This window comes from Vanacampus margaritifer, chromosome 1 (assembly GCF_051991255.1).
Source record: "Vanacampus margaritifer isolate UIUO_Vmar chromosome 1, RoL_Vmar_1.0, whole genome shotgun sequence".
Lineage (NCBI taxonomy): Eukaryota > Metazoa > Chordata > Actinopteri > Syngnathiformes > Syngnathidae > Vanacampus > Vanacampus margaritifer.
Genome location: NC_135432.1, coordinates 28,197,295 through 28,269,383, shown reverse-complemented (window position 1 = coordinate 28,269,383; position 72,089 = coordinate 28,197,295). Strand labels below are relative to the sequence as shown.

General features: G+C 38.7%; 1 protein-coding gene across 1 annotated transcript; it reads left to right on the top strand.

Annotated features, from left to right (window-relative positions):
- The first annotated feature begins 14,884 nt into the window (after positions 1 to 14,884).
- ajap1 (adherens junctions associated protein 1) lies at positions 14,885 to 70,857 on the top strand. Its single transcript, XM_077544939.1, has 6 exons — positions 14,885 to 15,683; positions 44,555 to 45,315; positions 58,223 to 58,310; positions 58,451 to 58,693; positions 61,073 to 61,205; positions 62,751 to 70,857. The coding sequence occupies exons 1-5, from the start codon at positions 15,655 to 15,657 to the stop codon at positions 61,143 to 61,145; spliced, it is 1,194 nt and encodes a 397-aa protein (XP_077401065.1). The 5' UTR covers positions 14,885 to 15,654; the 3' UTR covers positions 61,146 to 61,205; positions 62,751 to 70,857.
- The last annotated feature ends 1,232 nt before the right edge of the window (positions 70,858 to 72,089 follow it).

Sequence of the window (72,089 nt, the reverse complement as noted above, 5' to 3'; positions counted from 1 at the left end):
CAAATCCAATTAGAGAACAGTATGATATTATGATGCATTTTAGAGTCGTTTTGTAATCTGTCCACTTCAATTTATTACGAAAGTTATGGTAGCCCTATTGACTGCAGATGACGTCACAACAACAGCATCCATTACCTTGTTCAAACATCCAGAAAAGCAAAAGGAATTATGCACTAAATTTAAGGCAAGACAAACATTTTTTTTTTTTTTTTTGCAATGATCTAGACTCAATTTGATGTGTTTTCGGATTTCACTGTTTGCACTTACAGAAGTTTACTGCAGACACAGCTGCAGGACTTTTACTCTCCCGGAGCTAAAGGAGGGCTTGACCAATACATGGGGGTATAAATGGGCCAATATTAGCTTCTGGTAGCATGATAACAGTGAGCAAAAATATAGCAGTATCACAGTTACACATTTTTAAAATAATACGAGCTTTTTTGAAATTTTGGGGTAAATGTTTTGAGTTGTTATAGTGGACACCAGGATAATATGGCTGTAACGTGTTGAAAACTTACCAAGCTGATATGCAACATTTTTCACATGAACATCATGCAAATCAACTTGTGATTGTGATTGGTTAGTTAAGATCCAATCATGAACCAGAAGTGTTGACATCATCCAAATTATGCATTTCATTGGTTTAGACACGCAAATATGTCATGTCCACTGTAACCATGAGGGCTGGCCCAGGGCATAAGCGCCTAGGGCGCCATCTAGTGGAGGGGGCGCCAAATTGCAGGGCAAAAAAAATAAATATAAATATAAAATAAAATATGTAAATGGCCCTGCTATTATTTTAGTTTTTGCATTTTTGTATTGCAGAATTGTGTTGTTTTATTGTGCTATTATAATATAGTTAATACTTTTATTTTGAAGGAAACAGGAAAAGGTCTCATAAACCGGTAGGAACTGACGTAAGTAACCAAAGTACTGCCATTAGTAGTGCTGTCTGGGCTCTAGGTGGCGGAGTGGTACCCTCACTCGCCTACGATGCAGGTTGGTGTGGCTTCGCTTCCCCGCCTGGGAGACCATGTTTGTATGTGTGTGTGTTTGTGTGACTGAGTGAAAAAAATAAAAATAATAATAATAATCAGAGGAAAACTGGAAATCAGAGAAAACTGAAGTTTACAACTAATTCAGTGAACAATTCTTTAGCACCTGGCTGAGAAGGGAACAAGGTTCGTATTGGAGCAATGTTTCATTGCTTAACTATTGTTGCTATATTTCATGTTCATTGTGTAATTTACTGCATAGTAAAACGTTACCGTTTTCATCCACTGGAGTGTGCTAACAATAAATATTTATTATTTATATATAATATTTATTAGTAAATATTTAGCAATGCTATTGCTCAAGATTCTGTTTTATTGACTAAGAATCTGTATTTCTGTATGGTTATTTTTGTTTTAAGGTATTTATAAAGGCACCAGGCAAGGTTAAAATGTTTACAATATAAATTCTACTGAAGAGATTGTCAAGGCTATAAAAGGTAATAATTTAAGGCAATTCATTTATAGTATATGGTAGGGTGACCAAATGTGTACTCTTTTATGAGGACATAACATTTTCTTACGTCCTGTTGGGCGTTCGGGTTTTTAATTAATTTATGAAAATGTCCGGTTGGCATTGCGTGACTAATAGGAGGTGAAGAACACTGTGTAACTGCGACTGGTACCACAATTTCAAGCCTGGGGCAAGTGTCCTCTTTTTTGGGAAATGGGCATATGGTCACCCTAGGATATGGCTTAAATATGGTAAAGTATGTATTTGTTTTGTAGCTCTTACAGTGTGTTCACACATAGTGTGTACAATGGTTTTGAAGGGGTTAAAGTTATTTTTAAAACAGATCTGATCATGATGTCCTTGGGATAACTAGTACCCAGCGGAACTCATCTTTAAAAAAAAAACAACAACACTTTTTAAAAAAGTAAAGTAAAAAAAAAAATCAAAATATATTTTAGAATATCAAATAACATGCTGGAAATGCTGGAAGGGCTACATAGTTTCTAGTAGTCCTGGTGTAGCGCTGTCCCTGGTTTTACTGCCTTCTCAGTCCCAGAAAACTACATATACAGTCCATGACTTCATGAAATGGGAGGTTGCGCATGGGCCGAAGGAGAAAGAACCCACAAACCCCAATGAAGATCTGGATAAATCTGAGGTAACACTAATTTAGTTCCTCGGTCACAAAGTCGTCAACATCCATCCCTTCACTTACATCATTCTCGAACCAGGCCACCTTCCTTGTCAATATTCATATACTGTACTCCTCCTCAAACTTCATGTTGTTTTCATTACTCCATGTCAAAGCAATTATTGATTTCAAAGGAGACAAACAGGTACGATGGCCAAACGTCAAGTAAGTGTATATTTAAAATTCCTATTTCCACAAGAAGAGATATGCAATAACAGGGCTATTGTATATTTGACTCTACATCCCAGAGTTGATGTTATGTTGATGTTCTTTCGCCTGAAAACGAGATGTAACAGAATCAATGGCTGCTCTACTGGTTGCTGCATAATAATGCGTGATAAGTAACTGATGGTAATTTCATATACGAGAACAACACATGTACAGTACATCTTGTCCATGTGGGTTGCATTCAGGAAAAGCCTGTGCCATGTTCTGTACATTTAATCCATTTATCTGCCGCCTTTGCTGCCTTCCTCTCTCTTCATGGATACCTCGCTCTTGTTAATGTCAAAGCCAACCATGTGTGATATTGGCTTTGCTGGGTTTCCAATAGTAATGATTCAACCACTGCATTGCAGTTGTGTGTGGCGTCGTCAACTGTAAGGAAACTGTGGTTAATCTTGTTGAAATGGCTTCAAAAACGGGACAAGTGTGTGTGTAGGGTCAGGGGGTTGAAAAAGACCTCCTTGTATAACTGCTGATGGAAGTACCAACTCCGAATGCACTGAGTGGCAAGTGGGCCGGTGTCCCTCCTATTCCAGCAGATGGAGCTATGGTGTAAAATGCATGTGTTTTTGGTCTAATTGGATTATACTGTTACGTGCTTGTCATATAGCCCTATTATAACAGTGTTTTTGTTTTTTTAGCCACACCCTTACTGTGTTCCTGCCACATTTTTTTGTTTTCCTCTGCTGTGTGTTACCCCTCTTGAAGGCAGGAATGGCTGAATATTTTTTATGCACCGCACATTCTGCCTAGCAACAAGTTATTGCATAATTGTGATTCTCAAAAAGGGTAATTTAAGATTGAATTGTTGAACTCTATTTCTCGATGCATGTTTCAGTCAATTGTGTCTACGTATTGATAAAAAAATAAAAATAAAAAAATAAAAATTTAAGACATGGTGACAATCACACACAAGAAAATGGTAGAGCTCCTACAAGTTCCTCCCATCATCCATTGTTCCTTCAGCAACACAGCTGCAGCTTTAAGTTATGGTTGCCTCGGTCTGTTAGTGTTATGCTTGTTTCCATAGCGATGACTCCTGTGCTCCCACACGCTGTACTTCCAGGTAGGACTGCCTGAATGACAACACTTTATTTGAATAATTTCTTGTCTTTACAGCTCCTCTGCAAGACTGACATTTAACTGTGCCAAGTTAAATCAAGTGTCTTTAAGCATGCTCTGATAAATGGCCATTATCTCACTGAAACCTTCCGTGTCAACAATAAGCAGAAAATAATGGCTTTGTGACTCTTTTATTGAGGAAATCAGAATTGGTTATTCTTGCCTTGCAATACAGCCAGGGGGAAATGACAAGAGTTGATTAAGCATCAGTTTCTACAGTATAAAATAAATATAATGTTCTTGTTTTGTCATTGTGTCATATCAAACAATTTCCCTTCAGTACGTTTCAATATTTGGTGTTGTTCTCTCCAATCTGCACGTTTGGATACTGAACTATTTTGTTAGAGTCCAGCCCAGCACCATCAGTAACACAAATTGAACATTCCTTCAAGGACAGCCCCCCCACATCACCACTCTCCTTCTTCCACGGGCACGACTGAGCTGACACAGCTGAAATTCTGACTGATTCATCCGGCTGTCTTCGTATGATTCAAGCAAATGACAAAACACGAGCGGCAGCAGCACAGATCTGGAGTGAACTACTGCAACCACTAACATCATTTGAAGCCGTGCATTAGTGCTATGCTCCTGATGTGGGTTCCATTCATTGGTGTGGGGGGGAAAATATCATTCAAGTGAAAAAAATCAACTGGGATAATAGACTCATATCAAGTGTGTAAAAAAAAAAAAAAGAAAAAAAAAAGGGAGAACAATGATGATGACATTTCAAATGATCAATACTGAGATCTCCCCAGAAAAAAAAAAAAAAAAAAAGTGTGTAAGAAACTAGGCAAATGTAATGTTCCTAATACCAAATAATGTATTTGAACGGTGTGGCCACTCTCTTCCAGTTGTACCTGAAGTAGCGTGGTTGATTTGATTGGATTGCTTTTTTTGTGCTTAAAAGTTAAATGTGTCCATTTTAGAAAAGCTCTATATTTATTTGCCCCTTTTTGTTGTGGTATCCATTTAAATGAGAGCACTGGATGTACTTAACATTTATGAGAATAATGATAATAATACATTAGTTTTATCTAGGAACTCGTGGTAAGAAGTGTGGGTTTTCTTTGGGTAGCCTACTTTAGCTTCCTCTCACATTCCAAAATCATGCATGTCAGCTACAGTGACGATTCAAAATGGTTAATTAGGTATAAATGGTTGTTCGTCTATATGTGACCTGCGATTGACTGGAGACCAGTCGAGAGTGTACCCTAACCCGGCTGGAATAGGCTACAACATGCCTGTAAGACGCGGCAGAGCGGAGACGCAACGCACACGCATGCGGCGTAATCCCGGGGTAACTTTTTCCGCCATGCATGTAAACGTGTTACCTCGATTAATTGAGAAACTGGGATTCTAACCTTAATCCGAAGATTGACTGCATGTAAACGTAGACGGTGTTGCAAAAAGCCAAAGAATAAACGCATAGACGCACACACAAACAGCTTATTTGTCTAATAAGGCGCATGATGTGTTTCGACAAAGTTTTTTGACGTTTGGAGCAACTCCAAATGGCACAACCTTAATGAGCCGGTGCATTTATATTACGCCTCACATCATTCATTCGGGCTGCATAGTAATGTGTCAATTCACAAGCAGTGCTTGTACAAACTTTGTTGCACACAAAAAAAGACTGTTACCCTCGAGATATAGTATGTTTACAAATACTGAATGGTACAATGCTGTGAGTTTTATTAGCGCAAGGGGAGGCCAGAAGCCAAAAAATAAATACATAAATCAACGAATCAATACTGTTTCTTTGCTCTGTGTCAGGCGTTCTGAATAAAGTAGCATGCAGCAGCAGAATAAAAAAAACATTTGTTTGGTTCTCCATCCAAAAGTACATATGAATGTAACCACATGGTGAAGATTTATTAAAACAATTAGCTTTGTTTACGAACCGAAAAGGTTTCCCTGAGCGGGCCTTGGCACTCACCCAAAAATACAGACATAGCGCCTTTGTGTGAGGGTCAGTATTGAATACAATCAAGCAGTGGGCACGTACATAGTCATGCATTATATATCCTGCACTTACAGATGAATTCCGTGTTTAAAAGAGCCGAATGACAGTTAATCAGTGCCGTTTGTCCAGGCTCGGCCTCTAACAGCCGCCTTCCTCGCACTTACTCACAATTCATTTGCTAATAGACAAATCATGTCGCACAAACAATGTCAAATGACTTGCTCTAAATGGCTCTAAATAGCTTTCTAAATATTGCATGTGATAAATGGAATATGGATGACTAATTTGGGGATTGAGAATTCTCTAAACGAATGCATGCGAGAACTCAACAAAAATAATTTCCCCAAACTCTGCATTTTAGTATTGTTCAATCAAGAGAGCTTCAAGCATTTTCATGCCTGAACTTGGATAATGTGTGCATTCAAGCCTTTTCTATCGTCTTCACGGTACAAAAGCCTAAAATTAAAAGACTGCAGCATGATCACAAACTATACATTGAAAATACATTAATAGTTAAGGAAAAAAAGCCACAAGAAGGAATATTTTTCTCCGTGTTTATCCACTGAGAGAATGGGCTGCACTTCAACATGTCAACAGACATACATCAATTCTTTAAGAATTATCATTAAAGGGCAGACCTTTGCCAAAGCAGAACAATAGTAATGAACCGGTACAAATGTTGACATTCTGGATCAAATTGGGATGAAGCTTAATTTGACAATACCGATTTTGGCACTGCTGATTTGGTTGTAATTGAGTGAAACTTGATTTTGTCATTTTACAAATGGTGATTGTAATGATTTTTTGTTTTTGTTTTGACTTGTCAATGTGTGGTATTCTTGCTCAAATTTAATAGCAACTTCCTTGGACGAAAACTAGCACACCATTAAAAATAAAAGGTTTCTTTATGAAAAATATTACAAACAAAACAAACCCAGGGCAAAGAAAACCTGCTTGGCAGAGGTAATAATTCATGTGCCCGGGGAAACGGTAGCGTATCAACTGGTTTGGAAAGAATATATAAAAGAATGAATCAAAATAAAAGTCGTCCTCAGAATAAAAGCTAAGCAGTAAAATCTCACGCCCTAACACTGGCGGCATGTGAAAAATGTAAAAAATGCTCACACTTTGCAAATGTTCTTCAGAGCCACTGGAGATGCATTTATACTGTACAATATTGTTTAAGGCTTCTCACCCATCATCATAACTTTTCAGGGTGATGGCTTCATCTTCACCACGTGTCCGCATGCTCACTCCTCACATTGACATTTTTCTTTTACTTTCTGGTGTCCATTTCATGTTTTCCAAAATGTGTACAATACTACTTATACCAATTAAAGTTAACAATGCTATTCATTGTATTTCTACTATTAAAAATAGGCATAATGGTGTTGTTGTTGGCTGACAGTCGAACATATTTTTCCCCCCTCCTCATTCCAGTCAGTACTTCGCCAGCAGCATTTTGTACCGTCTGGAGCGTCTTTGGAGACTTGCCGGAGCAGCCAGTTAATGAAGAGTTACAATCGTCCAGCCTTAAGGTCACAAAAGCTAAAAAGCAAAAAGTGGAGTAAGATTTAAAACACTAGCAAGAGATGACGATGCCATTTTTATGAACTTTACAGAAGTGAGAAAACAGACCACTGTCCTTGCCTTTTGTTGTAGGTTTGAGTTGAAGGATACACCCTGATCAAAGGTAACTCCAAGGTTCCTTACTGAGCTGCTGGAGGCAAGACACCTGCTACTCATGCAGCAATGCAGCAGCTGAGTAAAAGCCCCTGGCAACTATTTGAACGGCATATGTGTGTGTGTGTGTCACAAACTAAAAATCTTTTTAGAATCGATAATCCTATGGAATATTATTATAGTTCCTATTTTGACAATTCAAAATAGCTGTGGGAGCTTTTACATGAAGGTCAGATTTGAACAATTCCAAAGCTCACTATAACTTTTAAATGTTGGCAATGTAAATGAGAGAAGATGACAAGGACTAACACTAATGGCTTTTGTAAAGAGAAGACCGGATCTGTAATTTTATTTATATTTATTTGATTTCATATACCAGGAGAGAGCTGTGTCTCTGATGGTATTCATTATGAGTGGAAAAATAATCATTATGACTTTGAAGGCAAGAGAGGAAGCCTAGAGGGAATATATAAAAAAAGAACTCTTTATTATGAAGGAGTCTACAGCATCCAACTGCCACTGGAATCCACACAACTGGGTCTCTGAAAGCCGAGTGAGTGGGCAGTAGATGATGCAGGTAATTCCGACTGCTCCAATATAAATCTAGAAGGAAGGAGCTACTCTGTCATGTTAAACCAGTTCAAATGGAAAATATCCCTTTTAAAAGAAATGTTGCTTTAGGGCGCAGACAAGCAGCCCACTGGATAAAAACGAGACCAGACATTGAGCACACTGTTTACTTAGAATGCTTTAGTCACAATCTGGGAATTAACATTACCTTTTAGTATTTAACATATTGGTCATGTCGTTTGCTGTGTCAATTCCTTTGTATTTTTCTTGAGCTAGAATTAAACTGTCAAAAATAAACACAATTAAAGTGCTACAAACAGAAAAATAACACAAATTGACCTGTTTTTAATGGATGAAACAGAACTTGCTGTCTATCTAGTTCTACTAGCTAACACTGGTGAAACATGACCTCCTTGGCACATTAATGCTCTGAAATAGGGAAAGTTGTGGATGATGAGCACATGAAAAATAAACCTTTAGTGTTTCTTCTATGCCTTTTGTTGGAAGGAGAAAAAAAAAGAATACAGTAGAAGTTACAGTAGAATATTCAGTCCAGCTGCCTCTGTAATAGTCATCCAAAAATGATGCTGTTGCTATGGCAACACATCCGCTTTTTATGGACTGAGTAGTGTCAAACCTAATGATATACAGTAAGCTTGTTGCGATTGAATCTGACTAATGTAGAGCTGTAGTCTACAATCTTTTCAGATGTCAAATAATTGAGTGTGTTTTGAGTAATAACGTCCTGCATACTGTGGCTTAAAACCAGCCTGTATGAGCCAATGCCAGATGAATAAGTACCCATCATTCAGTGACACCCCCTACCAAATAACAAACAATCTGTTAGAGTCGCTTAAAAAACACCCTCAACAAGACTGCTCTGTTTTATTCTCGATGGGTACGTTTCAGCAGTATCATGATTAAAATGAAGCTGGGATTTAAAATTGTCTGTAAACACTATGATACAAAAATAATCATTTTAATTGCCTTGGCATCGTGCAACAGATTTCTGATTGAGAGTTCAGAGATAACAGATACAGCACCTTCTGTTAGAGCAGGGAATCCCAAATGGAAACGGAATTGGCCTTGTTTTAATTATTATTAGTCTAACAATGACTTTTTCCCTCACAAAATTAAAAAGATTACATTTTGAGTTTTTTTCCTTTATATTTTTTCCCCCTCATACATCTTGGGAAAAATGGCTTTTTGAGATAGGTTGCACTTTAAGATGTCTGTGTTAGAGTTACAGACGGCATTTTGTTGAAAGCATACTTGCACTTGAGCATAAAAATGTCAATGCAACAAGCCCTTGTTTGTGAATTTGGTTCATCTCTCTTTGCCATGCTGTGCATTCCGGCACACTGAGGGCGCTTCCTTTGACATGTGCCAGGCACACCTGCTAATTTGGTGGCTGCGAACAGACTACGCTTTACACTTGCTGGAACCACGTCTAAGCAATGACGCAGGTAGTCTAACGCAATTTTGGTGAATTCAGCTGAGGTCCAGGCAGACAGATTCTGAACAGATTCTGAGTTTAATCGTATTTCGTTCATAAATATGATAACAGTGTGCATCAAATCAGCTGAATTACTGCAGAAACAATGCATTGAAGACATTATTATTATCATCATTATTGTACATCTTTCTTTCTTTTTATTACAGTATAGAGTGTTTCTAGATAAGCAAAGTAGATATTCTCCCTGAGTCCCTTTAATGCTAGATTCCAGCTAGCACTACAAACTAAACCCAAAATGCGACAGAGAGTGACTCACTGTAGTTTAGCTTATACACAGCCATCCTCATCCTTATAATTCGCACTGCCATGCTGGGGTGCTAATGACTTACACAACAGATGTTTGCTACTGTGCTGTGTTTAGGTGAGTTGCCATCACACACGTAGACATGCATGACAACCTGTGACCGTGTCTCTGAGGCTAAAATAAGCCTGTTTTTTTCCCAGTCATACAATACACTGAGGTATCTCATGCAAAACATTAGTGATGAGGAGAGCGTGTGAATATGAAGGCAAGAAAAGAAAAGATGGAGGAAAGAGAATGACAGCCTTCATCTCCTGTGGAGCTGGAGACGATTTCTTCGCAGATACCCACACAGAAATGAATCGAGCAGAATCTCCAAGGCAACCTCAGAATGTTGGGGATTTCAAAAATAAAGTTACCCATTAAAAAAAAGAGAAAAAAAAAGACCAAAACAAAATAAAAAGTCACCAGTGAATAGTTTATTTTGATAATGACACTTTTGGTGATGTTGGAGTCCGATTGCTGAGAATAAGATCTCATCGGGGTTGGGGAATCCAGGTCAAAAAAGTCAAAGTTAAACCCTGCCACATATTGTCTTCAGCCACAACTATTCAACTGGCCTGTTGAGTAGAAGGACTTAAGGCTAAAGCAAAGCTGTTTCAGGGTTTTTATTGTCTGGACCTACAGTATATTCCCCAACCCTGGAGCTCATTTGCATTTTCATTATGTAATTTCCTATATTTATTCTTCCCGTTCTTTACCCCTCTTGACAATTCTAGACTAATTTTAATCACAAAAAGCCTTAAAACTGAAACACCTACATCTCTGAAGTTTTAATGTTTAGAGGTGTGATTGGACACACTAATTTTGGTCAAATTCAAAATTGCACAATTTCAGGGGCATTTGATGTAAGAGCCCATGCATACTCACATGTCAGCACATGCAAGCATTATTTACGGTAATCTGATTTGGTATTTACGGTCCCCCCCCCCCCCCCCCAAAAAAAAAGAGTTGTTTAATCAAATCAGTTTTAGAAAAGCAGAACTTTTATCTGACGAAATGGGAAAAAATCTCTTTAATCACCATGACTTAATAAATAAATAAAAATGTCATCACTTCACATTCGAACGGAGGTTTAAATGATGAAATTCAAGCGGACTCCTTCGATGTATATCCATCCATTATGTACTGCTTATCCTGTTCAGGTTCACAGGAGAGTTGGACTAGTTCCAATTGACATTTATTTACTTCAATTAACCCAACATGCATGCTGGAAGCCGGAGTACCAGGAGAAACCACACACATGCATGGGGAGCACATACTATCACCACAAAAAGGCCCGTACACTTCTTCTCTGACTTCCTCCAATGCCAAGAATTGTACCACTAAATTCAACAGATACTGCTGTTTTTTTCTTCTTCTGCCTTTCATTTTCAGTAAAGAGCAGTGACGTCCCACAATCGTGTAGTGCTGTTTTTCATTAGTGTGCATGTCGGCTCTCTGTCTTGGCCCAGTGCCGTGGCTTATATGTTGGCCAACGGGACAAATATACTGAGCCCTGTTAAGTCTGCTAGCAAAATGTCGCAGTAAGAAATATGTGACCAAGAAATAGAAATAAGAAAAATTCTGCTGATCTTCATTGCCGTGTCTGGCTGGCAGCTAAAATTTGATTTCAGTTGTAACGTTTTATGGCTTCATTAGTGCAGTAATTATTATAGCTTTCCGATGAGGAAAACGTAATTTACGAGTGATCAGTACGTCTACCTCGCAGTTGTAAAGTTATAGGTTTGAATCTGAGCTCCGGCTTCAATGTGTAGTCATGTCTTTTTAGGTTAATGTACTGTACGTCTCTAAACCAGGGATAGGCAAGTTCGGTCCTAGAGCCACAGTCCTGCATTTTTCCGGTGTCTCCTGCCTCCAAACTCAGGTGTTTCAAATCATCAGTTCATAATTACATTCTGCAGGAGCCTCTCAGCTGTGTTCGAGGAGGAAGACATCAAAAACATGCAGGACTGCGGCTCTCTAGGTCCGAACTTGCCTACCCCTGCTCTAAACTATCAATAAAGTAGGTTTGAACATGAGCTTGAATGCTTGTTTATATTTGCCATGCCATTGGCTGTCCTGGCAGTGTTGCCTACTTGGCGACTTTCTCACCAAATCTGATGACTTTCCAAGGAATCTTTGCAGTCAAAAGCAACTAGCAACAGATACAGCAACTTTTTTTTGCTCACTTTTTGCCTCTTCCATGACGTTATTCCTCTCGCCTACAGCATTACTATTGCATGCAAATAGAAATTATGCAAATTAGGCAATGACGTCATTTAGCAACTTCTAGCTACTTTTAGGACAGTCAAAAGGTACTTACTGGGGAGTTACCAGCACTGAGTCCAGTGTGTCCTGTGCCTTGGCCATAGTGACAATAAGCAGTATAGAAACGGAAGTATGTATAGTTTTCCTATGATATGGTTATGTGGTCCAAACAGGATTTATTTTTTTAACCACTATTTTGGACAGACTCCAAATTGAACCATTACCAGGGTGTTAAAGGTTCAACATACCACCTTGAAATTCTCAAGACAAGTCCACTCTATAATTGATAAGGTTTTGTGCAAAAACAAGCACAAACTCAAGCATAAAAGAACTTGGGTTTAAAAATGCAATACATTTGCTGGAGTAAAGGCTAGAGCAGTCGCAACGGTAAAGCAGGTGTGATGCGTTCGCTGGTTTGACACTTTGACCTGGAGGTTCACAAGAAAGGCCGCCACATTCTCTCTTGTTCTCACGCAAGAGCTGATCTTGTCATAGGTGATTTTTGTGTGCGTGCGTGTAAGGTAATGGGTTTTGCCTACTGCTGACATCTTGTAGAACAGATATGTAAAAAAGCCTCCGGGGTGACAGTTTAATGCTGCATTCATGTCACGCTGGAAACATAGTAGAATAAGTAACCCTCCCAACTTAATTCCTCTTCACTTCAGTATTCCGTTGGTTAAGATTATGAGAGGGAAACAGCTTCGAACTCAGCTCAGACATTGTGATGCTCAGCGTGATGTGATTGATCCTGATGTCTAAGTGTTCCTGAAGTCTGACATCACTACATATCCCGGGTATAGTCCATGTTACTCTTTTTCTTGATGCATTTTAGGTTCACTGTTCTTGGCAGGCCTTTATTTTTAGCTATGGAGCCACCAAAACCTGCACAAAGTGGTGACCTTTGAAGCAGTAGAGGCTTCAACCTGCGTACAAATTATTTCTTGCACTTTTGAGTCCCACACTGACATTAACGGCTGCCGCCTTCTCTCGCTGACTCAGGTTTATTGTGAGCAAACAGCCAGCAAACAAACTGTGAATATTACGTTACATAATACTCATTATGCATTTATTTTAACCATCAAAAGCCCATAAGAGTCCATCTGTGTTTGATATGAGGTCTGTCATCCGACTGTATATCTATTTTCATCTAACCCATTCAGGAAGTGAGATCTTAGATACTGAATTACTGCGATATTTTTTGTTGACCCAAAATATTGTACACAATAAGTACACTGATATCTAATACGATTAAGAACAATAAAGTAATGTAACATTTAGACTATATCTAATCTCTGTTAATCTATTTTTATTTCATTGCTGTACTTAAAAGCCCAAGAGAAAAATCAAGACATGTAGCATTGATCCTTTGACTGAGCTTCAGTGAGATGTGCTGTGTGGATCAGGTATAATATAACCCAATGGTTCTCAACCGCGGTCCTCAAGTACCCCTATCCAGCCTGTTTTCCATGTCTCCCACAAGCAACACAGGTGTTTCAAACGATCAGCTAATCAGCAAGCTCTGCATGATGCCTGATAATGATCCACAGCTGTGTTGGCTGGGGAGACATGGAAAACAGGCTTGATAGGGGGACTCGAGGACCGGGGCTAACAAACAGCAATATAACCTATGACCTCTTGAATTTGAGGCAAACGTGGAAACCACTCGTCCGCCATGCTGCCCTCCAGACAGTCATATATTACAAATTGAACTGTTAAAAAACTTGGTCCAATATTTTGAAGCGCATGGAAATTGTGGCACTCCACATAAATGTAATTGTGAAAAAAGGTAAATGTCATACTTTGGCGCGGTGCTTTCCAACCTTGGAGCCGAAGCGCATATCCTTCACAAGAAAAATCATAAAGTCTTGTTTTTTTCCTAAACAAAGATTGTTTGTTTGCGAATGAAATTAGAGGATTTTGACTTTTAAACATAATAATAAAAATGGTTCAAAACATTTTCATTTCCTGTGCATTTTGTGTGCAATAACCTTGCTGGCAAGATGACGTTTTACTGAATTTTTGTGTCCAGCGTTGCCATTGGGCATTCAATTATCTGGCTACTTATGCTTGCCTGTCATTGTGTTTTAACTCAACCAGAATTTGACAGTTTGGTTTTAGTCCTCTGGCTAGTGCAGAGGGGAGTAAAAAAAATAAAATAAAAAAATAAAGGCAGTAGCTCATCTATCAGGACTTGGGCTATGGAACTGAAGGGTCATTGTTTGCATCCCGCTGCAGATAAAATGTAAAGTGGCAAGTAGTTGTTGGAGAGATGCTAGTCTGCTTCCTGACTACTGCCGGGGTGCCCTTGAGCAAGGCAATGACCTCTCACCCAAGCTCAAGCGGCGCAGCACAATTTGCATGCCCCTTTTGCTCTCACATCTCTCTTTGCATGCCTGTACATGTTTAGTTTGGTGTGCAATGCAGATATCCAGCAGAGTGTGAGTTGAACTTCCCCTCCAGGGATTACAATGAGTATAACAAATGTCCAAAAAGAAACTGAAAAAACAAAAGGTGATTTATTACCTCTGAACAATTTGCCCCCCCTCTCTTCTGAAATGATGGCTACGCCACTGAGTACTACATTACTACACACTCGTCTCATTCAAAGTGTCACCCGTGAGCAAAGGCAGAGCAGTGGACCTTATGCATGGCAGCACATTATTTCCACTGGAAAAATCAGATAGCATACATTTCAATTGTCAGTATGCAAGGCTCGAAATGAAAAAAATTTAAAGCAGTTTTGCTAATCAATGACTTCATTTGCGTTTCTAATTTTTAACTTTTTGTCTTTATTTTTAACTTTCACATTTGTATTAGCAAATAATCCCATGGACCTGAAGTAAGCGTTTTATTAAAACAATGAAAGGGGGTGGTGGGGGTCCATGGTTGTTCTTCCATGGGGCCCCAGGGTTTTAGGAAACGCCCCTCATGTGCCGCTCTCGTTTGACTTGACAGGCTGAGGCGCATGACATATTCGGCTTTAAAGTGACGTCACGAAGGCGCGAGCCTCAGCAGGCAGCTCGTTTGTCAGTGGCAGAGACGAAGACGAGCGGCGGGAGGAGACGGAGCTGCCTTTCTTTCTCTCTCACTCGCTCCCCTCTCTCTCCTCTTTCGCTCCATTTCTCCACTGACACGCTCCAATCCTCTCTCTCGCTCCAACTCCGCTGAAACAACCGCAACCGCCTCCTTCGTCACCCCTCCTTATTCTTTTTTATTTTATTTTGAATATATATATATTTTTCTCCACCTCTCCACCACAGATGTTACCCCAACCACAGATGTTGCCTCCTCTTTAGAGATGCTGGACCCACTAACTCGCGACGACTTCTCTCCAGCTGTATGTCAACATTTCTGGACGCTCGTCTGCCTAACAACGATGTAGAAGAGAGAGCAGACGAAGATGCAGACATCGCTTGATTTTTTTTCTTTCTTTGTTTTTTTTTTGGTTCTTTCTTAGTCTTCATCGCCTTGAGAGGTGGTGAAAAATTGAAGGCAAAGTTTGAGGATTCGTTTTTTGGCTTCCGGTTCACCTGTCCACCTACACGCGCCCATTAACCCCCACATTTTTTTTCAACCCGTCTACTCTGAAGATTATTGCCAAGTAGAATAAGTTAAAACGTGCTTCTATTTTTTTCTTATTTTTTTCCATCGCTGGAGGAATTATATGTGCGCCACCACAGTGGATATGGCTTAAATGATGTTGGCGTCACCGTTAGCTGGAGAAAAGTCCGTCACTTGAGTGTCATTGACCACAGTCGACTTCGGTTGAACGCTAATCTAAATGGGAGGATACCCGGTGGACTGATTCGGCATTTGAGAAGGAGAACATGTGGATAAAACGGAGTGTCGCCCGCAGGTAAGACGATTTATGGTCATAAATCAATCAATGAAGTAGCTCTTTACCTAATGTTTTGGTAGATTTAAAAATGTGCGTCGTGTTTCACTCTTCTGCTTGTTTTTAAATCTACGTCACACCAACTTTGAAGAAACTGATTTATGACTGGACTCTATTTATTAAGTCAACAACAGCCTTTTGATAAAATATTCCTAACTATGTTTAAATCAAGTGTGGCTTTTATTATTATTATTATTATTATTCTTCTTCTTCTTATTATTATTATTATTATTATTATTATATTAAATTTTAGGGAGTCACGTTTGAGCGAACAATTCATAACATGAACGCTGAGGGGCGCCAATGTAACAGCACAAGTAGCGCTTAAGACTTGAGTTTAGATCTACTCCCCACCTGTGAGAGAACGCGCACTCCCACACACGCGCAATTATCTGGCTAATTATCGGGTGAAAACAACAGCACCATTAATGGATGCCTTATTTGTTGTCTAGAAGAGCAGAGAAAGAAAGGAGGCAAATGAAGACCGGACCACATAGTTCAATTTAATGAAGTGTAATACTGTTTTTGAGTAACAAAGGTTTTCATGAGATGCAGTATATGCGAGCTGCCAGCAAGTTAGATACATGCTCTAAGATCAAACAGTCGGTCATTTTCATGCATGCATGACATACTGAACATATCAAGTCTGACCTCGTAGGGAAACACATGATGCTTATATAAAAGATAACATGCAAGCAAAATAGTTTTGAATAAATTGGCCAGAGGTGTGAATCTGCCAGTGTTCAGTCAATGAAAATGTTTCCATTATTTGTTGACTTGATAGGACATATTCATGTCAGACTGAAAGCTAGTCATACTAATCCTTTGTCATAGTCAGTCTCCAACCATTTCTTTATTACTCAGACAGCTGTCAATAACATTGTATCTGGCAGTGAACATATTCAGTGAAGCAAACAAACTACTAGCTCCTTGTTCAGAAAGACAAAAAACGTTGTGGGCATTACAGCAGCATTGTCATTAGCAAACATGGAGATGAGCATGTTGAAATGTCAAAATTAATAGATAACACCTGCAGAACTGTCGATGAAGTATTACGTGCATGATCACCTCCTACCAAAGTGTTATTCAGATAAACTCCGGGACTTTACAAATGTGAAGTAATTGTAAGCTGCTCAATAATGAAGTCATTCTTCAGGGGAAAAAAGCAATTGCATATTTGTATTCAATACATAATTATTAGATATTTTAAAAGTATTCCGTGAAATAGGAAGTTAGTCATTCAGGAATCACTCTATGTACTGATAGCGAGAGAGAGGGGAAAAAAAATCTGTTTATGGTCTTTTTTTAATATATCAAAAAGTCATCCTCTTTATTGAAAACATCCAAAACAAAATGAGTTAGACAAAGAAAACCCTCAACATATCATCTGTAGAAGTGATTGTGGGACCCTGTAATGTAGATTTTTACCAGCAAGGATTCATTCTTCATGAATCATTATTAGCATTCTTGGACACATTCCATGCTTATTCCATGGTTAAGGTTTCCCACACCAAACTCTCCTCCCACCAAGCCACTGGAAAGAATACACAGCGCAATGCAACTGCAAAAATATCACTGGCAGAGACACCCGTTTCAGTGGGCACTGTGGGAGCTCTTCACATCAAAAGAAAAGAGTTAAATATAGGAAACAGTTTAGTTGCAGATAAGAACAAAAGAAAGTTGGTAAAGTGAGATGAATAATTTGGAGGCTACTTTGAATAGATGCTCAGGTTGAACAAAGATGGATTTCCAAGCAGAATTACAAGGACTGTTTTTTGACACAAAGCAAGTTGGTCGTGACTTCTTTCTAGCCATCCAAAAACATGTTTGGTTCGACTTGAAACTGCCCATATGTGTGAACGCGAATGGCCGTCTGTCTCGATGTGCCAGTCTTGTGATTGACGGGTGATCTGTCCAGAATGCAGTCTGCCTCTCAACCAAGTCAGCCGGGATCCACTTATGAGTCATATAAAATAGTTGATGGATAACTTCTATTATATAACCGGTCCAATTGTTTCCTTGTGGATGTGTTCAATGCGTTTTGAAGCCCCTTACAAAACAATTAAAATTGATCTAATAGGCTGACTCTAATCAAAATATATCATTTCTCATCAAGGCGGTTTCTGTGGTCAGGGATGAATGCCTTTGATAGTCTTCGCAGATGTCGAAGCGGAAAGGTGGCATCACTGATATTCCTGTATTCATGTAATTTAGGTGCCACCCTAATAGCTTCTATGAGAGTTATTAGCAAGGCCTCTCAGGAGCGTGATTAACCTAATTTGCAGGGAAATAGGCTGTGTTGCTTCTCTGAGATTCCATCCTCTGGAGATGTCTGTGCGTCTGTAAGCTCCAACGTCATAAATACCCAGTGCACAGCAGTCTGTTAAATCCAGAAGGACCAGAACTGGTTGTCCCTGTGAAAAAAGTGTATGCCAAAAGAACCGTATGCTGGTTGCTGCTGCGGGAAAAGTGGAGCAAAAACAATGTGTTTACTTGTACAGAAATGACAAAGCCACTCATGGGTGTTGGATCATTAAGTTTTATACATCAATGCATTTTCAACAACCTGATGAATGAATTACAGCGTCTCAAGATAGCATTATAAGATATTATAAGATATAAGAATCAGTGCATAAGAAGCAAACCAGTATTTATTCATTTGTGCGTTTCAGACAGAACTCACCAAAGCAGGATGTTGTCATGCTTGTCGTGCTCGTTTATGGAGCTGTTGCAGCTTCGCACGTGAAGATAATTCATTTGTCATTTGACATCAATGCCAACAACTTTGCGGTGTTAAAGTTTATCCTGGCAGCAATAACCTGTTACCCACCTATGACACAAGGTCAGAAGCACAATATTTGCATGTTGTTTTCAAAGCCTCCGTCCCATCCAGGAGTTAACCAATGTAAAGTATTTTTGTAAATTGATACAAACATTCAAATGGAACCTCGGTCAAAAGACGAGTGAAATCTGTTGCGCAGCGCTGATAAACTTCAAATTTGTCCTTTTTTTTGCTTTGAAAAAAGGAAAAGGAAACTATGACTAATAGTTGATTTCCACAGGCAAAATAACATGGTTAGCAACCAGGAACGTGTTCACAATAATAACAAAAAAGAAAGTGGGAGTTTATAACGTGATGCATTGCCATCACAGGAAGTTAATTAAGCATGGTGGTATGGACAAATGTAGCTTCATGAAGCACTTGTGATATCTTTTGACTCCTCTAGATGGCAATCATGGTTTAAAGATGCAGTGGAAATGTAATCAATTTCCATTGCACTAGCCTTGATCTTTTAACCAAGAGCACCATCTACAAGAGTAAAATAACATCACAAGTGCGTCATGTAGCTTTATTTTCCCATCACTGCTTGTTGGTAGTGATGCCTTCATAAAAATGTAAATAAGTACTACAAATCTATAATAAATCATAGACCTACTAACGCTGTTCCTCCAGCGTGTACATTTTGCAAAACGACACTTAACCTAATACACACTCATTGTAATAAGATAATTATGAGGGGAAAATGTAATTGCCACAGACCTGCAGAAAAATTATCCTGATAAAATATTTCAATGGATTAGTCTGAATGTGTTCAACAAAGGAATGACAGTGTAGGAATTTTTTTTTTTTAATGCTTTTGTTAATTTTGAGTTTCTCGTTTTGGTGAAGAACTCTCCTGAACTGAAGTGGACCCACGCTGCCTGTGCCAAAGCCAGGCCAATTTAACACTACACCATCATTGACAACCTTTCCAATTACTTAACATTTATTTAAGATGACCTAATTAAACCACAACTTAATTCTCAAAATAATATCTCTCTCTGTGAATTGCGTGCTCTGCCGTCAGATGAGCCTTGCAACTGCAACATACAGCATGTCCATTAACGAGCAATGGCGTGTACTGTGGGTGATGCAAGTGAGCAGGACATCAGAGAGGGATCATTTCTACTCAGCAAGCACATATGCAGAGCCTCAGGCGCGGGGCTGTGACAACCTGGCATTCATGTTCCTGCACATACCCCCACTTTCAGATCTTAATGTCCAGGTTGTCACCATGTTGCAAGCAGCAGTCGGCCCGGGTGACTTAATGAGCATTGTTTCAGTTTGGTCGTGTGTCTCTCCCACTGAAGCACGACCATGCCACAGAGACTTAACAACACAGAGTCCCGCCCTGATTCATGTAAGGAGCTTTTTCTGGATCAATAGTGCCTCTCCGACAGATCAGATTTATTTGTCGTGCTTGCCACTAACTGGGCTTCTCTGGCATTTCTCACTGGGCTACTTTTCACTGAAATATTTTGTAAATGAAAAAAAAGCATTACTGGCTCACAACAGTGGTAATTGATGTGGATTGAGGCTTGGACTGCAGAGGAAACAGATTTGATTGTGATGGTCGGAGGTTATTGGAGCATTCTATTTTGTTTAGTTTTTTTACCCTGTTCCCATGCTCTTTTAGCCTTGCTTATCTTTTCGAGCATGAAGGTCACTGTAGCCACAACCGTATGCAGATAAAGTAATTAATGCAAAATCTTGAGCTATCAAACCAAAAAATCAAAATAATAGCATAACACACATTGCACATTGGATCCATTTGGATTTATATTTTTCCCATTTTGAAACATTGTGCAACTTCACAAGTGTAGCAAGTCTGCTGTTGCACAGCTAGACCAGCTGCTCAGCCTTACCGGTTTCTATTTATATATTTATTTATTGTATTTATTTATTCGTATTGCATTCAACATTCGCTCCCCGGAGACCTTCTACACATACACAATCCACAGATCTCTGCAACTCTTTGCAGAGCCAACTGTAATATTTATATCCTAAATGCAGGATATCTACTGTGGAGGGTTTAACTTGACACCACAGATCCTGTTTTTCAAAGCAACAAAACCACTGTTAAAAGGAGGAACAAAGATCAAATAATCTTGGGAAAAATACATTAATACATAAAAGTCTGGTTATTATTTCAAACAGATGTTGCCCCTGTCCTGTAGGTGGCAGCAAAGTGATTGAGGGAGAATTGTCTAAAATGTTTCATGGAAGTTATGCAAAGCTAAGATACAGGTTAACTTAACCTCCTTATTTGGCTGAATTAGTAACTTGACATTAAACCTCACAACTGCAAAAACATTTGTGTGCTTGTATGACGTACACTGGTTCTGTTTTCCCGGGTTGTCCCGGCAAAGAGATAGAGCTCGCAGAGCTCTTCAGTTCCAGGAACAGACATTCCGCGTAATCAACAGGCTACAAATGAACGTGTATTACAGTTCCACATTTAGTGGAATGGTTAGATGGAGCATTGATAGCCACTTGGTTGATTCATAGGCGAAAACATCATGATGCTTCATTTGCTCTACTGCGCCAGCAAGTGGACAATAAATGTAAAATGGGGAGTGACTAATGACACCATGGCTGTGTTCATTTGCGACTTGTCATTCAAGCTCACAACTGCAAAGACATTTGTATGCGTGTGTGCATTTATCCATACTGGGTTTCCCTATTGCACGGAATGATATATTCTGTTTCAGTAGGCATTAGGCATAGTAAACCAATGGACATGTATCCAAGTGGCCCGCGACCACATTCTTATTGTGAGTGTGTGTGTGTGTTGGGTGGGGGTGGGATTCTGATCTGAACATTTTTCATTCCTTTATTGCAGGGGACCTCCTCATACTTGTAGCTCTGCATCCACTGATTCTCTTATTTGTGGATTTATCTATTTTTTTAAATATTTTTTTTATTTACTTATTCATTTTTTGAAAATCAATATTTATTTATTTTTATATTTTTGCGGGGTGGGGGTTTGGGGGACCAAACAGTTTTTTTCTCGAAAAGTTTATTAGCATTTAAAAAAAAAATAACAAAAAACTCTTAATGTTTTTCAACTAGTTGTATGCAGCAAGCTGTATCCATATCCCCCGCATATACCGGGGTTCCACTGTATAGTTTTATGTTGTAGTATCACCCTTCACCACTAGATGGCAGACATGCCATAATTGCGCTTACACCAGGTCGCATACTGATTTGGAATGACATGCAGGACAAACATAATACCTGAATACTATTACAATCTGAGTGGGTTGAGTTTTGTGAAAACATGCACAAATTGAATTCTTGCACTTCCTGTTCAGCAGTTTCAGCAACTGTTGTTCAGTTGGTACTTGAATGGTAATTTTTATGCACGAGGACACTGTACTTGCATAAACAAGTCACAGTATGTAGTTATATAAACTCTTTGTTGTTGAATGCTGGATTTTTATACAGTCATTGAGAAACATATTTGTGTCCCCCTCCGTTATTTAAGTTGCTCATCCCTGATCTAGTGGAAAAGCTTTCATTTGTTCTGTCACTGGCATATATAGGTGAAGATAGTACTGTATATTATATGTAGTATGAGTAGGGGAGACCGGAGCTAGTTGTATCAAGGGTAAGTTGTCACATTGCAATTTTCTTGTCCACCAGAGGGCGCAACGAAAAAGTGGAATACTAGTTTTCTTTAAATGGTCAAGGATTGTGTACTGTCGGAGAAGAGAATAGCACATTGTGAGTTTAGATGAGGGCCAGTTATTTGTTTTGCACAACCCAAAGTAAACATTTTCAACTTCACTAATTTTGAAACAGGTGTCATATAGCGATCTGTTTTAAGCCAACTTTAAACTAGAGCAAGTATTAGCCCACATGGTAGTTTGGGGCAACTTGCCTCAGTCATTTTGGGGTTTATTGTCACATATGCAAAGAATGGGCCAATGAAAAATGCACCTCTGGCAACTCGGTTTACATATGCCAGAATTACCCTTCAGATGATGTGTCTGAAGAGTGAGGTGATTAGTTTGCTAGGTTTTGTTTCATAGTACCCCCACCCCCCCCCCCACCCCCCTAAGAAAATAAATAAATAAAATGTTTTGTTTCACTGTTTAAACATTGATTTTCCAGTTGGTGGTGGAACTGCAGTATGCGTACATGTCAGGACTGGTTTAAGTGTCATGATGAACCATCCATTAATCAATTAACCGAAATGCTTTATTTTTTTAAATTATTATCATTATTTTGAAATTATTTGTATTGAATAACAATTTAATCTCAAATTTCCGGTTTAAGGAAAGCAAAACTGGCATTTGAGGCAGAGAGCTGTACATGCCAGCAGTTCATTAGGAATTTAATCTATTTCAAAATATTTTATGTTAAAGTTTGCTCAATGACTATAGTACATTTTCAAGATCAATGACAAACAATTTCTCTAGCTGTAAAAATAAATAAACAGGAGAAAAGAGATAATTTTGTCCTTGTTTTATTCTATTAGTTGCAAAATCCAATGTGACATCTTACCCCATATAGTGTGACAACTTACCCATTGGAGGGGCAGCATGTCACTTGTTCACTCCCTCTAATTGATAGCTTATAACTTTGCACTGACACAAAGTAGGAAAATTACATGAATACAAAAAAAAATACCTAAGACTTTGGTCCTTCATCTGGTATACATTTTGTTTATATATAATGTATTGATTCCAAGAACTAGACAAAAGTATAAAAAGTGATACAACTAGCCCCGTGTTCTCAAAATAAATTCTTGTTAAACCAATTAAATGTGAAATTAGATCATTTTAATTTGCCCCAGCACACTGGTTGGGAATGACTGCTTTAGTGGATTGACATTTAGCTTAGCTAAACTAGTTGCAAATACTTCCACAATGCCAAGTGCTATGAGTGTGGAAACATCATTTGGATGGACGGTACAGGTAACCCCCAGTAGTCTCTGTATCTCGGTTTGGGCCATAGTTCGGTATATGTGATATGTGTTTTGTACACAATGACAACTTTTTTTTTTTTTTTTATCTCTCTCATAATTATTTCTTTATTTTATTTGTCAGAAAAAAAACATTTTGTAGTGTACTGCAAGAAAAATAATGTTACGCATAATCAAAATGCGTCTGTGACATGGTTTAAGTTTAGCGTCTATGTGGTTGGTCGTTTGCATGCATGTTGTTTGCCTTTGAAAAGCAAAGACTTAACAGAAATGTGAGGATTTGAAATTGGGGTCATTGCAATGTAGATTCCTCCCTCATTATTCAAGTACCTGTCCTCTTTATGTTTGCTATACACACGCCCACTCGACGCAGACAAAAGGGCTGAATGGCAACATTGCGCCTGCATCTTGTGCAAAGCTTCAGCATGTTCAAAATACCAAAATATTTTGGACAATTTCATGCTCATGTGGGAACAGAGCTGGCTCCTTCCTCTTCCAACTTGACTGTGCACCAGTGCACAAAGCAAGGTCCATAAAGACATGGATGACAGAGTCTGGTGTTGATGAGCTTCACTGGCCTGCATGGAGTCCTGACTTTAACTCAGCAGAACACATTTGGGATGAATTGCAGTGCAGACTGAGAGCCAAGAAAAAAACTAAACAAGAGAATGTTGTTGCTGCATGGTCATGTGTGCTTGTCTTAAAAATGTCAATAATACGTCAATGATTCTGTACTTGTAGTTTTGACCAAAACACGAGTGGAGTCTAGTGAGCTAACATTCACAGCTATGCATTAGATTGTCAGTAAACATTGATCTTAAAAGTATTCACGTGGATGAATTTGCTTTAATGAGCCAACTCATGTATTTTCAGTATGTCACGACGAATGATCTTGTGAAGGATGCAGTCATTTTGCATGGAGGTAGACAGGAAGAACCTGAGCGCTATCAGTACTTAAAATAGGAAGCACGTGGTGTTAAATCCCATTACAAAACTGCAAAAACTGCAGAGTCTACCAACCGGCACTCTGAGGGCCGTCCTTAGTTATACAGATTTTTTGGAGAATTTATTTGTGAGATATGAAGTTTAAAAGAAGCTTCAATAAATTGGGCATCTGGTAAAAACTAAATGAAAAGAATCAAAAGAAAAGAACACAAAATGAACCAACACAAAACTAATTATGTATATTGAGAAATATGGATTTATCAGCGTGCCTGTGGAAACACAACCAAGTGGTTACTTTGGAATGATTCAACGTCAAATGTTGCACAACTCCCTTATTTTCAAAGCAAGCTGAGACAAAAATAACACAGGAGAATAAAGTAAAACTTGAAGTCTGGTAGCAATCGATTGGCAGGCCACCAAAAATCCTCAACTGAGCAGACATGGGAAAAACATACAATAGCTAACCACAAAGTACAGTGATAAAGTAAATAAAGTCAAATGGGAATAAAGTACTTAGGGGACTAGAACCTTTGCTTCTTCTTTAACAATTTATTGTGTTGATTATAATACGATACGATACGATATACTTTTATTTTCCCCGTGGGGAGCTTTTTCCTGGATACTGGATAATGGAAAGGCTATGCTGACATATTTGAAAAAGTAAATTTGGAGGTAGTTTTTGAAATGATACTTGAATGATGCTTTTGAACTGAATACATGATTGCACTTCTTTGTGGGTTTGATATCCATTCATTTTGGGCATTTGCATTTAGGCAACTGCATCTGATCACATACTGTCCGTGCCCACTTTTCCAGAACTTCTATGATATTTTTAGATTTTATACCTTTCTGTAAATTTTTTGGGCAATTTTATGAACATATTATGGGAATTTTCTGCTCCTCTTCTTCCTTTTTGGACATTTCATGGCTATTTTCTTACGTCTTTTTTGCTATAATTTTTCAGAAATTTTTGTGGACATTATGGTAATTTTGTGCTTTTTCTGTTCCTTTTTGCACAGTTTTATGGTCATTTTTTCATCTACCATTTGGCTCTCTTTTTCCGACAACTTAAAAATGTGGACTATGACGTTTTTTTAAATATTTAATTTGTCGCTTTTTAATTTAGTAATTAATTTATTAAAATAATATTTTATCTTAAAATTAAAAAATATGTAAAAACAATATAAGTTTCTACTTCTTTTTTCTTTTTTTCTTTTTTTAAGAGATCCACAGGGAGCAATGGCTCAGTGGTTGAGTGGTCGTCTCAAATCCATGAGGTTGGGGTTCAATCACCCCTGGTGACCATGTTGAAGTATCCTTGAGCAAGACACTGAACCCCGATTTGCTCCCAGTGGACCTGGCAGCTCCTTACGTGGCAGCAGCCGACCACTGATCTATGAGTGTGTGTGTGAATGTGAGGCTTTAATTGTAAAGCGCTTTGGGCACCATATGGTGTAGTTAAAGCGCTATCTAAAAAGCAGTCCGTTTCCATTTTACCAAAGGAGAAAGACTTAAGAGCCACATGTGGTACCAGAGCTGCAGGTTGCAGACCCCAGCCTTAGATTATACATTTTGTATTAATGGCAAAATCACTCATTATCCAGTGTATGGATGGAAAAATTGTGTTTTAATGGCTAATGTATTTTTCATGAGAAAATCTAATGTTTGTGTGACAAAATATCCTCATGGCCTGCTTGTGTAACTGTATGGTGAAATGTAGTTTTCATGGCAAATTGTTGTAATTTTGCAACATGTAATTTCTAATCACAAGATATTGAGTTGGTGACAAAATGTTCTCATGGCATAATCTAGTGTTTTTCTGTCAAAATATGTAGAATAAAGGCAATATGTTTTTTTTTGTGGCAAATCATATTCTTTGTGGAGAAACACGTATTTTTCAAGACAAACTAGTGTGCATGTAGCATGCACTTTTAATAGAGCATTGTTTTGTTTTGTAAAAAAAAAAAAAAAAAGTGCTTATGTGGCAAACGATGCACTATCATGGCCTATTTTTGTGTTCTACTGGGAAATATACCGTTTTAATATGTAGTGTTAATTCTCTTTTTTTTGGCGGCAGAAACATTTTGCAAGCAAAATATGCTATTTTTATGGTGATATACTGTAGTTGTTACCTTTACATAAACATTTAGGCGTCAACTTCACTCCCCTATTTTTTATCCTTATACATTTAAAAGCAAGGACAGAGCAATTCCTCCAGTCAGCAAACACTTTAAAATGCCTCAGTGTAATCAAGTGAGATGATGACAGGCCAACATTTATAATTGCATAATGGGATTCTGTTCCCTGTAAAGACTACAAGATGGTATATTGGGAGTGACTTTAGCCGTCAATCAGGCAATGATTATGGAATGCCAACATAACTGCACAGTTAATTGATAGCAATGACAACAAAAAAGTAGCCTATCCTCAAATGCCTTTCAATGTCAAAAAAATCATTTCCATTAATTTGAAAGATAGAATTGTGCTACTGATATACGATTTTAGAATTCAAATGGCAATTTTAACAAAATGATTTATGTCAAAATTAACATCTCAGTGAATTTCTATTTAACTTTCCACTCTAAACTGAAATATTTCTTTCTGACGTGACAGGGAAATGTGTTCACCTTGGCATTCATACAAATTATTTTGCAGTGGGCATTGGTGCAGAATTGATTCCTCATTCATCCTCGTCTTGTAAGCAACCCAGGCAAAATGAAAAGTAAGACTTATCTAAAACGAGCACAGGTGCTAAATAAGAACAAAAGGATGACAAAGTTTAGCAACATCTATTCAGACCTCTGACGAGAGTTATTCTACTCAATGCAACATTTGCATCAAAACAGGTTCAATTCAGAATATTCAGCAAGCGAGTCCCATACTCTTTAGAATTTAAAATTTACCAAGGGCTAACTGAGTAAATATGCTTGTATCTTGTCTAATGTTCCTTCCCCCGATTCTGAAACAAGCCAAGAAAATGCATGATGATCTTCATCTCCAATTTTTACTGTGCTTTCTTCTCTTGACATGATTTACTGTCCTCAATCCAGGAATGACTTTAGGCTTCTGCTGCAGGGTGTGCTTGATGAGATGCGAAGCACAGGGTGCGTATTAGATGTAAATATCGCTGATGATCAGGTAAATTTAATCATGGCAGCCAAAATGGTGATCACGATTAAGATTCGATTAGTTGAGGCCTCAGTCAAGGCGGAGAGAATTTTGCCCAGTTTCATAACAGTGTTGGCAAAAAAAACATTTAGGCTTCTGTTGGAAAGCAAAAACAACAATAACAACAACAAAAAGTCAAGTGGAACGTTTGAAATGTATTTGGGGCCAGTCAGAATGTGATTAGCTAATTCTGAAAACAGCTTCATCATACTTCTGCAACCACATTATCTCATTTGCTTAGTTTTTATTTCGCCGATCTTTTTTGAACTGTACAGGTTATAGGTCATGCTCACACACAATAAAGGCATTTGAATAGGGTTATGTTGACTTTTTCTATCCACTTTATCTGTTCATGCTGAACATATTAGAGTTGGAGCAATTATATACTTTTCCACTGGATGGCATACCGTAACAACCTGTTGCCATTCATATAAATTCAGCAGAACAATCCCAGCTTTCACAGAGTGACAGACATTTAGAAGACAATTTTTCAATTTGATATATTTTTATGATATTTTGTTTGGTGGTGTGCTGTTTGTTCAAAAAATGTAAATTGTTGCTGTGTTGTGAAAAACACATATGTCCATTTTTGTCTTTTATTTATTTATTATTATTATTTCATTTTTACGTTTATGGGATGAATGCAGATATCCCAAAAATGTAAACAAAAATAATAATAATAAAAAATGGACAACAAAATGTAAAATACATGCCTTTGCTCACTAAAGTTGAGAAATACTGTACTTGTCTAACCAACAGACCCTTCTGCCTTGTGGAGTAGTTGCAGATGAAGCAACTTCAAACTTTATTGCAATACCTAAGACACATTCTTACAACTAGCAGAATCTACAAAAATCAGATGTAGGTTAAAAATGAAAAACAGGTAGCCATAAAAAGGTCTATTATCGTGAGTGCTAAATAATGCTTACGAAAACAAAACAAAATTACAATGCTATTGTAATTCACTGCAAGGTTTTATTCTTTGATTATCCCAAATGTAAAATGTAGAACACACGAGAGATTCAATTTATTGGACGGAATACTAATGTCAGAAACGGATTGAGTAATTGTGTTTCTAGAACACGTTTAATTGATGGCCACACACACCCTCCCCTCGAGATTTTAAGTACAACACAACATATTAATAATGCCCGCAGGTTCCCAGCTCAGCTAGCTACCTTTACAATGTTCACAGGAACCTGGCATGTCTTCAAACAACATGCGTTGGTCGCCGCCCCGAGCCCTGTTCTGTTAATTATTGAGATTTGGGGTGGGAATCGCTCACCACCTCACAATTCCATTCCTGACTATTATTGCTTATTGATGGATGGATCTGAATGGATGTTTTTTTCCCCCTTGCAACAATATATGACTACTTACTACTTTTTTATGACTCAACTTTACCATAATAAACGTGATAACAGAAATAAATGTGTCTCCAGAAAAAAAGAAAAAAAAAAGAAAGAAAAATAAATAAATGTGTCATTAAAAGGAAGAGCTGTATGAATGTAACATTTGTCAACAATTTTTCTCAGCACTTCAAAATGCCAATGGGGGGGGGGGTGTTAAATTGTGGCTATTACAAATAATTGGCTGGCTGCCTCACCTCTCTCCACCTCCAATGGAAAAAGTATGGTGGTGGGGGGCACATTTTGCAGCTATGCCCCCGATTGCATCTAAGACTCGATTATTTCGATAAGTTCTGTTATAAAGAGAGCATTAATCAAGCCTGAGTAAGCCAGGGTACAACTCTTGAAAAAGGTGATTATTCTGGGTCATGTTCCCTTCAAGCTGCTTTTCCAAATTAAAAGCATTGGGAAGGGCAGCGAGGCACTGATTTGCCCTCATTTTGTTAACAGACTGGCTATGAGCGTGAAAACAAATTCCCACGGCGATTTTCTAAAGGTCAGAGTAATTTCCACTTGATATCAAATGTATGTTTTCTAATCTGTACAAAACAGGACCGTTTAGTTTTTTAATAAAACTCCAATAAAGAGTGATTTAAAAAGAATATGTTATGTCGGGCGTGGTTGAGGACCCAAGTGCGGGGCAGGCAAACACAGGTGGACCACATAAAGCTTGACGAGACAAGGGAAGGACACAGGGACAACATAACAAAACACAGGTCACACAAACAAAGGACAAGAAGAAAACTCAAAATTAAACAAAAACCCAACCCGACAAAACCAAAGTTAACATGATAACAAATAAAACCCAAAACATGACAGAAGCAAATAAAACTAACCAAGACCCAAACCATGACAGAATACATTTATTAATAATTATAATTTTGGCCATTGTTTGTGGTTTATGTTTTTTTTTTTTTAGGTCATTTTTTGAAGATTAGGTAGCATTTTAACACCTATGCGCTTGTAATTTGACCAGTTTGCTATTATGGCATGAACAGGATGGATCCAATAGTCGGACTACGTCGTTTGTTCACTGTAAATTCATTGTTTCAACTGATCTGGCAGTGATCTGTGGAGTAGAAGATGCCTATATTTCCTCCTGGACAGTCCAAGACCACATATGCGCTTACTTCATTCACAAAATGTTTCTTTCTTTTTAAGGCTCAACAGTAAATGTCAGGTTGTCAGCATGTCTGCACTGCTGATGGACCAAACAATACCACTATCAGACCCATGTAGTGTTTACGGGAATTGAGCTGTCATTTTTGTATCATAAAGGAAGGCCATTGTAACAGCCGCACAGGCATGCAAAACCGCAGTGCAATTGATTATTTAAGCTGAAATCAAATTTGTTTTACGATTTTAGCGACTGTTGGGGATGGGCATAATAATGAATCAATCATTAAGGGTTATATTAAATGTAATTGTTTGTTGATGAGTCACTTCTTCACGCAATTAGGGTCAAATGAGTGCAGTTCTCACACTTATTGATTTTTAGTTGCATCACGGGTGTATGTGATTCTGAATTGATGAATATATTGTAATAGTAACAATGTAATGCAGGTGAAATGATCAAAAAGTGAAGTGCAGTGTCTGCTGGGCTCTTGTAACATTGCAGAGCAAGACACTTATTGCTTGAAGTTTCGTTGAAAGCGCTGTTATGATGTTTTTTTTGTCAAATATTTGAATGCACAAAGCTGAAAAAATATTGTTGACTTTTTATGATGCTGAGAAACATTTTATTGCCGTTTGTTGCCTTCAAATTTCTTCAGATTTCATTTGGTTTAAAAAAAAAGAGAATGAGAGTAAATTTGTATTTTACTTTGATAATTTAAATATAGGTCATTACGAATACTATTTTAAAAGTTGCAAGCATTCATCACAGTAATTTATTGAAGGGAATTCGGTGGGTCAAACAGCAATCCCTACTGGCTATACTGCATGTTTCTGTTGGCATGCCCCTATAGTTCCCGTATTCTCACTGGTGGGGCCATTGTTATAATTTGATGAAGCAGTCAAATGCAGCTTTCTTTGCCGGTAGGGTCCTATCTGCCCTCACAGTGAGCTGTGAAAGGGGAAGTGCCCTTGTTCTCTGGCCTGGATGTTATCAGAGAATTTTCACCCCCCAGAGGGGAAAGATTGCTGCCGAGCTCCTTCCTTGGTCTCTCTTTTCTTTTTCAATCTCTGTTGCTCTCTTTGGGTAATATAAATGCATGGACTCCATCCCTCTATTTTAAGTCTTCTCCCCAGTGTGAACTGGTTGTCCTCGAGGCTGGCAGAATTAGGGGAAGTGGAATGGATGGAACCACAATGTATGAGCTCTCACCAGCATCACATTATTGTTCCGCTCTCTCGCTTTCTTTATGAACCTTTTGAATTTGCTCAATCAAGCAACACAACTATCGGAGATACGTAGGAATATGTCTTGTAGTGTAAAACTTAAAAAGGAGTCATAATCCATGCGCTCATTCCCCTGAGGCATTTAAAGACAACCGTGATAGTGTCAAGGTTTTGCAGGGGAAAAAAAAAAATCTTCAGTCATTTTGGCTATAAATAAAATGAAACACAGTCATTTTCAATAGAAAAAATATCTGACACACCAAAGAAAAAGTTGATTGTAACTTTCTTATAGATCCTCCTTTATTGTGTAGTAATTGAGCCATAATATTGTTTAAAAGGAACCTCAATGGCAATGACTGCAATCCAGTCATTATGGTATACATTCTTTCCATTTACTTGTATTTTCTATCTAATGATACAAAAATGCCCGACCTATATGTTGTTGTTTTTAGGCTAAATGTGATCATTGGAAAAAAATTGTGGGGACCCTTCACGCTAACCCTATAATGCAACAACAAAGGTACGAATTACAGAACATTTGACTATTTTGCAATTGTCACGGTTGGCTGTGGTTTTGGATCCAAGTGTGGGGGGGGGGGGGGGCAGAGCGAGGAGGCCGAGCAAATGAAGCTTTTGTGAAGCACTGAACCACTTGAGCCAATTGTTTTGAAAATACTGTAGGTTCATTACTCGAAGCTTCAGTTACAGTGACCTCTACTGGTAAACTGCAAGGCTGCAGTGGATTTAAAGCATCTTTGCTTTGAAAATTCTTTGATGGTCTCACACTAAGACCGAATAGAATAGCATGTTCTATTGACAAATAAAGACAGATGAATGTGTGTATTTTGTTATTGAGGAGAAAGTGCTGGTAAAATATGGCATAGGTTGGGTGTGCTTGTGTAACTGACAGGGGGTCATGGGGGACACTCAAAGATTTTTATTGAGGTACATTATTTTTTCCACTGTTTTTGGATTGAGCCGGTTTCTTTTTTTGCTCACAACTTCTCCACATTTAGAGAAAACTCGCTCGCACGGGACCGACGATGCTAGCGTGCATAAAAATTGTTTTGCAAGCTGAAACAGATGAGGGTACACATTTTGGTGGTTCAGCCAGTAAACCAGTGGATCCTCTGATCGGTCCAGGGGTGGCTCAGTCAAATAACGCTGCACCTCCACTATAGCGTCTGCGCTGTGGCATTCCTTGCCTTCCGAAGCATCTCTATCCAGTGTGTGCCAAAGGTTAATATCTGAAAGACAAACATGACAGTAACCATCAGTACTGTAAGGTTTCAATCCATATCCTTTTTTACTTTTACTTATTTTTTCTGCATTTAATCAATTAACTAATTTAAAAAAATTACAAGTGGATGATGGATTTGCTGGTGCTGGTAGAGCTGATGTGGAGGGCTGTTCTTCTGTAAGTGTGTCAGGTGGTGTGTATCTCATCAGTTGTGAGCATTGTGCGGTAAGTCATTTTATTGATGCTTGTGCCTGTACTTGATTGTAGAATCCAATTGTTCTGAATCTTGGATCCAGCAGCAGTGCTGTTTGGGTTTCTGTAGGGTCAAGCCTCTTTTGCATCCCTGACAGTAAGTTCTGTCCCAGTATTGCAGCAGTGTTGTGGCTTATTGTACCAATTGTTTCATTCAAGTATAGCCTCAACATTTTTGTCATTGGCATGACCTTTGACCCCAAGACTCTTTTCTCCTCGGACAATTCTACTGTTGCCTGGTAAAAGGGGGCAAGCAATTGGAGGCATGCAGCAACTGTTTCATAGTCCTCAGAGGACAGAGGTCTTACTTCTGTTTTCAGCGTTGCAAGAGCTGCCCCTACTGACTGTCTCTCCTCAAAAAGGCGCTGTAACATGAGGAAGGTGCTGTTCCAGCGTGTGTCCACCTCCTGGATAAGCTTCATCACTGGACGCTGCATCTGCTCCTGCGAGCTTCTATTTTGCTGTTGTGCTGGTTCTAAACAAAGTGACAACTTTCCGTGCCCTTGTGCGAAGGTCTTGTAGGCCAAGTGTTAAATCAAGGGACTTCTTCACCACTAAATTTAGTGAATGGGCAAAGCAAAGTGCATGTCTTAAATTGGTACTTCTGACAGAGGCTACCATATTAGCCCCTGCATCCGTTACAATAGAGCTCACTTTGCTTTCAATGCCCCATTCCTCCATGAGAGACCTTATTGCAGCAGTAATGTTAACAGATGTATGAGCATCAGGGAAAGGCACCACTCCCAAAAGCACTGTGGCCAGCTTCACAGAGTCATCTACATAATGGCAGGTCACTGCTAGATATGCATCCATATTAATGGAGGTCCACATATCAGCAGTTAGGCTCACAGCCTCTACCCTCTGGCCTTGGTCTTCTCCTCCTCATATTTCTGGAGCACCATGTTCTGGGTGGAAGAGTGTATGTGGGATCAAGCAATGCCACAAACTCCTTGAAGCCACAGTCATCCACGATGGAAAAAGGCTATGAGTCTTTCACTACCATATTCACAAGAGCCTCATCCAGCTTTGGCTTCCGGTCCACTAAGACAAAAAAATAAAGACACAAAGAAATAAAAAGAAAATGAATTAAAGAAAATAAGAATTTATGTAAAATTGCACTAAACAAAGCAGGCCTATGAGTCATGGAATACAGTCATATCATATTGTGTGTCTAGTTAATAATACTATAATACATATAGCATACCTTGATTGTGTTCCCGTGGTTAACAGCAGCTCCATGCTTGGCAGTGAAGTGCCTAATCATGGAAGAAGTATTCCCATGATACTGCAGTTCAGTAGCACACACTAAGCACTGGACCTGTAGAGAAAGCATTTTTAAATAAAAATGCAATTTGATTGTATAATGCTATAGCCAAATGGGTACACTAATCATATTACATATACTGTTTCTACACATGCACCTGACTGAGGTCAAATCAATTGAAGAAAGTAAAAAAGGTAAAGCCTATTTACATAAGCTTTACAACCAAACATTGGTTGTTCAGTGGTAAAATTATCACCTGCCACTCTGGTAACTTGGGTTCCATTCCCGTCCAAGTTAAAACGTTTTGTATTTAATTTGCACCTCGAAAAAAAAAAAATGCCCTTCGAAAAAATAAATCAATAAATAATTGTCCCCCGGGGATAATTAAAGTTTTTTTCTGATTCTGATCTATATACATAACTTTAAACAGCCAGCACACCTACCTTACCAGGAGTGATCAGATTGAAGTGTTCCCACATTTCAGAACGACTTCTCTCCCTGGCTGGCTCCATGAATGACCAAATGTAACAACGCAAGGCAATGACAATTCAACAGCACCAACAACCTTCGAATAGTACATTGTTTAGAGCGGTCATAAAGGGTTGACGCTCAAATTCAAAACAGTTTCAACCTGTCACCTGTCAGAATCGAGAATCACGCGATTGGACCGCGAACCAGGCATGTGATTCATTCGGGCAACGAATCAGTCGCTGCTTCGGACGTCATATGTCACGTGATTTTTTCCGCACCAAAAGAAGTTTTGAAGCAGTGGTTCTATGGAATTGTAGTTCAGGGTTTGAAGCTTGTATCGAAGCTTCAGTGTTGCACTGCCATCACTAGGCCGAGGTAAAGTCCAAAACAAAAAGCTTTTATTAACTCAACAAAAACAAGGTGGTGCACAACATGCCGATAAAAAAACAACAAAGTCCTAAAGCAAAGCAAACAAGCAAGCAAGCAACTAGCAAGTCATGGGAGAAATGACAAGACTTGGAAACGACAATGGACTGAACCAGACTGGACAAACACAACAGACTAAATGCACCAACACTAATGAGCCACACCTGGGGAACACAATAGGCAGAAGGCACTGATTGGTCAGACACACTGGGAAGGGAAGAAACACACAGGTGGACGTGATCAGACATAACGAGACAAAGGGAGAAATCAGGAACACATGACAAACACCAACCACAGACAAAAACAACAAACATACCCATAACAAAATCCACTCCCTACAAAACCGAAACATAAAAGCAATACTATGCCCTTTAGTATTTAACGTTACAACATGGAGGAATTTTCAAGTATAAAACATATATTCAAAAAAATGACATTAACTGGTAAATGTACAAATTACTGGCAACATTTTTTTTTATTCACAATGCCCGTTAATGTTGAATGACATTTCTTCTACGCCATTATTTTCTTTGCCATGAAATGATGACTTCAAAATAAAAACCAGACATCTTTCATGTACGTCAAAACAGGTCATCTTTGACAGACTCACATTTTAAATATATGATGGGAACTGAAATGGGAGACAGTATTTTTTCTTAAGTTTCCAAAACAAAGTTTCCTGTCAAGAATTGTGGGTGAATTGAAAGACAAACATGGAAATGTTCCCAAAAATGTCTCCTGTTTCCTGCTGTGCATTTAAGAACATGTGTTACTGTTCTCCAATGCTGCTTCTTGCTGACGGTGAGAAGCAGAAGATTTTGCTGTAAAAGCAATATCATGCTCAGGAGATTCAGCAGCACTAATGTAACCCGGTAATCCGCCATTGTTATTGTAAATAATGGCCGTTGTCACGCACAGCCACGCAATAAGTGGGACAACACGTCATTGTCTCCCTATGGATGGAATTGAGTCAGAGAGTGGACAAATGATGCAGGCACATCATTCTGAGTGATTTCAAATCTAAAAAAATAAATAATCATTGCCTCATGAGACAGTATGAATATGTTGGGAATTGGCAAAACGCCGTCCGAATATGAATGATTATTTTGGTAAACAATAATATTGATAATTAATAATAAAAAAATAATAAAATCATCTGAGTTAATCTGGTCTTGTGTAACTTTATAAAGTATGGCAGTTTAAACTTTGGGTTTTGTGCAACTTCGAGACACATTTTTGGAATCATTTGGTAAACAAAAATTGTGAGCACATGATCTTAGTCAGAGCATTTTGAAAATGCACATACACATATTTTGTAAAAAAAAAAAAAAAAAAAAGTGGCCAAATTGCTGTCCAACAAATGCGCAACAAACACAAATATTTGTGAAAACAAGCTATATCTACTATTCCTGCTTCAAGTTTAGAAAGTTCTCTTTACACCTTCTGCTGTCTCAGTTTTTATCCACCAGGGAAAACCACCCACTGTAGTTTGAAACTTCCTCAAATGAAGCTGTAACTCTTTCCCAATGTCTTTTTTTCCTCAAAGTGACATTTATAGAGGGTGGCACGGTGGGAGACTGGTTAGCACGTCCGCCTCCCAGTGCAGAGGACGTGGGATCGAGTCCAGGCTTCAGTCTTCCTGGGTGGATTTTGCATATTCTCCCCCTGCTTGCGTGGGTTTTCTCTGGGTTCTCCGGTTTCCTCGCATATTCCAAAGACATGCATGGCAGGTTAATTGAACACTCAAAATCATCCATAGGCGTGATTGTGAGTGTGGATGGTTGTTCGTCTCTGTGTGCCCTGCGATTTGGCTGGCAACCAGTTCAGGGTGTACCCTGCCTACTGCCCGACTCCAGCTGGGATAGGCTCCAGCGTTAAAATGGATGGATGGACATTTATAGACATGTGTGTTTGAGAGACTGGGGAAACATAGTTTAGGTATTGATTACTTGTGCTACCATGAATAACAAAACTAGTTATTTTTGGTACCCTGGAATTTAGGAAGGCCCTGAATACAACATACCCTAAACCCGACACGGAAACATCCCAATGTGAGATAAAACAAGGCAACCATTGAAGCATTGATTCAGCCCATCCTTTCTGGCAAAAAGAGTCTGCTGCCACGCTTGCCTTTTACAGGATTGGAGTCACCTTCACCAAGGGACCTTTCAATGGCTGTGTGGGTTAGAAAATGATGTGTACACAGTGGTGAGGCTGTCAAGACCACGCTGATAACCGTTCTATCGCCGACAGCCCTGGGACGCAAGGCAATGCGATTAAAGAAGACGTGCCTTTTTCACCTCCCCCAGGTGGGAAGACCACCTATTGAAGCAGCACTTCTGCAAACTCAAGAGAAGTTCTAATTAAGACCTACATGACTTCACACAAGTGATCACAGTGTGATACCGACACGAGAAGTGGGCCAAGGGTACACTACAATAGACAATAATTAGGTGCCATATCTAATTAGCTGCAGATGTAATTGTTTACGGGATCTTATGTGACACAAAGAGTGAGTCTGAAAGAACGTAATGATGATTTAGGGTCAAATTTGCACGCGTTCTCTCGTCCAATCAAATCGGTCTTTTACTGTTCGTATCCTCATGACAGTGTCTCTGTCTCGAGGAGGAGAAACACTCAAATGTGGGTGTTTCATATCAAATCTGGCACTTACATGCAGTGTGCTTTCTCCTGTGGCCTTAAGAACTTTTTTGCTATGTGTAAAACACTTATCGTCCCTCCCGTTGTAATTTTTATTATTATTTTTTTTTTATTACATTTTTATGTTTTGGGGATGAAATTGAATCCAGACATCTCAAAAACGTTAAAAAAAAGAAAAAAGTAATTCTACTTTTTTAAATACATAAAGATGAAGATTATGCATTTCAAATGAATAGGCTTTATTAGACTAATGTATATGTATATGTATAATGTAAAGTTTATTTGTTAGGTTTGTGTTAAAATTATCTTTAAAAAGTAGTAAAAAATTTGTTATGTAAAAAAAAAATATAGATATGAATCTTAAAAGTTAGGTTTAAATATTTGTGTTGTGTTGTGTTGTGTTGTGTTGAATGTGGGCTTCCCTACTCACCCCCTCCCAAAAAATAAAAATAAAGAAATGATGCTGATGCTGTAGCAGTAGCTGTAGCTACTCTGGTGTAAAACAATGAACATTTGACTGGTACCATTGATGGTGCTGTGTCCCGAGTTGTCGACTCTATTTGGGGCAGCCTGCGCTGGTCGGAAAGTCCTCTGATTCGTGTTAACTGACTGAGAACCACTAGATCTACTGTACGCAGTGACACCACATAACAGCGATGTTAGATTTGAAAATAATGAGCAGAATTAGTGAGTGATCATTTCTATCATTGAGGTGTGATTGATGGGGAACCCCGCCTTTTGTCTCAAAGTCAGCTGGGATAGTGTCCAATTTACAGCAACCCACATTATAAATGTTAGGGAATGGATGGATGGGATAGTGGATTTACGTGTGCAGGGTTGATGGAAGAGCAGTGACGAAAGGTGCTCAGACCAGGACGGGTAAAAACTGGATCACAGTGACAACAGGTGGTTGTGCAATTAGTCTGAGTTGCAGTGTTGTGACAGATCCAGGCCACAATTCTCTCTCCTATCTTTTTGGAAAAGAAAAAAAAAAAATATATATATATATATATATATATATATATATATATATCTGTATAATAATTTTGTCTCAAGTTTGTTGATCCCTGTATTTCCAAAGCTCTCAGCTTCCAATCTGGCTCTTTTCAAACATGAAGACAACAGATGAATACTCATACAACATAAAGAAGGTTACTAGGGTAATATCCTCTCATGCGAGACGATCTTTATCGTAAAATCCAAGTAATCTAAGAGTAACAAATCCTTTTGCTCTTCATTTTGTTCTGCATTTCGTTGCAAACTATAAAGACTATTCTTGATTCATTTTAGTGGCATTATGTGGGTCATTTGATGCTTCATGTGAAGCACTTGAGTCATTCAGTTAATTAGTCAGTCCTCACTTCTTGTGCGTTGTGTGTCTGCAAATTACATTTTTATTCCAAGTACAAAATGTGATTTCATATTTTGATAAAATGTTGATCTGTGCTGAAAATGTTTGCTACCAAGCTATTGTTTAAATAACAAATGTATTTTGGTACATCAAAGCAGGGGTCCATTTCACAAAGCATGTTCAACAAACACCGAGACTTACCCTGAACAGCGAGTGGACATACACTGAGAGAAGAAACTGCGTTTTCGTTTCCAGGACAGATGATTTGAGGTAGTTATATCAACGCAGAGTAGTTTCACCTGACGTTACCACTAGATTAAAAAGACCACATCAATGGAGCTCCGATTCGTCGAGTCACCATGGCAACGGGGAAGCAGAGCACAGCACCGCCCTAAGCTTCCACGTTTATTTTTTACTCCTCAACTGAAAATCTTAATGCGATCATGTAGCAAATTTGAACATGTCTTTAGAAAAAAAAGTGCAGCATTGCAGCGGCTCCCCGTTGAGGAAGGCGGTGTGGGAGAACGTTGCTGCTCGGGTGTCGGGTCAATGCGTACATTTAAATGTAGTTCTTTGCAATCACAATATTACAGGGGAAACCTGTTGAATGGTAAATCATTAATTCATTACATTTAGGTGCAATCCTGCGGAGGAGAAGCGGACTTAACTTAAAAAAACATTATTCAAACGGTTATAAGAAAAATATAGAATTCAACATACAATATATGCTGTGATGTGAGCGCATAGAAGGCTGGCAATGATGCAAATTTAAGGATGGATTAAGTTGTGTATGTAGATGACTGATATGAAACGGTACCGCTCAAAAAGATAACTGTCCGGAAATGCCAGCATATCTATGCGCGGTCTGATAACAATCTCACGACGAATATGTAATTCCCGGCGCAATAATGCGGCAGCTTCATCAATGGGGTCATTGTCAAAAGGACATGCCGTATTCGTGACAAAAGGACTTTACGCTAAAGATTATAGGTATATTTACGCAAGAACTCGTCGCAGCGGACTTTATGAATGAGGAAATGAAATGTGTGGCTGAAAGGAGGCGGGCACAGAGAAAACCTCGAGGTTCTTTGTGAAAAACCTGCAACCGACCAGGTTTGGTTAATGTAATGTGTCACTACGGTAACTGACCGAGAGCTTAAATGACCTCTTTTTATGAAACAGGCTAGAGTTACTTCTTTTTCTCTGGTTCCAGTTTCCCAAATTTCAGGATTTCTTGACTCTGGGTTCTCACTAAACCTGCTTTGTGAAATAGACCCCATCTTAGATACTGAAAATAAAGATTAAAGTTAAACTTGGTCTAACCCCCCTCACCACCAACAGCTACTTCATATTTTACTTTACAGCTGCAAAATCTGTTCTGTTCTATTCTGTTGTTATTATTATTATTATTATTATTTTTAGAAATAATTCATCATACTGAGATTCTTGTTCAAGTTATTAGCTAGTTGGGTCACTAAACAGTGCTTATATTATACGTTAAAGTAGCCTTTGGTTACCTTAAACCTTCCCTTTCTTGCTATGAACATGAATAGGAATTGTCCGTAATACACCAAAGCTTCCACTTTGTGGCTTTCAACTGAAAACCCATCTGTCTTCTCTGCAGAGAGCGAGCGCACTGCCACAATGCTTTGTGACCCTGGTCTCCGAATCAGGGAACATCACAATTTGCATTAAGGGGATTTCCAAACGTATTGTTTAGGCTTAACTTTGTACTTAAGTTGGTAATGATAGCATGATGGAGCGTGTGCTCCTAAAATAGGACACGAGGCAGCCATTTCTATCGGAATGCAACCTGGTGTGCTCACATTGCTAATGCTGGCTTTTATCTACCATCTGTGCTGTATACTTGCAGATTTTTTACCATGTAGGGTGTGAAAATATTAGACCTGTTTTTAAATTATGAAGCCATTTATCCTGTTGATTTTTTTTGGGGGGGGGGGGCAAATTCCAAAGGTATGGGCAGATCTCGGTTAAAAAAAAAGAAGGGGGGGGGGCATTCAGTGTAGGGTGCAACGACAAATCGCTAAAAATCGTGTAATCAATTAACGATCAACTTATCGTGCAATTATTACGGCAATTATTACGTCAGTCACCCTGCGCTGTTCCTGTTGTGTACCTTGTTTTGAAGGGAGTGTGCTGTTACTAATGAGTGTGCCTTGGCCTCTTAGAGTACCGGCGTGTGGTGCACACATGCAAATACCACATCATCATCAGAAGAAAGTCGAAATTGAGCTGCATCAAATATTACTTTTCATAGTGTAGGAAGAATATATGCCTGTCAGACAGTAGTGCTACATTCTTTGTCTGTGTATGCTGCTTGCAGTGGTTTGTGTGTGAATATTTATTCGGATCCATCCATGTACATGTATACTTCTGTTAGCCTGTCAACAGGTTTTTGCATCGAGTCAGTTAGCATTGCTAGCGATGTTATTTTAAAATGTTATCGTCAACTTCAACTGGAGTGTCAATGGTAATTTGAAAAGGTTGAATCAAGGTAGCCGGACTGTTCTTGTTTGTTGATGACCTTTCGCCTTTAATCCAAAAGGCTTCTTCAGTTTTCGATTTCCAGTCCCTCTATTTATGACTCAGTGGGTGTGTTACCTGGTGGTGTTCAAAAATAGGGTGTTGATGTTACCCTGTGTGTTTAGTGAAACATCCTGCATATCAATCAGTCAGCTAATCAGTGTTTTATTTCATTGATTTATTTTCAATTATTCATATTTAATTAGTTTCGTTAGGAGCTCTGGGATTTTTGTGCAACAACATGTTTGTGCAATGCCAAATAAAAATAATGTGTTGTTTTTTAATAAAGGAATGGGAATTTTAAAATGTTTTTTTTTTTTAAATCCCATTCATCGTTTAATAAAAAAAACACACCAATTAATCAATTATTAAAATAATTGTTAGTTTTAGACCTAATTCAGTGTATGTAACATTGATTGTTGCAGTCCTTGAAACAATATGTTTTGTAATAATGTGCAACCAGTCGCATTTCCTGTTGTGTGGTCAACTGCATGCTTCACAATGAACCTCTCTTTTAGAAACATTGCAACAGACTTTTTCCCCCCAAGATTAGAGATGCCATTGGATTTGAACTTAGTTTATAATTGTTTTATGCCTCTTTGTTGGAAGGCAGTCAGGAGCAGCAGAGTAAAGGCAAGAAAGGTGCTTAGCAAACGTAGCCATCAAAACAAGTCCGGGCATTGCAATAACCTGGCCTGGAGTCGCCTCCAGTGTGATGATTACCAGGATCTCAGTAGAGGTCAGGGCTGACGTTCTTGAAATACTAATTATAATTGTCAATAATACGTCAACCTTGTCACTGCTGTGTCATGACCACATCAATTACCTTTTATGGCTCAATTAAAGTGCCAACCTAAATTATTTATCAGCCAACATATTTGTGCTTTCCTCTCCACCCTTTATACTTGGAAGCAAGTTTCATGATCTCTCAAAGTCAGTGAGTCTTGCGGGAGCATCTACCAAAAACAAGTGGAGAAATGTCTTTAACTCCTTTAAAGTGTCTGATAAAATCCAAGTATTGTTTAACTCGTAGTTTTGCACTGTTAAGGCTTGGTAATTAGAATTAATGTAATGATTCCAAATTAAATCCTCGTCCTGCTTGAGCTGAAATTGTTCTAGCAAGATTGACTTGAATGAATGAATCAAGAAAGAAATGTAGAATTGTCACAGGGGCTAGTCAAGGCATAAACGGGGAAGTGAAGTGGTTTTAAGTGAACCACACCAATTTCCTATACGCATTATTGAAAAATAAAATATGATTATTATTTTTTTCCTAATTCATGACATAGGTATAGTGTTAATTGGTGAGCAAAATGAACAGGGAGAGAATCCCTTTCATCGAATCTGGCTTTCTTCACCTTGAATTCAGAAAGCGTGCTCTTGTACTTGGCATCTCTTTGCATCTTAACCCATTCACTCCCAGCCATTTTCACTGAAGCAAGTAAGCAACCCCCTTAGCTCCTGGCTGTTTTACTGAATTTTGCAAGACCCACACAATATTGTTTTCTATTGCTATAAAAACATGCAACATAGCAAAAGAAAAAGTATTTTCTTTCATCAGAAAAAGTATATTTGTAACTTTCAGTTTTCCAGCAATTAGCATTAATATATAGCTAAGTTTCATCATTATTTTCAAATCTGTTTAAAACAGTGGGCGAAAGAGCTTTTTGCAACATGGCCCTGTTGATCTCGTATACTCTGCTGCCACCTGCTGGCTGTTTTTGCAATTATGTGGAAGTGCCAAGTTTCAATATTTCGTTCAGAATAAAACATAGATGACAGGTCAAAAGTTTAAGCTGAGAAAATGTATCATTTTAAAGGAAAAATATGTTGATTGTAAATTTCATGGTGCCAACAAATCAAAAAAAAAAGGGACAGGTAGCAATAAGAAGCTGGAAAAGTCAATCGCACTTATAAAAGCTGAGCTTCTCGGAGTGGCAGTGTCTCTAAGAAGCGAAGATGGGTAGAGAATCACCAATTCCTCCAATGTTGCGCAGAAAGATAGTGGAGAAATATCAGAAAGGTGTTTACCAGCGAAAAATAGCAAAAAGGTTGAACTGACTCCCATCACTCAACTCAACTCAATATTTATAGAAAACTTTAAAACAACCACCAGTATTTTCTCAAGATGGAACCCAGGGGCAGCAGATACAATGAAAATAGCAGGGACCTCACAATTGAACCCTGTGGAACACTATACTTTCCGTTAAATGTGAATTTATACTACACAATACATATTCATCCACTCGACATGGTTAGTATGAAGGGATTACAATAATAAAGGAATCACACAGCGTACCATCACACCAGTCACAAGTTGATTACTGAGTGCACAAAATTCCCTGCAGCACAGGCCAAGCAATGTAGCGCGATCATCTGCAGCCAATGATGGCCAAGCGAGGCATATCATCACGAAATATTCTAGTTGGGTGTTTGTTTTGACCAACGCCGAACCCCTGGTGTTCGCTTGAACCCAGGTTAAGAACCACTGCATTCATGCAAACGTTCATTTAGGTCAATATTTATTTGTCTGCTACTGGCATCGAGTGCTACCTTACTGATCATCACAACGTATACAGTATTAAAATTAGCCTCAGGGAAACATATGCTTTTGCGTCTGCGGTAACAAAGGCATGAAATGAGGATTAAGTAGAATAAGTGACCTTGTGTGTTTCTTTAATTATCTCTGGGCTCATATGCCTCTATAAATTCAAGGAGTTCTAAATGCTAAACGTAAAAGCAGAAAAAAAACAATCTTTCATGTTATACATTCTTTTTGTCTGACCTTTACACTTTAATTCAAGTGGGTTTCAGTGAAACTAATTATGATTGCAGCTTAATTGAGTCGGAGTTGTGGAGTAGAACTTTGCCAAGAGTTTAAATGCAGGGTAAATGTGCAGACGTTAATCTTAATGATGGACCCATACTTATCAAATTTGTATGGTTTGAATATGGAGTGCACAGCCTGAATCTAAAATGACTTTTCTCTTTTAATGTCTTCTTTTATCAGCAGTCCATCTGCTTTGAGGCCAGGCAGCTGTGTGGGGCACCGGGTGTGGATTCTTCTGGCAATGACCCACATGACCTTGGACTTCTCTGTCTGCAGCCCCCTCAGTCAAGATTTGGGGCTCAAAGTCATGCCTAAGCCGGTGCTTCGCTCAAGACCTCGCCTGCAGCCCGTTTGGGATACTCCAAACAAAATCCACTGGAGAACAGTCAGCCCACTGGCACGGAGGCTTTTGAGCCCTATCCCTCCACCACAAGACAACAAATTAGGGATAGGGGCAAAAGTTGCCGTGCAGAAGCCTCGGAAGCGCCTGCACAAACGACAAACACCATGTAAGGAATGCCGGTTGATGTACTCTGAAATGGAGACAGGTGATTCGGTGATAGCCGGATCTCCGGCAGCTTTTTCCAGAGGGAAGAGGGGAGACACAGCAAGGTTGCTACTTCGAGCCAGAAGGCAGCTCAAATGGGAAAGCTTCGACAAGCCTCAGGACGGCCGGACTACCACGGTGGCCGGATTTATTGACTGGGGACCCACAGGGACAGATAGTATAGATGAGCTTGGTAAACCAGAGCCCAAAGCTAACCTGCCCACTCGGGCCTCGACTTCAACAGTGGCCGCAACCGCTAGCACTACTACAAGGCTCTCCCAAAGGACGTTTATTATGGTGACTACACCACAACCCAAGAGGTTAAGCACCACCAAGGCCACAAACGGCTTTGGGGATACTGTCAAGCCACCAAAGCCACAAGGGGATACAACAGGTAAGATATATACAGTGATTGATTGTGTGGAGAAACATTTTCTGTTTTGCTGAAATTGTAGAAATTGACAGAACAAAAACTCTCCTCTAGGAATATTAGATCAACAGTCCGAAAAAAGAATCAGCATGGACTAATTATACACGTTGTGTTGAACAACATTTGAACGTGTGCTGCGGCTGCACGCCAGAAGGCAATTGTCTTCTCAGCATTGTTTTGATCTCTCAATTTTTCGCATGATTGGAATGTTAGCAGGAGTTTTAAAAGTGTGGTTTTGATATTAATAACTGCTAACTGAAAGCTAATGAGAGGAAAAAAAGGTCAAATTTTTCCAGTTTGGTGCGCGTACATCAATGGACAGACTCATCAGAAGAGATTAATAGAATCACTTTGAATTCTTTACTGTTGAAAACTTTGGCTTCACAACACATTAGCGCATGTCTACCTCATAGTGATCCTGAGGCAAGATATATTTATTCAATAATATTATATATATAATTAATCAAATCTTCTTTAATCAAATAATTTTGATTATATATATAAATACTAGAGCAGTCAAACAATTATTTTTTAATCAGATTAATCACATCTTAGAATTTTGTTTAATCATGATTAATCGCTTAATTAAAAATGCTTTTTATCAATATTTTTTGCCCACTAAATAAATAGAGCATCTGTTATGTGTTAATTATTTCTACATTTAATGTTATGAGGACATCTTTCAACAATTTTTGATCCAATGCACATGCTCTCATCCTCCTCTTTTTCTTAATTACTTGCATAATTTAAAATGAAAAAGAAATGACCCCAATATTTCAACATCAACAAAGTTTCTGAATGTCATACGCAAACATTTATCAATATGATTTCCTTTAATGCATGTAGATATATATATTGATCAAACGGAATCTGTGCTACCTTCAACGTAACCATCTGCTGTCAAAATAAATGATTATCTGCGGTCAAAATTAATAATCTGCGTTAATACATGATTACTGCGATAATTTTTGGGGATTAATCAATGAGTTAATTCTTTAACTTTGACACCACTTATATATATAAAATAAATGATGTCAAGGTTGCACATAATACTGTATAGCAGTGTTGTCAAAGTCTGGTCCTCGAGGGCCTGAGTCCTGCATGTTTTAGAGGTTTCCCACGTGCAACACAGCTGATTCATATTTAAGATCATCAGCAAGCTCTGCAGGAGCCTGATAATGATCCTGATCATTGAATCAGGTGTGTTGGAGTAGAGGAATCTCAAAAACATGCAGGACTCAGGCTCTCGTGGACTGCACTCTGACAACTGTGCTGTATAGTATTGCAAATTGCAATGTTGTTCCAATACCACTTTTTGGCTTCTGATACCGATTCCAATACCCAGCTGTGCCGTATCGGCCAATGCTTGGTCAGGCACTGCTTAAAAACTTGGTGAAACAGGAAATACATGCACCGAACACCTGTGATCACACTTCATTGATTGTGTGCTGCCTTCAAATTTCTATACTAGTATCGGTAAATGGCATCGGCCCATTATTCGTTAGTACTCGCCGATACAGATACCAGCGTTTTAATGCAGTATCGGGGCCGCTCCCAATATTATTATCGGTATTTGCACAACACAAATTGCGATGTTTATAAAATAAAAAAAGACTTTGTGTTTATGCTGTGTCATGTCTGGGTAGAGCTGGCTTTGGTTGAGGGTCCCGATTGATCCTGAGGGGATGCCTGCCCTTCCGCAGGCTGACCAATCCGGGCCCTCAGCCACTTGTGCCTGGCCCCAGGTGTGACTAATCCCCTAATTAGTGTGGGTGCATTTAATTCCCGGGTGGTGATCAGTCCCTTGTGGGATCATTGCCGATTGTCACGGTCACCCCCGGAGTTTGTTCTGTCGTTTTGATTTTGCGTTTTACAATAAAATACAATAGTCTAACCCGCACTCCTGCCGTGGTTCTCCTGCCTCCCTGCATTTTGGGTCCTCTACGCCACACGTCGACAGACACCACGCCGCTCCGTGACCACACCGTGACATGCTGTATGTTTGCTGTCTTGCATTGCAGACTGTGTAATACTTCCATACGGCATTTATGTGCAATTGACACACAGCTGTTGTGGGAGTATAAGGACTGTGTGGATACATGTACATTGTCGTGTCGACTTTTAGACTTTCCCCCTGACTTACTGAAGCATGCTAAATATTTCAGGAGATTGATTAAAGATGCACCATACGTTCTAGTTTAATGTGTCCTATTTATGTGAAGGCAAGCCTAAACATTCCTTTTCACCAAGCATGCGTGTTTTTTCTCATATGGGGCGCAAAACACAGCCTATTGTATTAACCTAAACTAGTTTCATTCTCTGGTGAGCTATGCAAACCTTCTAAGCCAGAATCTTTTCAGCATCTGCAATAAAAAAAACTCAGTTGCCCTGTTTTTCTTTTCTTTTTTTTAAGCTAATTTGGCATGAACCACACCCCCGTTGAACGTAAGATTATTGATGTTAAAACATTTATTGAATACAGTACATTTGAATAAACTGCAGAGGACTGAATAACTTCTTCTTTTTTTTGAATACTTCTTATAACTTTACAGAAGGCTCCTGTCACTGCAGATTAGAAAAAAAGTACTTATCATAATTAGTCAGGCTCTCAGTAACTGTGAGATTACAGTATGTGCACTCACCCTTGCACTAAATAATCTGCATGAGTCAAACTGACTCATGAATAACGTCAGCAGTCAGCACAAATGAAAGCCATTAATGTGTTTTTGTCTCAGTGAATAAGCATGGATGTAATATGAGCATAATTATCTCATGTGTGTTTATAGTTGTCTAGGATGTATTTGGTGGCCGGGTGTTTTGTGCACAATTCCCAAATTCATTCTGAAAAATGCCCCTCTGACAATAAAGTCATTGGTTAGCAGCAGCTGTATTACCCGGACTTAAATTGACATTTCCACATAGCAAGTATTATCACAATGAAGTTTGAAACCCAAGCTTCTGAGCAAGCTAAAAACAATGTCAAGATTTTTTGCCTCCCAAAATGAAATGTCTCTGTGCATTCCATCAGATGTTCTTGCTCTTCAGTAAACACACTGTTAGTTTAAGCAGGAAGTCCTCATTGAATTTGCAGTAGAAGTTTTCCTGTACATATAATAACAAAAATTAAGAAAAATAGATGCTCTTTTTTTTTTTTTTTGCAAAAGCCCCGCCCTTCGTGGAAGGATATATTCATAATATTAAAATATGCAAAAAAGCGGACTTCAGGACTATTGAGACTAAGGTAGCGTTCACACTGAAAGGCGTGATGCTCAATTCAGATGTTTTGTTAAATCCAATCTTTTTATGTACTGTTCACATTACAAGAACAAGTGTGACATCTAATGTGAAAGCAACGCGCCCGTGCTGTAATTCGCATGCGCAAAGAGCAAACGTCAAGTGACGTACACCCAAAACAACGACGTCACGTTGCGGTGTTCACGGAAGTAAATATTGTCCCAACTTGCAACATTTTGCCGCCAGCCAAGCCACTGATGCAAGCGACTTTTATCTGTGCAAATTTAGCTGTGCCAACGCACGCTACAGATTGGTGGACTGGTGGACTCGTTTCGCGGACGTGTTAGGAGTTCGATTTATGTGTCTTGTCTGCATACATTATGCAAATTCCGCTGTGCGAACGCCCGCACTCCTGGTTGGTGGACTGTTTTCACGTTGGCGTGAAATCCATCTGACTTATTTTTTCATCTCGTCACCAGAGTAGCGAGGTTGGAAGAGGTAATAGAAGTATTTGGGAAAAATGAGGGGACACTCCTCGACCTCCTCATTTCATTGAGAAGTCTACCGAAGATTATGTCGCGTCATTGCCGTTCATGATGAACTGTCTGCAGGGCCGAATTTCTATCACCACACGTCAACTTTATGCTTCATGTTTCAAGTGTGATTAAATTAAAGACAAACACTGTTACTCAAAACAGCTTTGTATATTCACAGACGTGTCAGTAGTCTCCCTTCCAAGCACTCTCTCCCGCCCGCGCAGAGCGCAAGTCAGGCTTTTAATGACGTATGAATCAAATGCGTGCAGATGAGCGTTCACAGTGCAGACGCATCGCATACATATCCAATTTATATCCACATACGAAAGAGGCCCAGGTCGGGTGTGAAAAAATCTGAATTGTACCGTTCACACTGCATGAAAAAATCCGATACTTGTCAAAAAAATCGGAATTGAGATGCAGCCTTAAGCATACAGGTCTCAAGCTAAGTCTGAGGTTAAAAGTAAACAACGGTGTCTGTCTCTCATTGTGGAAATTGCAATCCTGTAAAATGATCCTCATTTTTAATAAAGTAAAATGATTATGTTGTTTGTTCTGTACTGTGTAACAGAACGATTGTTTACACTGAGGTTGCCACGGGCAACACAAAATGCTATGTGAAATATGAAAACAAAATTAGTTCAAAGTAGTGCTGTCAAAGTTAAAGTGTTAACTCATTAATCCCCCCAAAAATCTTGCATTAATCATGTATTAATGCAGATTAATCACACTATTAACTTTGCCCGCAGATGATTCTTTAGCTTGACAGCGGATGGTAAAGTTAAAGGTAGCGCATGTGGAATAAACATAACTACATGCATTAAAGTAAAGCATTTAATAAATGTTTGCGTATATGACATTCAGAATATTGGTTCCAGTCAAAATATTGGTGTCGAATTTTTTTAATTTTAAATTATGCAAATGATTTGAAAAAGAGGAGGATGAGAGCATGCAGTGGATCAAAAAATGTGGACGACATAACAATAAATGTAGAAAGAATTAACACATAACAGGTGCTCTTCAAATTTGGTATCTGAAAAATGTTGATAAAAAGCCTTTTTAATTAAGTGATTAATCATGATTAATCTGCTTTAAAAATTGAATCGTTTGACAGTGCCTGTTATGATGCTATGTTCACGTTGTGCAAAGCGATGAAACATCACAAAGCTCTCAGAATGAGACCCAGCATAAGCACTGGGACTTCAAGTTACCTAGCTAACATTAATAACAATGATCAAGCTAACCTTAGCGAGGTTTTTATGATGCAAAACCTCATAAAAATACATAGACTGAGCACAGAAGGTTTACGTCCACTGAACTCGCTAAAAAATGCAAAAGATCTCCCCGATTTAGGTGATGACTGGCCGATGAAACAACGGATTTGCGCACATGTGGTGGTCTGGTAATGATATCCTGACAACATACAATATTAAATAATCAAAAATATAGCGTTGATGTCCTGTTTTTTGGATGATCTTGCCTCTAGAGCTAAAGTTCATTTGACTACAGGTCGTTAGGTTGCTTGTTATTGCTGTGGCGTTAGCCTAGCCCATCTAGCTACTTTATACCTTGAAGCAAACATAGGAATGCTTGTTTATCTTGGAGACATTTAGCTAGGAATGAGGCATTCCACACTTTAGTCCAATGAAAACACCACTCCAGCAGTGTTTTTGTCCATGGGAATGGAAAGAATAGGACTCCCCCTAAGAAACTCGTGTCCGTTTTACATAATCCATGGGCACATCGCTTCACCATTTTGTTGGAGGGCCACAACTTTTTTGGTACAATTTTATGGAAGCTGACAAAAATGCTCTGTATCACTATTACAGTGGAACTCTATGGGGCGAAAACAAGCTTGATGCACCTTGACCGTTTGTTGGTGTGGTTAGCTATAGGTCAATTCAGACCCGACAGCTATTTCTTGACTTACAGTGAGAGCCTAGCAGTATGTCAAATAGCTGCAACGTGACGTTCACTCCAGCCCGTTTTGCTATTGTGCAGACAAATGCCACCCTTAGCTATTCATTATGGTTGCTGGGTTTCGAGCTTGACAAACATAACATGAAAGGTAACCCATTGCTTAAACAAAGAATCCATTCGTCTTCATCTTTTGCAAATATGTTCCAATCAATGTCTGTCACGGAATGCTGCTTAAAGGCAGGTAGACCCAATGTACTTAAACAACTCAAGGCATCCAGAAAACTGAGTATCTAAGCAGCCAGTAAGAGACATGAACAATACGCACACACAAACACAAGTGGGGTAAAAAGAACAGACCAAACAGATGCAAAGGTTCTTCTAAACAATTACAGAAACAGCTGGATAGAACATGTCTATAGATCTGCTACTAATTAAACTTAAAAAAAAAAAAAAAAAAAAAAAAAGATGAAAGAGAAGAATTAACATCAAACATACAATATATTTCTTAAAATAATACAGTGGAATCTGGAATGAAAAGTTTCAAGTCATAAAAAGCTGTCTTTCATACATGATGACATCAGGAGGGACGCCAAAGCATGTGTTTGGAAAAAAAAAAAGATGTCCTCAAATAGTTACTGGTTAATCTTGATGGCTGTGTTGTCTGTCGACAGATGTTCTGATGCCACATGTGTAGATAAGAAATGACTGAAAAGACAGTCAGTAAAAGCACTTCAGATTATTTGGCCCTTACCAAATGCAAAGGGCTAAAATATAGTTGTGGATTGTGTTACGAGTTTGTACACCTGCAAATAGGACCATTGTGATCTTACACATTTTTCCTGAAACCCTGAAGTGTAGAGATGACTAAAACTGGAGGGTAGAGTAAGCGCTTTACATGAAAAGAGTAAATACATGAATTTAGTATTCGCAGTAGAGCAATGTGAGGACATGTAAAATGAATGTGAAGTGTCTCTCAGGAGTTAAAAGTTTAAAGAAGCACATTCACTGATCTTTTCAAATGTAGCTTTCCGACCTGTGCTTAGACCTGTAACAACAAAAGACAGAGAAAAGACATTAAGACATGGAGGTATAGAAACCATTTTCGCTTGCCCTGGCAGTCCAATTAATTTGCCCGCGATCAGTATTGACGATTGAAAGTGGATGAAAATGAATCTCCTTCTCCCGGGTATTTAATCTAGACTTAGATGCTGATGTCTGTTGACAGGCGAGGCGAGTCACACCCCCTTTTTTGACGATTTACACCAAGCCAAGAGGACATGAAGAGATCAGAGTGTGCAGATGCTCTTTCACTGTCTGTATGTCCTTTGCTCAGCAACTTCTTCATGGCTTAACATATCCGCCTAAAGCAAGAGGGGTCCAGATGCTGGCTATTTTTGATACCACTATTAGACAGGAAATACTGTCATTTGGAATATTTGAGATGAATAACCTTCTAATGTCCCTTTGCTATCCAGTTAAGATCATACAATGATCTTCTTATGACAGAAACATAAGATGACAGACCAACTGATTTTAAATGTTAAACATTCTGTATGTGTGATATAGATTGTGGATTCATCCTAACTTGAAGCAAATGAGGCAAAATGGAGTGCAATGCTTGGGTACAACTCGTACTCTATATTGTGCACTCAACATGATATAAAAAATTTGGGGGCTGGTATCATTCTGCCTGATGCAACACTGACATTAAAAAGGGAGTTTAGAACACCCGTTTGCCCTTTTTTTTGCAGGATGCAAACGGTATAATAAATGCAGACACAGTATCGTCTTGCATCATAGCAATACAACCCAACTTCCTCTTTTTGGCTTCCTTTTTAGAATTTTCCATCCAGACTGGCTAAATTATTCAGTGATGCCTTTGACAATGAGAGCGATGCATTGTCGAGCAATTGTTTCTGATCTCTCCTTCAACCTTTCCCTCATCTCTCTGCCCCACTCTCCACTCTGCCTCTCTCAGCACTCTGTCTGTCCTTCAGTAAGTGTTTTAGATTGCCTGGAGGCTCAGTGGAAATCAGTATAGATTGACACTTTGACACCAACGTTAATTGCCAATTCCTAACTATCAGCCGTCCGCCTTTGACGGAAGTCTTCCCCTCACCTGTCCTGTAAAGGTTTCTGGTTGTGGCAGAGGTGAGCTTGGATGAGTTACAGTGCTACGATATTTTAAATATGACTCTGGTAGTGAGGTGCTCACTGTTTCTTTAAGCTCCATCAACATTTAAAAGCCAAGGGGCGTTCCTACATTATTCAAAGGCTTTATGAGCAAAAGCTGCGTGGGTGTTGTCTCCATTAGCTCGAAATGTCTCTTACGACAAATGCCTGCAATTACGCGCTGATATGATAGCTGGGCAGACGCACAAAATGGAAGCTGCTTGACACTTACAACTCATTTGCTTAGCAATTTCACACTCGCTCCCTATCATGTATCCAGATATGTCCCCATTAATGCTTTTTAGCAGATACAGTAAACAGCCTTTACTTCTACACAGCTTGTTCAGTCTGGGATAGTCTTCTCACACATTCATCACAGATTTTTATACACAACGAACGCATGGTACCTATTATCTTTGGATGATGCTCATATTCTGCATTTAAAATACATGTGACATCTCTACATAGCGAACACTATTTTTAGGTGCGGGTGTGATGTTCTTTTCCGTCAGTACAGAACAGGGAGAGTGCCATATCTAGGTGAGGGAAGTGATCAGAGTAAGTGGTGCAATTGTGTTGTAAAACGAGACAGCATACAGTAAGTAACCATTTGCTTAAATCAGGGATAGACCGCTGCGCCGATATTGGGCATTTTGACAAATATCGGTATTTGCATTTATTTAATTTTTTTAATCTGACAGCCAATAAAAGGTAGCCTAAAGCTAAAACCATTTTAATTACACCACCCCCCCCCCAGTTAACTTTGCAAGAGATGCTGCTAACCCTGGGAAACTTCTGAACCTTTTGTTTTTGTTCGACATTCAAATATTTAAAAATTTTGGAAAAAAATATTTACTGTAGAAGATTATAGAGCGCTATGGTATTTAAGTATTTAGTTTTTCAATTGACTTTTTTAAGACGTACTGATAACCCTGGGAGAAATTTAAAATGAAGTCTATTGTTTAAGACAAAAACAAAAACGTTTGGAAAAGTATTAAAATGTGTTCAATAAGCAATAATGCATTTTGTATTTTTTATTTTTTTATGATGCCAATCTCCCCTCCATTTACTGAAAATGAATATGGACTTAAAATATCGGTTACTATTTCTAGTAACTGATCACATACATAAACCACTGCATGGTTGCTCATTGGTCGAGCAGATTTGTCATTGCTACGCCATTGTTGAGGATATGTGGCAAGACAAAAAACTTTATTATTTCCTAGATTACAAATTTAAAACCTAAATATAACCCCAAACTATGATCACTGATCACCATCATTTCAAACTCATCTAACATCAGCCCTAAATTGAAATGGTTTACAGATGACCTGATTCCAAAAAATGGACACTGCTATAGACAGTATGTTGTTGTGTTGCATAAAAAAAAAAAATCAGCCATTAGCCAGGTCCACACAGATCTCAAATGGAGTCTTTCATCACGCTGCTGTTTGCTGTCAAGCCCATAACCGGTGGCTAATGCTAGCTACTGTGCTGCTAACCTTAAAATGAGTAAGGAATGTTGGCGGAATCTTAGGGCATTACAGAAATCAGGATTAATAGGAGTGTAACAAAAAAGATTGGAATCTTAAAAAATGTGTTTTGATTTGACAAACCAAATCATATTGTTACACTTTAAAATCATTGTGACCTTCAGTTGTATGATATCGCACCCCATGTATCGCGATATGTATGGAATCTTCTTTTATGCGCACTAGGTATAAATCCGCTATAAATCTATTTAACTTGGCTGATTATTTGTTGTTTCTTTGAATTTTATTAACTTGGGTAGCTTTGGCTGCAGAGTGTGTTAATATGTTGTTACACATTAATATACAAAACAAAACACTACAGCCAAAGCATATTGAATTGAATCGAGATCAATCTGAATCAAACCAAATTGAATTAAATTTTAATACATAATGTCTTTTAACAGTCGTACAACCTGCATTGATGTATTGTCAGATTACCTTTACATGCACATTTATTAGCACTGCTCTGAATTTTTACATTAAGCTCCCGATCTTTTATTAAATGAAGTAGCAAGGGGGCACAATCCATTTCACCACTATCCTTTGTCGTGTGCATCAAAGCATCATGAAGGCTTTAGTGTAGACTTGCAATGCTGGCTGCCCAGAGGTCTTTTCTGTACCCTTCACTTTTATCTACTCTATCATCTTCTCTGCCTCTTTTACTTGGCAACATTTTCACCAAACTGAGTATCTTGAAAGCAAGGTGGCTGCCAAAAGTGTTTTTTCAACCTGACTGCCAGCACAATGAGTTTTACATACCCGGGGCAAATGGTCCTCCTGTTCCCTCTGTTTCTTTGTGTATCTCCAAAATATATATTTTTATTTATGTAGTTTCCCTTAACACACTTACAGTATTTTGTAACTGTTATTTAATGAAGCATAATTTATTAACCCATTCACTGTCAGCTGTCTTCAAAGCAGTTTTCCCCATACTGCCCCTCATTTTCGAGCATTTTGACTGATCTTCAAAGACCAAGAGAATAATGTGTTCTGTGATAATATACTGTAAGCGCCGACCCTACCAAAATAGTAGATAAAAAAAGATTAAAAAAAGTTCATATCTATGGCTTGGTCCCACTAAAAATTGTTTTCTGTTGAAAAAACAGAGAAAATGTTTGTGAAAAAATTGTCAAGCAGAATCGTGACTTTTGACACTTTTTTTTCTGGCTTTTGTGAAACCTGAATCATTAAAAGAACAAAAACAAGACTTAGAATGGGAATTTGATGGCAGAATTCTTAATTTACAGATATACAACGAAGAAATGCACCATTCACCATTGACTCCATGTCGCCTTTCCTCACGATAGCGACACACACTTTCTACTAGATACTGTTGCACATACTTCCTATTTTACATATGCAGAAGTACAAAGTATAAGTAAGTACCTTTCTGATTTCCAAGTTATCATTTCTCTCCCTCATAATTGGCAAGCCACGATTCATCCACTAAATCCTTCTCTTCAACTCAAAAGCTGTGCTGAGCTCAAATCCAAAGCGATGCAACATTGCCATCTAGAGGGCTCTGTTCATTGTTACAGTGGTTTACAAACTTTCAGTTTGACAGAAAAGCTGGGCGAGAGAAAAACGCGCTTTCAACACTTGGGAAATACATCGTATGGCTCAACCTGCAGGAATGAATTGTTTGACAAGATGCTTTTATGTTTTTCATTTACTCTGTCGTGCCTGAGAGTCCAGTAGCCCCTGCTGCCATGGCCGTGCATATAAAATAGAACTATTCTGGTCTGTAGGGACCTCAGCAATTGATCAAGGTCAGGGGCTTGCTCTATTATAGCTGAGGTTGGACAGATGTTATTTTATAAATGGGCACAGCCTTGACGTCAGTCATGGCCAGAGAGGGGATGAAGGAAATGCAAATGACTTGTCAGAAGTTAATCTGTCTTTTCTGTGGCAATGGACTCCTGATTGCAGCTGGAAGTTAAGGCTTTCCCCTGCCAAGTATAGATATCATTTATCCAAGGTTGACTTGGACCAGAGAAGTTTATAATCCGGGAGGAGGCTGTCCAGCCTGGCAGCAGGCAGCTTTTCCAAAATGACTGAGCTGCACTTCCTTTTGAGCTTTCCAAAGACAAATTGGCTTGGATCAGTCCCGCTAGACAGCTGGTTGATGGAGAGGTGAGATGTATAAGGCCCACCGAGGCCTTTTCATCATGACGGCTCTTTTCTGTCTCCTCTTTTCCTCTTGAAGCATGTCACCTGCTGCAATGTGTCATTGTGTCCAGTAAGCTTTCATGCATCACTCAACCACTCAGAGCATACTAATCCTAAAATGTGAAACAAAAAACTCACAAATGCACACATGTTCAACTCAGACACGTCACATTTTTTGTTGTGGGTTAGAGTTATCATTTACATAGGGAAAGAGAGGTAGCAAGTATTTAGCACACATTTTGAAATAAAGTTTATTATAGGTCAAGTTCACTAATATAAGACCACCATGGAAATGTTTTCCCTATTAAATTTGGCAAAGCAATAAGTAGAGCTGTGAGATTAATTGATAAAAAAGGATTTTTGGTTTTTGGGTCAGGACACTTATTTTAATTTTTCTCGAAAAAAAAAAAACGCAATTATATTTATTTACATTATTTATAACTATATAACTCCGGTACGTTGGATGACTGGTTAGCACGTCCGCCTCCTAGTCCAGAGGACGCGAGATCGAGTCCGGCTTCGGCCTTCCTGGGTGGAGTTTGCATGTTCTCCCTGTGCTTGCATGGTTTTTTTCCGGGTGCTCCGGTTAGCTCCCACATTCCAAAGACATGCATGGCAGGTTAATTGAACACTCCAAAATTGTCTATAGGTGTGATTGTGAGTGTAGATGGTTGTTCGTCTCTGTGTGCCCTGCGATTGGCTGGCAACCAGTTCAGGGTGTACCCCGCCTACTGCCCGAAGCCAGGTGGGATAGGCTCCAGCGACCCTTGTGAGGAAAAGCGGTTGAGAAAATAAATGGATGGATAACTATATAACTTTTACTATTAAATATTTATAATTTTTTGTTGTTTTTAAAGGGACATTTTCTCCTAGAGGTAGTGCTTTATATATATATATAAAACACTACCTCTAGGAGAAAATGTCTATATATACACACACACACACACATGTTGCAACTTGCTGTCGACTGAACGTTTGCAAACGTCCAATGGCCAAAGCCAGAAAACAGGTGAGCTGCGACGATAAAATGCCCCCACATGGACGGGTGGGCCCCACAACTCTTTTAAATCCCAGAATGTTGGCCCCACTATGTGACAAAAACAAGATCACACGTGCACACACACACACACACACACACACACACACACACACACACACACACACGGAGTCGTGGAGAAGAAAACAACAACACACAGGCAATATTGCCCAGCCATACAATGAGGACTTTATGTTTTGATTTTATTTGGTGGCTGTTTTCTCAGCTATTAATTATATTTTCTTGTGTTCTTGTTTTTGACTGTATTTTAGGTTTGGCAGTTCACCAGATAATCACTATCACTGTGTCTCTCATAATGGTTATCGCAGCCTTGATCACAACACTCGTCCTTAAAAACTGGTAGGAAAGTCTCCTTTCTTTTGACTCATGTCAAGACAATATGCATAAAACTTGAGTTTTCTTCAGAAATGCCGATAGATTTCTAAAGGACAAGGTATGATTTTATTTTGGTTTCTTGTCTTTGGTGCGTGTTTTTGTAGCTGTGCACAGTCAGGAAATGGCCGCCACAATAGCCATCAGCGCAAGATCCACCAGCAGGAAGAAAGCTGCCAAAATCTGACAGATTTCACCCCAGCCAGGGTTCCCAGCAAGGTGGATATCTTCACTGCCTACAATGACAGCCTGCAGTGCTCTCATGAGTGTGTTCGGACTGCCGTGCCCATCTACACCGATGAGATGATCCAGCAGACGCCTGTCTACAAGACGTCTTACAATGGAAACAGGTACACTAAACAAGAACCCACCATGTTCACTTTATAGGCCTCATTTAAAAAGTGTGTACTGTTACTCAGTGGTATAGTCCAGGGTATACGTTGATACCCACTTCTTTTTCAGTCAGTTTTGCATCTACCCATTTCTAAAGACCCCCTGATGTTCAGTAACATGTGAGGATGGTGAAGCCATGGCCCACCCTCCCCTGCCTCTAATTGGCTGGTAGGCGATAGCTTCGCTGATTAGATTGGCTAACTTTACGCATGAGGACTGATGAGCCAATTGTAGGCAGAATAGGGCGGGTCATAAACAGAGCGAATAATCCTTTAAATAGTGTCTTGAGTGGCAACGGCATTCCGGAGTTTTAGCTCAACCGGAGCGCATCGCGCTCATAAATACTCTGATTATTTGCGGCGTGGTTTCAATCCCCGGAGCGGGCGCCGCCGGTTACACACTTAGCTACATTATCTCGTTTCGTTTTAGTAGCTAGGCTGCTAGTTGATTTTAAAGAAAGTTACGACACAGATTCGGCCTAAGATAAAATTAAGATCTAATAGTGACTGTTTGTCACAATTTGTGTTCATTGTTCACTAAATATTGTTTTACAACATTATACAGTTTATTTGTCGCATGACAAACCCATTTTACATCAATTCAGGCTACTTGTGTTACCAGTAATAACTGCAAACTACTGAAGTCAATCAAGTCATGATAATTTTATTATTGTGAGCAAGTAAAAATGACAGATTTGTCTTACATATACTATCTTAAACAGGATGTTTTTCTGGACTATTAAAAAAAAGGGGGGGTGAATTTTAGAGTATACCCACTTCTCCAAGGACCACTACATCACTTATGTTAATGTGGTATTTCTGAGTCGTACAAGTCGGAATTTGATCAAACATTTTGGCCTCAAAATCTCAAGTTCCAAGCCGCCATGCATAGCATGATTGTACTCGAAGAATTTCCCTCTATTGTTTACTATTGAAAGCATTTCCACTTTTTTGACACATTTTTGAAAGGGAGCTAAGGTCTGTGACATCCATTATTCTGTCATCATTTGTAGTTAGTTAACTTAATTGTTTTTGTGTTTAAAGTGTTTTCCTGAAACACAGATCGAAGACAACAAGACTGTATGATGCAAAGAATAAGAACCAAGAATAGATTATTTACATTTCCGATGGGAAAAAATGTTTTGAAATCGGCCAACCGTGACCCAGCGCAAATTATGTTTGACATGATTGTTCCTCTGCCTATACTGATTATTATTTAGCTGTCTGATCAATCAACTTACTTCTACAATTACATTAGAAAAGCCTAAAATGGCAATTTCTGGTCTTAAATTTGGGGGAATTCTAACTTCAGGCCCCATGACTGGTTATATGGTGCACTTTAAACTTGCACCTCAAAGGTGACTTGTGTTGACAAGTACCTCAAGAATGACCTGATACAAACCTGAAGCAACCTTGCCTAACCACAAATTCAGGACCCGGGATTGCTGGATGAGCAGTAAGCACACTTCTGTATGATTGAAATCTACCAGAGGCTGTTGATACTGCAGTTGTTGTGTTCCATGAGTCGGCCCATGGATGTGGTGAAATGGGTTCTGAAGTCTCTGCAGGAATATTTTCTGCCTGATAGAAATTGGAGAAGGGTTATATTATTTTAAAAAGTCAACTTCACCTCCCTGAAGGCTAGCTATGTAATATTTGACAACTGCAATACGTCAAAGTCGGTTTAATAAAGTAGTCATCACTACAACTTAACACTTAAATCCATGTTTACCTGTTAACCATAGTGAGATCCCAATACAGAAAAAAAAAGTGTTGGTGCAGATATACAGTATTTCACTTCAATTTAGAAGTCATTTCACTTTGTGGATGAAGATGGCAGGCATGGGTAACATTAAAACCTTGCCTTTTTGGAGTTTGATACCTTGAACATTGTATGTGTCGTGTGACGAGAAGCTTCTTCATTTTAACAGCATTCACTGTCAGAGAGGATAACACTTTTTGTCATCTGAGCTGCTGGGCATGCAAAGATGGTCACACTTACTTATTGTATCCAAAGCCTGCAACAGATTTATTATGCTGGCACTGAGGGAAGAGTAATTCATCTGGTACAAACAGTCCAAAGTGTCTTCAATAATTAAGCACACTGCCTACAAAGTGTACTGATGATGAAAATGTGCAAAGGATTTTATTGTTGCTGCTTGTGACCCCTTTTGTTTTTTTTCATTTAAATTCCCTATGTACCTGTGTAGCAATGTTTGTGAAGAATCAATACATGCACCTATGGACAGTATAGTTCAATACATATTGTCCAATTAAACTGCATCATATTTGAATACCATAAGTAGAGGTTCTAACATATTTAAATTTAACTCACAGGCCTTCGCCCTCCGAAAGGCAACTTATTCCAGTCGCCTTTGTGTCCGAGAAATGGTTCGAGATCTCTTGTTGACAAGCTGAAGGCCTTGCTCACTTCCCAATGGAGGAAGAGTGATCCTGAATTCATGCTTTGGTAGGTACTGTACTGTCAATGTCAAAGTATGTGCTGTATTGTGTATTCCTTACTTTTCTCTCTCTCGTCAAAATATTATTTAACATTCAGAGGATGGCACAATCAATCGTTGAAAACTTGATTGTTGATTAAACATCTTGGTGCTTTTGAGGCAAAATAGAGAGCACAATTTCAGCAGAGGTGCGTTTGCTGTCTAAAGAGGTGCATGGCGTCAACTATTGTTGCAAATAAACTGAATCTTCAGCAATAAAGCAGACAACCCAAGTAAGAGAAATTAAACAGAACTATATTGAACAAAAGTAGCACAAGAACACACACAAAAAAAAAAGTATCGACATATATATAAATAAAGACTCGACAGTAAACAAACCGCGTCGTAACGTTGTCGTTTCCGCCCATTAAAATGGCGGCGTCTTGACAAGTGCTTGTTTGCGAACTTGGAACTTTTTTTTTTTTTTTTTTTTTAAAGATGTTGCTTCAATAAGTGTTAAAGCTATCAGAACTACTGTGCTAAGTGACAAATTAACCCATCTTAATAAATCAAGTGATCAATGTCCGCCCGTCTCACGGTTGCAGCGGGGCTGATCAGATTAACGGAGCGAAACTTGTAAATGGAAGATTGGAATAGATCACATTGTGTCACATGTAAACAGGTGACCACAGATCTTCAATCGAAATGATCTCAATCGGAATGACAAACAAAAGTCTGCATATAAACATGGCTATTCAATGAAATATACATCTTTTCGAAGTTCAGTCTAACCAGCAGCAAAATCACGTTTTTTACTTTGTGGTAGGCTTCTGCGTCGGCACTTCCAAATATGGGCATGCTGTCAACCCGTCATTTTGTGTTGCGTGAGTACAATGTGAAAAGGGCTTAATGCAAACTACGTAATTTGTACCAAAACAGAAATACAAAACATTCAGTGAGAGATTCTCATCAAATGAAAAAAATATTAGAAAAAAAATAAGTAGAATGACTCATATAGTTATTTTTATTTATAGTTACTTTTTTTCTCTAAAATCAATCAAAGAATGTAATCAAATACCAGATTTCTAAGACCAAAGAGGAAATGTCACTTGACTTGACATTTTTATACGCCATGCTAATATAATTATAGGCAGCATTTGAAATTCAAATTGTGAAAGTTAAACACATTTTCTTGTCCTGCGGTGTTGCAGGAGACTCGGGGGACTGTATTAGGTCTGCCATTGACCCATATGTGAAAATGAATAGATTTCCTGCAGGTAATGTAGTTGAGCATAAAGCATCTTCTTGATCCTGGACGTACATTTGTCTCAGTCAGTTCAGGTCTCCACGGCAGTGCTCCTGTTGCTACATTTTTCATAGGCACTAAATTCCATATTATCTCTGCACCGACTGAGGCCTTACCTTAAATGTAATGGAAAGGTAATGATAATGTATGTTTTAGGGCGCTGGTGGGAGGGACAGAAACACACTCCAAATAATATAAGTTGGCTGTTACAGTGACTTTACTGCGCTCATAATCAGTTGTAATTATTTTGTTCTCTGCACCTCTACAGGATCCAAATGGACGCAGCGGCTTCTTTTGTAAAGTAGTGTGATCTCATTTTGGACACTGGTGAAGATCTTTATTTTTCTAGAGATGACAAACATCCCAGTCACAGTCCAAACCCACTTCATAGTTCACCGTTAAGATGTGGACTATATACCGTGTTGGTACATTCACAGGACGTGTGGACGAGACTGTGAGCATCACTGATATCTCTAATCATTGATAGATATTTGACATTTGACAAAGGCACCCAAAGGGCCTTCTGCGGGTGGAAGATGAACTCAATTTCTGAACAATGTGCCAATAATGCCACTATGTGCCACAACCTGGATAGAAGGAAGTTGTCATGACAACAGATGGACAAAACAAAGAGCGCTATATTAACCTTGTATCAACATTGTTTTTGTGTGTGTGTGTGTGTGTGTGTGTGTATGTTTTTTAAAGAAATGTGAAAATGCTACAAATGTATTTGGATATGTAGTTTTAAGAACTATTTTGAAAAGGGTTATGAAGTTATTTATTTAAAACTGCATCAGACTGGGAAGATGGAAGGCAAAATATGATGTAAAGTCCCATTTTAAAAACAGAACAGTGCTATTTTTTATATAGGAAACCCTGCCACACCCCTGACAATGAAGATCCAAAAGCCCCTTGAATTTGCCACTCATCATAGACTTCCAACTGAGATTTTCTTTCCTGATTTGTGTGATTTTTTTTAAAGCAGGTTTGCTTGCTGCAATTTAACTGACAGCAGCCTATGTATGTATGGATCCATTAGCCACTATTCAACAAAATGCTTTCAGCTGGACAGGACTTTTAACTGCCTCAGGTCTGTCTAGCTCTCTTAAACAATTTATTATATTACACTCAAAAGCTGTTTTGGGATCAATATTGTATTTGTTCATAAGTCAGCAATCGATCAACGAGCCTCACAAGAAAGAAAGTGTTTGTATGCATGTGAAAAGAAAAGTAATTACAAGATGAAACCGTCTTGAGTGACACTTCCCCAAGTTTATTCCATTTATGAGACCGTAGTTTCATTACCTATGAAGCTAGTTAATATTCATAAGATCTGGAGAAACACGACCAGTTTGCTTTGAATAAGACAGCATAGCAAAATATTATCGATACAAATAAATTAATCAGTTGTACGTGAAGACAAATTAATTCAAGAAAGTGGTATCTCAGGATCCAGGACATGTGCAAAGAACCAAAATTTTGACCCGACAAGTCATTGACGAGTTAGTATTACTCACCTCGGAGTGTGATGCTAAGATTGTTTTCTATTTTTTAACCACGTTCCAAGGGAGGAAAGACAGGAAGGTGTGCTTTCATACTTTATTTTTCTGGTCCAACACAATTGATGGCTTTGTAAACATGCTGTATCCCCCCCCCCCCCCGTGGTTTGGTTTCTTTTCACATGATGGTTTAAAAAAAAAAAATCAAAGAGAAAATAAAAACATCCTTTATCTATTTGGTCAAATGATGTGCACACGAATGTAAAGAGGAATAAAGTTTTATTTCCCACAACATGGCTGAGTGCACTTAAAGGGGACGTCGCAAACTAATTAACCAGCATTTGCTTTAGTCTGCACCCAAGTACTTACCTGACTAAATAAACCACATTAAGAAGGAATATAAACACGAGATGGATCAAAATGGGCCAAAAGATGTTAGTGTGAAAGCACCCTGCAGTCTCTCATGAGATCCTCCTAGCTCCAATCATTTCACTATGCGAGGATGGATGACGATAGCGCTTTCAGGAAACCACTACGAGTCTACTTTTGTATGTGCTGTCGGTTTGTACAAAGCACAAATACATTTCTGCAAATCTAAATGTTTTTGGCTGTAGATAGCAGTTGACAGATGCGGACTAAACTGCATTGGTCACCAAGGTGATTATGGGTTTATGGTCGTTTCCTTACAATACATCACAGCAGGTTTGCCCCCATGAGATCATCATCATAAATGCAAGCAAGCCATTTCGGAGGTACCCAGACGGCCTGGGACAAAAACACTGTGGTGCAAAACTGCTGTTTGCCCATTTCCAACATGAAAACCACTCTTATGAATGACATTGACCGGTTCAGCCTGACTTGTGTGTCAGGCTGCCGACTTGCTTCTTTCACATAACATACATTATATATTTTTGAATGAAGAGTGTTATCTTAATAGACAGAGGGTTATGAGAAAATGTATTATACACGTGTAAATGTATTTTCTATATATTTGCTTCTATTTGTGTACAGGTGTGTAACTTTTTTTTTTTTAACAACTCGCCCGTTTTTGGCAAGGTTAAAAGCTAGGTCTGAGATAGTGTCTTTGTTTACATGTGTAATTACTATATTTCTTTTAAAACACAAAACTAACCTTGTGCCAAGCTTCTCACCTGCACTTTCAAGCAGTACATGTATTATATCTTTAGTCAACCAGTATAATACTTCTGTAGACGCTGCAATTAGATCAGAAACTGGAGCGTAATTTCCGGCGGGAATGCCGGGAAAAAGCAGTGATGATGAGACATGTTCGTTTCTTCTGTTTTCATGGTCGGCTGGGAAACCAATGACTTATTGTCATTTACATGTTAATTATGATATACGGTGTTTGATCACATAAATAATAAATGGTATAAATCTTACAGTAGCTGCCAAGAAGCCAAGCAATTGCATTTGAACAAGATGGTGTTACATTCATTTACCACACTTGTCCGTTGTTTCATATTTTGTCAAATCAGATATGATTTGTCACAATATTTGCTGCAATTATGTCAATAGGGAATTACGGATTTTGAATTAATAATCACGAAAGGAATGTAAAGGGAAAAAAAAGATTGGATTGATGTGTATACGAAATTAATCTGAGCCGACTCCACATGCCAAGATTTGAGCTGTCCCTGATGTGATATGGAAAACTTTTATCAAAGTTTATCAAAGGATAATCTTGGTTTATTTCAACTTGGGCCTTATCCTAAACTCTTGCGTGTCTCTTGAGTTGCAAGTCATAGTGGTCGGTCTTCTGCGAGGTAAATAATTAATAAAATAAATGAAATATTTAAATATTGGATGGCCTGTCAAAAAGCTTCTGCAGAGACAGTCACAGTCCTTTGATGAAACTCAGCCCCTCAACTTTTGATCCCCTGATTAATCTCCCAGTGTCACCAAGCGCTTTTGGTTCGTCAAGGAATGTCTCTATGCTTGCATGGATTGCTTTAACATTTACTGAATTTGTTTGTCTCCCTCCCCTCTTAATGTGCTGAAACATCATCAACATGTCTCTCACCTCGGTGAGCATGCCAACACTTATTTATTTGTCAAAGGGGCTATCCACTACATTTTGCATGACAGTGCTTTGTACCTCATTTGTTTTGCTGCCTTGCATGGGGTCATCTTGTCATTCAATGAGCAAGTAAAACTTGGAGCATGATGTCTGCTTTTCCCATACAACATATCAACAATCTTAGACTGAATATGTAATGGCCTCTTGCAAGCTAATTATATTGCCCTCCTGCCACTGAAAACAAAGCTAATGGAATGCTAATTAGGTTCCTGGTGGAGACACAAATTACTTATTTACAATTCCATGCGGTGGGAGGTGACTAATTATAATAAGATTAGCGTTGATGCTCTGCTCAGAAATAATCAATCACAAACATAAGACCCAAGTTGCACTAATCCCGAATCACACATAAAGTGAAAAATGTACTCCAACATATCAAAGCCACACAGACAAACATTGACCATTGGGACTGTTTCGGCTCCCTGAAAGACTGTGAACATATTTTAATTGTTTCTGAGTTACTTTCACTGTATTAGGCATCTGTAAAATATCATTTTTGCTCAACGCTTAGTTGTAACATTTTATATCAATATAATCATGCCAGGAAGTTTGAAACTTGAATAAATTTATTTGAAAGAATTTATATTCCAACTAGAATTTCCGTAACTCAGTCTGAGGTGTGGTGTTCATAAAGCATTCCAAAATTGCATTTAGCTGGGGAAAACAACACTCATCAATTCTTCCGATATGTAAGGAAATGACTCGTGCTTTGTTGGCTTTTCATTTGTATCTAGGTGTTGCCTATTAGATTGGTGTATTGTAATGATGTTCACACAACAACAACAAAAAAAAAAACACAAAACAGTGCAGACAGGCAAGTAGCTGAAAATCTTGACAAAACACCAAAGACTTGACATGCCTTTGTGACAAATATTTTTTTTCACCGTTTCCTTATCTCCCCATTAAAGCTCCCCTCAGCGCAAACAATCAATCAGCAAGAAATATGATCAAGATGGAGACGCTGCACTGCCAAATAATGCAAAGTGTAATCCAATGACATGCCAGTTGTGTTAATTAGAAGTTGGCAAAAACTTACTCTAAAAGAAAATATAAACACAACACTTTTGTTTTTTCTCCCATTTTTTATGAGCCAAACTTAAAGATTGAAAACTGTCGATGTACATAGAAGGCATATTTTTCTTAAAAAAAATAAAATTAAATTAAATCACATACTGTATCTGTCAAAATCTGTCAATGAGCACTTCTCCTTTGCCGAAATAAGAGCTCATCAGGATGCTGATTGTATCATGGTTATTGCACAGGTGTGCCTTAGGTAGGCATCTCCTTTGCATAGAGTGGATTAGGTTGTTGATTGTGACCAGTGGAATGTTGTTCTGGCTATTGGTAGGAACTTCAACACACTGTCGTTTGGACTGAACTGCTAGTTCAGCTTGGTTCCATCACAACGCACCCCCGCCCAATCCATCCTTCTCGTCTCCTACATATACAAGTCTTGAGATCTGTTGTAAAAGGTCTGTATGTGCGATTTTTTTTTTCCGGGCTCACACTATGCTCCCTTTTTGTACGCATGGCTTGAACCTTGACTTTTGTTTCCCTCGCCCTCCCTAGTGTCTTCCTTTCTCACCTAACTTCTTGAGACGCTGAAAAGCGAATACCAACAGGCCTTTCCGTCCTGTTTCCCTCTGTCAGTCATTGTTATTCATATTTCTTGGGTAGGTTGTGCCAGTTAAGTCAATGTTGTTGCATGTGTAATGACAATAAAGATACGTAGATATATTCATTTTTATATACGCCAATCCATAACATCCCAAACATGCTCAGTGGGTGACATATCTGGTGAGTATGCTTTGTTTAGATCCTCCCTACATGGGGCTCTGCATTATCATGCTGCAACATGAGGTGAAGGTCGTGGATGAATAACTCAAAAAAGAGCCTCAAGATCAGGTGACGGTCTCTCGTGTGAATTCAAAAGGCTGTCAATAAAATGCATCTGTGTTTGTTGACCATAACATCCACCTGCACATACCATAACCCCGCTGCCACCGTAGGCCAAACAATCCACAACAGTGGCATCAGCAAACCGCTGATGACTCGCCATCTGCCTTGTACCGTGAAAACGGAGATTCATCTGTGACGAGAACATCTCATAAAATGTCCAGAAGGCATCGATGTGAGCATTTGCCCGCTCAAGTGGGTTACGATGACAGATAGATTAGTTTTCCTCAGACGGTTTTTGATCGTTTGTGCAAAAATTTGGTTGGCTTGATGCTGGTTGTAAAGGTCCTGCATGGGCTGGTGTGGTTACACGTGGTCTGCAGCTGGATGTACACTCTAAAAACAGTTGGGTCAAAAATAATCCAACTATGGGTCAAGAAAAGACCGATTCTCTACATGGGTCTGTTTGATCCAACTTTGAGTCAATAAATGGGTCTTTTCGTGTAAAACAACTCATAAATATTGATCAGATCTTTTACTTGGGTCAAAAGGTTGGATTATTTTGTATAAAACAACCAAGAAAGTTGGACCAAAATGACCCATAAAGTCGACTGATGCTTTTTTTTATTATTATCCATAATTGGGTTACATTTGACCCAACAGTTTTTGGAGTGTATTGCCAAATTCTCCGAGACGGCTTATGATAGAGAAATAAACACTCAATTCATGGACAAGATCTCTGGCGCCCATTCCTGCTGTTAGCATGCCAATTGTATGCTCCCTCAAAACTTAAGACATTTGTGACATTGTGCTGTGATAAAACTGCTTCTACTTTAAGAGTGGTCTTTTTTTATTGAGGCCAGCCAAAGGCATAAATGTGCAATAATCATGCTGTCTAATCACCAGCATGATATGTCATACCTGCGAGGTTGATTGATCATCTTTGGCAAAGGAGAAGGGATCACTAACAGATTTGTGAAAAATATTTCAAAAGAAACCGGCCTTTTGTGTACAAAGCAGATTATGCATTCACAAGAGCAAATCCAGTGTATGAATACTCTTTAATTATCACAGTTGTGTTCTCACTTGCCAAGAAATATGCAGTGAGATGGAATACTTGGTGAAGAAATGGTTCATTTCACAACTTAAAATGAGTCATGGGGGGGCAGGATATGTTGATCTTGGGTTGTATAATTGTGTGTGTGTGGGGGCGGGGGGGTCAAAACTTCATGTAATGTCCACTTTAGCTCTTTTCATAGGGACTATCCAAACCTATCCTGTTCTGTCCTGTTTGTAAGCTATCAACACAGGACAAAGGGTTGAATTTGACCTATGAAATTGCCAGCTTCCATGCGATCAGAGTGTGAAATGCAGCATCTCTCACTGCAAGCATGCTTGGTGGCCCTTTGTGTTGGAAGCAATTGTCCTGTCACAGACGCTTTCTTCTCCATGCATCTAATGATGTGAATGTGCAAAGTTACAACAGCTGTGTGAACATGACATCCCACTTTGACAAATGTGGTCCCACAATTACAGGTGGATAAATGCGGGCTCTAAAGTTACGCCTCTAATGCGCCAATTTGCTGTGAAGGAGAAAGCATCGGATAAACTGTGTATACCGCCACATGAAATAATACACAACTCTTTGTTTTGTCCTTACAAAAAAAATTAAAAAGCGGCGCTGCCAAGTAGCTGTGATCACTTTTTAATATAGCCACAATTCCAAGCAATGCCATACGCCACGCCCTGATTCAATTAACGGTTCCACCGCAGGTATACAAGAGGGGCAGCTGGATAGACCTCACCAATGGATTAAATTTTAGGGAAAAAGATGTAAAATGTGACACCTCAAGGTGCTGTATTTTTCTTCCCATTGTGTAGCATCCCAAAGTAGCACACCAAACTGGAGAGCTGCTTCTAAAAAACAGGCCTCTGCTCGTTGGACAAACTGACTTTGGGCTGGTTTTCTGGAGAAATGATTTCAAAACTGTATGCATCAGAAAAAAAAATACACATTAGCATTGTCTGACAGACTTGCAGCAAGTCAAGAGTTGAAGTACAACTCCAGTCAACGCCAGGCCTGCTGTTTCAGATGGCTTCTGCCTCAAACCACACAACATGATTAATAGGAACCAATAATAAAAGGACACATGGATACTATCTGCTAATCCAGCCACACAGGTAGCAAATCTCTGTCAACCAATCAAATTAACAGTTTGTAGTGCCTGTTGCGGGAAAAAAAAGAAAAAGAATACACCTGAGCACTGAGGAAATAAGACATGTTTCAAAATGCAAAGATAGAATCAGGAATACATGAACCAATGTTCTTTTCCACGGAGAAATACTGATATCATATTAGAAAAATGATACTGATATCATATTAACAAAATAGAGTGGAGTTGTCTTATTTGATTTGGTTGAGAGGGATGGGGGACACTGTTTTTAAGTACAATCACAATTCATAGCTATCACGAGGAAACTTGACTCAAGTTGTGTTGTTGCCATCAAAATGAAAGGTTTGTACTTTGTATCTAAAAGTTTTTATATTTGTGTTTAATATATACATGAGTACCTCTGTCAACTTTTGTACAAGACCTATGACTTTACGACCTGTATTTACAAACACGTACAAACAACACAACTCACAAAGAACTCTATCTCTGTGACGGCTAAATGTTGTAAACTTTAATTTGTTTTATCGTTAACAAACGCACCTCTTCCTTTTTGTAGGTATCGGTACACATTACAATTTCCAAGTGACTTTGTTTTGGTTACTCTTGTACTACTAAGCTCTGTATTTGCAAGCACTGTAAATGCTCATTGGATTCGTCCTCTGTACATTTAGTACTCTGATGTTGCTCTTAATAAAATGTAAAACAACACGAGCCTGTTCTATAATACGTTTGTTGAGATGAATCCCAGTGAGAAGTGCTCAGGACAAACTGCACAAAATAAAAATAATGATGAATTTAAGCTTTACTCTTTATGCATTTGTGTATTTCCTGTTGTACAGCTGCTGTGCTATATTAGCATTTTAATTAAAGCATGCCTTGCTCAAAACGATGTAGGCCTACTGTGTTAGAGTTGTACTGTCAACAAATTAAAACATTTACTAGTTTTCATTTTGCAGTGACGTGGACAAAAACTGCATTATATATTTTTTTAACAATAAGATGATCAATGTTATATAGTTCTGTGCTGACTAGTTGAGTGTCATCTTAAAAGTCAATATTTCGGTAATACTATTATTTGTTCAGACATAATTTAACTGTTATTATTAACCTTAACTAACTTATGGGCAATTGACCGCATGCAGCCCACACCCACCCTCGGAGTGACTCTTGAAGTAATTTTTGGATTCAATTGAAACTATTATGCTTTCTCTATTATTTTGATTCTGAATTGTAATACTGCTCATCACTGGATGATAGATATCACTTCAGCCCCTGACTCCCATCCATTCTCGATTAGCGAAAGAGTCGATTATCACTTTACTACTGCATGGTGAAACATTCAGTATAGTTTACTTTGGCCGTAGCCTGATACTGTATTACACTAGCTGAGGTTTTACTGTATTGCACCGTCACAGTCATGGTATCATGTTTACAACATGCAACACAAATTTTACTCAACAGTTAAGAAGATGCACATTCAATGAACTACGGGAAACATAAATACCCATAAATGATATGACTAAAATTTTGAATGCAGCTTTTTTTAAACCGTTGACAGTCCATTTAAAGTGCATGAGGAGTTGTGTGTTAATAGTTTATGATGACTTGGAGTGGCGGCTTTTGGAGTGGCCGCACGTACAGGGGAACAGAGTGAACAGTCCAATACTGCACTGTATCATACAGATGAGCGAGTCCGTCTATTCATTTTTGGATAATGAATGACATGCAGGACAAACGTAGTATAATGTAAAAATCTTTACAAAACCCTCTGTTGTTGAATAGCGGATCTTTTATACATGCATTGGAACATGATATTTATTCAAATATTTGATGTACATTGTTTCAATTAAAAAAAACATACATATGCACATATTTTGTCCACACTAAAAAAACATTTTTGTCATACGTCTGGTTAAGAAGTGTGTGGTCTTATGTGCTCC

Excerpts from the sequence above, each read along its gene's own strand:
- ajap1 (XM_077544939.1), top strand. The coding sequence starts at position 15,655 with ATGTGGATAAAACGGAGTGTCGCCCGCAG. Across the intron at positions 58,311-58,450 it reads ACACTCGTCCTTAAAAACTG|CTGTGCACAGTCAGGAAATG; the intron begins GTAGGAAAGTCT and ends GTGTTTTTGTAG. Across the intron at positions 58,694-61,072 it reads ACGTCTTACAATGGAAACAG|GCCTTCGCCCTCCGAAAGGC; the intron begins GTACACTAAACA and ends TTTAACTCACAG.